The sequence below is a fragment of the Erigeron canadensis genome, chromosome 1 (genome assembly GCF_010389155.1).
Source record: "Erigeron canadensis isolate Cc75 chromosome 1, C_canadensis_v1, whole genome shotgun sequence".
NCBI classification, from domain to species: Eukaryota; Viridiplantae; Streptophyta; class Magnoliopsida; order Asterales; family Asteraceae; genus Erigeron; species Erigeron canadensis.
In genome coordinates, this window is record NC_057761.1 from 17,763,160 (window position 1) to 17,835,248 (window position 72,089).

General features: G+C 32.5%; 3 protein-coding genes, 1 long non-coding RNA gene and 1 other non-coding gene across 5 annotated transcripts; 3 read left to right on the forward strand and 2 right to left on the reverse strand.

Annotated features, from left to right (window-relative positions):
* Positions 1-9,737: 9,737 nt before the first annotated feature.
* LOC122585675 (barley B recombinant-like protein A) lies at positions 9,738-10,232 on the forward strand. Its single transcript, XM_043757804.1, has one exon. The coding sequence runs from the start codon at positions 9,738-9,740 to the stop codon at positions 10,230-10,232; it is 495 nt and encodes a 164-aa protein (XP_043613739.1).
* Positions 10,233-23,540: 13,308 nt separating this feature from the next.
* On the forward strand, positions 23,541-23,646 carry LOC122586212. The gene has a single exon (XR_006321918.1). It is a non-coding gene; the product is annotated as a small nucleolar RNA R71 (small nucleolar RNA).
* A 7,037-nt stretch (positions 23,647-30,683) lies between these two features.
* LOC122586159 lies at positions 30,684-33,795 on the reverse strand. The gene is made up of 3 exons (XR_006321885.1): positions 33,636-33,795; positions 33,119-33,272; positions 30,684-30,725 (listed from the first exon to the last, which is right to left on the reverse strand). It is a non-coding gene; the product is annotated as an uncharacterized LOC122586159 (long non-coding RNA).
* A 428-nt stretch (positions 33,796-34,223) lies between these two features.
* Positions 34,224-35,062, forward strand: LOC122585662 (22.0 kDa class IV heat shock protein-like). The gene has a single exon (XM_043757789.1). It carries the CDS (start codon positions 34,310-34,312, stop codon positions 34,889-34,891), a length of 582 nt encoding a protein of 193 aa, XP_043613724.1. The 5' UTR covers positions 34,224-34,309; the 3' UTR covers positions 34,892-35,062.
* A 28,750-nt stretch (positions 35,063-63,812) lies between these two features.
* Positions 63,813-64,720, reverse strand: LOC122585685 (putative F-box/LRR-repeat protein At5g02700). Its single transcript, XM_043757810.1, has 2 exons — positions 64,025-64,720; positions 63,813-63,920 (listed from the first exon to the last, which is right to left on the reverse strand). The coding sequence occupies exons 1-2, from the start codon at positions 64,718-64,720 to the stop codon at positions 63,813-63,815; spliced, it is 804 nt and encodes a 267-aa protein (XP_043613745.1).
* Positions 64,721-72,089: the final 7,369 nt, after the last annotated feature.

Below are 72,089 nucleotides of genomic sequence, written 5' to 3' on the forward strand. Positions count from 1 at the left end.
TGCTGGAGCCTTAAATCTGAAGTTAGATATGTACTTACAAATGAAGAAAGGCCCCAGAATTATAAAATGTCTTAATGTTCTGGATGATGTCAAATTAAGAAGTGCATATTTAAAGGAAGAACAGGAGTTGGATTCCTTTACTCATGGTATCCCTATTCCAGAACTGATTAAAAGAAGAAAAGAAGAACTGGTTCGTCTGAGAAACCAAGTCAAAAATAATGTTAAAGCTTTGGAAAAGGAGTACTCAAGGAAGAGAAAGGGTGGAAGAAACTCTGAGGTCTCAAGAGATGCTGATCTGAATACATTCATTCCTCTGGACACTTCAAAGTCTCTTACCAAGGTTGTAACAAGAAAAACTGGTGAGACTCCTACTGAAAGCAGACCAATGGAAACATCTGAACAAGGCATTGGTTCTGATGATGTCCAGTTTCTGGTTAAATAAGCTCAGACAAGGGAAAGATATGAAGCCTTCGTACATGGCAGAGCTGATGTCAGAAAAATCATAAGTGTAGAAATTGAAGGCATTCCTGATGATCCCAAGTTTGAAAAGTTTTCAGTGAAGTTGTTCAGGGAAGAAAATTTCACTGATGAAAGGCCAGCATGTACAATTCATGCTTTTGGAATGACAGAGTTAAAGGAGATTGATGAGTTTTTCAAAGGTAAAACGTCATTTTCCAAGGCAGAATTAGCTTTCATGAAAAGAATCAAGAACAAATTTCTCAAAAAGAAGCAAATGGAAGCTGATCTGGGAATGACTACAGAACAAGGTTCACCACCACAACCCAAGAGAAAGGCCACTGAAGAAGCATCTGGACACATTGAAAAGAGAATGGCCTGACTCTTTTATCATTTAGTTGTAATTGTATTTATTTTATAAAGCTGTAACTTGTCACCAGTTGATGTCTGTAAATATAAGTTGCAAGCTTTATGTTCTCACAAGTATTTGATCAGATTAAGTCTAGAAACTAAAATGTACAAACTGGGAACACTGATGATCTATAAAGTGGCTCTCCAGTAATTCAAAATTAGACTTAGTCATTTTTTTAAGGATTTTTCAAGCACAAACTTGTATAGATAACAGCTTGAAAATCCTTGCATAATTTCTAAACAAATAGGGGGAATTTGTTAGGTCCAGATCTACTGAACTAACTCCAGACGTGACTACTAGAGCCCTTCTGAAGATTTGTCCAGAAATTATGTGAAGACTAGTGAACAACTTACTTGTAGAGGAATCTGGATTCCACCAGATTTGTTCACTAGACTTCACTCCAGTCAAGATCTTTCCACTGAAGAACATTCTCACTGAAGTCGAAAACTGAAGTCTGAAGAAAGAAGTCTAACAAATAGCGGAGCTCACTGGTTGACTTACCAGATCTCCTGACTGGAGTCCTTGACAGTATTCTAAACCTTACAAGTCTGAACTCTGATTACGAGGAATTGACTTTATGCCTTTACCCGGAGAATCCATTTGTTCTTTGTTAAAAGCCTTACACGCATGTAAAGGTGGTTGGTTAATTAGAAGACAAGTCACTATCAAGTGACTTTATTCTTGTACTTTAATCAATGCATTTAAGGAATTAAAGTAATTTCCTTAAATGCATGTAACCATATTTGTACGGCAAAAAGAATATTATATTTATTCTTTTTGCCTATAAATACCAAGTCACTTCCCTCGTCCAAATTACACTTTTGCAATTTGGTGCTTTTGCTTAAATACTCTCGATCTAAACAGTTATACTTCACAACTTTAAGTATTTCGATCAAGGAGTTTATTTAGCAATATTAGATCACTTGTAATTCATAGGTTGTTTAGATACTTACTTTGTAATATCTTGTTCCGCAACAACCTTGTATTTTATTTAACATCAATAAATAAAATACACTTGAAAATTACATTGTGTCTCACCATTCACTTTACTTACTTATCTTTATATTGCTTAAGTACGTATTACTTTATATATATTCTTGCATTTATATTTATTGTAATACTAGTCGAAGCTAGTGTTTACTTGACTTGTCGCATTCATACTAGTCCTATCTAGTGCTTACTTGACTTGCTGTATTCTACACTTGTGGGTTAAACCATCAAGTGAGGGACTTCATATAGAATCAACCATGTATACATTTCTAGTATTCTTGTGTTCATCGTAAAAGTAAAGAGTTTGTTTTTTACCCCAATGGTAAAACAAAGTGTAGTTACAAAATATATAATTTTGTAAATATACATATAAGTATATTACATATAATATGACTTTGCAAATATACATATAAGTATAACAAGTAGTTATATGCATGTATCTCAGTCCCCAAATAAGTGTATAAATAATTAAAAAGGGGAATATGGAAACTCACCTTATTACATGTAGAATAAACATAAGAAATGGGTTATACATAGTGTCAACGTCGCGTTCGCCCGGACCTTTGATGATCAAGAATCAAAGAAAAAAAAAAGATGATCCAGCTGTGTTGTTTGGTCACATCTTTCAAAGCCTTTAAGGGTTGTTCGCACCACCATCTATGCTCGAATCTCCATAGTTTAATTCTTTACATGTTATTCATGTTATTATGATTATTTGCTGTTATCAAGAGGTGTTTTATGGGTATTTTCTTTCTCGTTTTCTGCTGTTGTACGAAAGTCACAAGGAGAAAAAGAAAATTGTTTTCGTAACAATAAGAAGTGCTCATGCTATTTATTTATCAAGAATGTCTGACAAGTAATAATGTGACTTTGACATTGTTATTATAAAAATGTTAGTGTTAATAATTTAGAATGGGGCGGTTTGGTGTCTTCCGGAAATATTTTATTTAATTTACTTAGATAATGCTTTTAGTCATCAATCACTTTTTCATTTCTTATAAAATATGTGTAGTGGTAATAATTGATTAGGTATGTTTTCGGGTTATGTCTCCTAATTATATTGGATAGCTTTTAGTTATTTAAAATGAACAGGTATTATATAAATCATGCGTACATATTCGCTCCGGTATAGTTTAAGTGTATACCCCTTAAATATGATTTAAATGGTTTATAAACTTCCAAGTGTATCGTAAAAAAAAATATTAATGAAAATGAATTAGCCAAATTATTATTTTAGACATGAAATATTTACTTTTAATACACATTTGAGATTTTGACATTTTAGTAGACATTCGTCTAGATAGCTATTAGTCTAAAGGTATATCTACTAATGGTGTAGCTACACATATTAAGATATCCGTATGAGTGCATATATTTAATGTCACCCCAAATTTTGGTATGTTATATTATGATACATAAAAACAATAAAATTGGGTTTGGCAGGGTCTCCTTTATAAATTTTTGGCATAAAATTACAAAGATGCTAACAAAAAAACAAACTTGACAAACTGTTAGGTTAGTGTGTTAGATGTTTGTGTACACGTATGTATTTAAATAACTACATGTTTAAATAAGATTTGTAAGAATTTGTTAACTTTAATTGACCTGAAATTTGTCGGGTGTTAAATTCTCCTCATGTTATTGGAATTTCGACCCGAAATTCAATAAGAATTAACATCGATATGCCTACTGAGAGGTAATTACAGATATCTATATCTATTTATGTTGAAAATGTCTAACTAGGTCTGTTAAATACAGATATCTATACCTATTTATGTTGAAAATGTCTAACTAGGTATGTTAAAAAAATAATTTTAACAATGACATATAGGAGTCTGACTTAACCTTTTGCAAAATATTTAAGTGAATTATTAAATGTTTGGGAGGTTAAGTTAATTTTATTATCTTCGTAATAATACAGACTTATGTAAATCAAAAATATATTAATACATGTATAAGGATTTATCTCGGTACACATTTTCGTAATTTATTAAAGTATAAAACATTTATGTATGTATATATATATATATATATTAGTATTAAAAATACAAAAATTCAAATTTATCTTTCCCCCTCCTTTCCTTTTTCGGCCGTTGGAGGTTTTTTTTTTTTTTTTCTAAACGGTAATATATACCTATAACACTACATATCTCTTTCATTTACCCTAACCATTTACACACACATACTCTTCACAACTCTTACTAGTTTCCTCAAATTCTACCACTCTTACCACTCTTCTCATCACATACTTCATAAACCAAAAATTTACATAACAATGTTGAACCCTCTTATAATCTTGGTTTACTTGGGTATCGTACCTTGGTTATATAGTGTGTTACAACTTCCAATGAATGTAACTTTTTCGTTCCTGATCGTGTTCTTATTCATTGGTTTACCCTTTTTGTTTCTGGCAACTAGAGTTAACTTGTATGGTTTTTAGATATTGTAATCGTTGATGTTGTATAAGGTAACGAGTTTCCGTTCGTGTATTGTACTAATAATGAAATACATATTTCTTTCTTTAATACCGCCCATTTATTATTAAATATTTATCAATTTAATGTATATATATCATCGACAAATAAAACATGCGCTTATATTTAACCAAAACGGAAATTTCACAAACTAGGCATCTAGCTGAGTTGGTTGGGTGCGCGAAAGGGTGTGGCCTAGACCCGGGTTCGATTCCGGGGATGGCTGATTTCATCATTTTTATTTTTTTATTTTTTTATGGTTTCTAAATGTTAATCGCCCATCATAATTCCAGAAAATTAATTCTTCCAATAATCCAGACTTTCAAGCTCTCTGAGTGTATTTTAAATAATCATATTTCCTAATATGGTTATGATAGTATATTGATAAATTTTGATTTGAAGAGAGCTACATGGGTTTATGTGAAAACCAGTGAAATGTTGCGAGCACATTCCTGAGGAAATGAAAAGAGTATGGAGTATTCTTGAAATGACTCAACTCGAATTAATAGAAAAATAAGGATTTTTTTTAGAGAGATATCCCACTGCGCCGCAGTGGAAGGGTGCATTCCCCACTGCGCCGCAGTGGGAACAAAGCATCACCCGAGCCAGTAAATTCCCACTGTACCACAGTGGGAGTGCTCATGCCCACTGCGCCGCAGTAAGAGTCCTGTACAACAACAACACCAAATTTTATTTTTGACATTCGATCAACCTACAATTACTAACTCAAAACCAAACTTCATAATACAACATTTCTAATTTCAAATAAGTTTTAGACTCGGAAATAAGCATAACGAAAGTATCCGTTTGACCAAGCATTCATTTTACAACCAAATGAGTCATCTACCTTGTTTTGCCAAATAACCAAAGTCAAACTTTACATCAAGTTTCAAATGACCCAATACACATCACATTCTGAAATTGTTACATATTAACATCTCCAAAACATAAACTTTGTACCAAAACTCTTATAAAAGACAAACTATAAAATTTGGCATGACCCATTCGTAAAATCATCATCCAAACTTGTTACGGATTATTAGTTTTACCAAAACACATTTAATCATGATCAATACATCACTACTACAAAACGACCCATTGAAAATACCCAAAAACTCGTGTCTACACTAGACATCATAATAATTTTCCAAAAAGACATAACAAGGGTACAATGAGCCGATAATTCAGAGGGGGTCATTAAGGGTCCTAATACCAATACCATTATCCGCATTTAGCTAAAGCAAGCATATCCATTAAGCAACTTTAACTTCAATCTTTAGATTACTTACTTTCTTCGACATCCAGGACAACTTGTAAAAAGGGTAAACAACTAAAAAGTAAGCAAAGCTTAGTGAATAATCTTGCATACGTTTATACATATGAAGGAGAGGAATGCTCAAGGGACTGTTGCATATGGACTATGATACCGTCGTGTCATATCCATAATACTCACCCTTGGGCTAGGCATTACATGGATCCATATAAGCAAATGATTACAATCACAATCAAATATAACAATAACAAATGCTCCACATGAGCCTATGGCCACCAATTAGGCCTGTAATCAAACTCAACCATTAACATGGGACTTAATGTCAAATCAATTACCACCATGGACTCACTCAACATGAATGGTAATTGACCCAAGACATATATAAAAGTATGCAAGAAAACTCACCTCCTCCGTGACAACTAAAATCATAAATCAACAAGACCGCAAGTACACAATACGTATGCATCAACCTAGCAAGGATTCACAAATAAATAGAATGTCATCAATCACATACAAGGTCGCTTAGCCACATTCAATAGTATCTTAGCACCAAAGCCATCATTTACAGTCTTATGTTAATCTTGGGTTAGTTCACATAATATGTATCTCTTATATCATTTTCATATGGCCAAACTTACTTTCATACAAAAAGTACCATATTCATATTTGACGAAGCTGCCTTCAAACAAGCGTAACTCAAGTTCTACTTACTCTTTTTACTTGATTCCGATGGCCAAATTTATAAGACACATATATCTACATTTTATATTTAGTGACCAACATGTGAATTGTCTTTCAAAGATGACTTCTGGTTGTTTTAAAAACCAACACTGTTGTTGTTTTCATTAACAAAACAGTTTTGACCTTGCTGACTTCGAATGACCGTAACTTGAGTTCTACACCATATTTTGACCTCATTCCAGTGGAAAATTTTACCTAATACACTTAGGTACATTTTATATTCAGTGATCAAGATATGAATTAACTTGCAAGAATGTGTTTTACCCGTTTTAATCACAAACACATACTCAGTTTTGCTGAAAAATCAGCATTGCGCCCCTGAATTCAAAAATTCATATCTAGAGTTCTACTTCGTCTTTTTAACCCATTCCAGTGGCAAAATTTACTTAACACAATAACCTACATTTTGTTTTTAGGACTCGACAAGTGAAAATTCTGTCACAACTGCGTTTTACTTGTCACAAAATCAGGGACAGAATCTGTCCAAAATTATGTCTCACTAACACTCATCTAAACCTTCATGCAACCCAACTAAAAACCCTAAATTTGATTAAATTACAATAACCCTAACTTGTATTATAGCAATTAACTCAATATAAAGAAACCCCCAATTTTTCCCAATTTAATTAATAGTAAGAACCCTAATTTCTAAAAGAAAGCAAAATTAGGTTAAAGGGAAATAATTACCTCAAGGATTCAAGAATAAGGTCAAGGATTAAAATCACCAATTCTTCTTCTCCCTTTTTGCTCTTAAAATTCAGCCCACACATCATACATACAAACCCTTAATTTGAATTTATAAGATAATGAAAAATTATTATTATTATTCTTATTAAAGGATTCTTGTTAGATTGAAATTTGTTTAGAAAACAATCAAGAGAAGAAGATCATAAAGGTAGAAGATGTAATGGAAAATAACTAAGGAAAAAGGGGTGGGAGTCTGGCACTCTCCTGAGATGCCATGACCCATACAACAATTGTGGGTAAAATACCCGTCATTCGCTAAAGTTCCAACTAAATTAACCTCATAACTCAAAATAAAATATTAGGAAACTATTTTAATGTCAAAGCTATAATAAAGGTTAATTTTCATTGACCTAAAAATATTAGGATGTTACAATTCTCTTATAAAACTAAGATTTAAGAGTGGTAAAGATATATTGGAATGCATAGAAAGAATTTGAATATGACAGACTACACATTACATATGATAGTGCTGAAATGGATGGTGAGCTTGTTGGTCATGTTTACCTCAATAAGAAACTTGTGTAGTAAATGTCCTTGCCAGCAGTCATCTTCCAACAACTAGACATTGTGATTGGAGTTATTTTGCCCAAGTACTACTGTTATCTAGTTAAAGAAGACGACACAAGCGTTATTTTTATTATTATTTGACTGATGATAATCATCATATATTCTTAATTCACTCATTAAAGGCGATCCACGGTTTAAAGAAGTAAAGATTACTTTGTTTGATAGTGAAATAAAAGTTTGGACCAAAGATTCATCTAGTGATAAAAAAAATGAATTGACAATTGATGTGGTTCTTGAAAAAGAAGCAGTGAAGAAAAATTAATGGTGATGTAGGGAGGATGGTTATGGATACATGTCTTCATGTAATCCATTTAATCAATTCAACACGATCTATTCATTTGGTTATTGATCAAGTTGAGGATTTTCTCGGTGTAACATGCATTTTTGAACAAGCTATTAAGCGTCTCTCAACCTTGCTAACAATGATTATTAAAGGCGTGGTAAAGTTTTTATTTTTATTTTATTAAATAATATATATATATTTATTATTAAATAATATATATATATATTTATTATTATTATTATTATTTATTATTCTTTTTTAATTTTTTTTTTGTTTGTCTTTGGTAACAAAAATAAAAATAAAAATATAATCAATAATTATCAATTATCATAACAATGATTGATAATCATCGTTGTAGCAATAATTATAGATTGCTGTAGCCCTTGGATACCTGTCCGTTCTTACAAGTCACACTCACTCCTTCCTTTCGTTTATTAGAAACGCGTTTTGTAGAGTAAAAATACACAGTAAATCTTTCTTCTAATAGTTTGTTGTAAACTGTTCACAACCAGCTTGTGTGTACTTCAAGATCTACAACCCTTTCTTTGGTATGTTATCCTTTATTCTTTTATTCATGATATGGTGACTATTTTATATGTTTATATGAAACATCGGTCTTTTAAGCTATGTTTGCCTAGCAAATGGAATTATTTTCTTATTATTATTAATATTAATTTTTTTTATATACTGATAATTAATATCATTTATTTATCACAAGACAATTAGAAACTCCAATGCCTCTTCTAGTGATCCAAAAGGCAAGAGGCCATTGACTAAAGATGAACTCGAAAATCTTGATAAAAAGGAAAACAGTAGAGTTAAAATGATCAAGTGGGAGGCCAAGATATTAGGTATCTCATATGAAGACTAGAAGGTGATGGTAGACGAGGATGCGAACCTTGTTGAGAAGCAAACTACTGAAGATGAAAAACTGGCAAAAATTTTATCTCAATTTTTAAAAGAAGAATAATCTATTCTTGTGGATCGTCAAATAAAAGAAGATGAAAAGTTTGCAAAAGCCTTAGGCAAAGAAGATAATCTCTTGCAAAGGGAGAAGTCCATCTTTGCCATGTCGTCTGAAGAAGAAGAAGAAGAAGAAAGTGAAAAAGAAGATCCTAACGTTCAATCCTTGAGGAGAAGAAAAAGAAGGGTCGCTGGTGGAAACAATATGTCAGGGTCCAGCTCTGACAGAACTCCTAATTCTTGAAGTCAAGAGGGATTTAAAATATTTGGAATATGTTATGAATATTGTGTTATATTATAAATAAAATCTTAAGTTGTCTAGGATAGTATTGTTGAGAACCCATTTTTTTTTAAAAGATAATATTGTTGTGAATGTTTCTTACGTATTTATTATGTTTAGTTGCCTAATCAATTTTATTGTATATAAGAAGAACTTACAAGAGTCATGGACGCATGGCAAAACCCGTTGATTGGTAATAGTGAATGGGGAACATCATTCGATGATTTTTACCAAGACTGGCTTCTCCAAAATACAGTACCGTCATCACAGCTCCCAACAGAAAATATCAGTGCATCATCCCCAACTCTTGTTGATGTAGAATATCAAGGAGTCTTATCTCCAATCTTAATGGAACCTTTATATTAAAACTGGTTATTCGATACACCAGAACCAAAATTCCAGTCGGAATCAACATTCCAACTAGAACCAACATTCCAACCAGATCCTTCTAGGAGGGTAACAGGGCACCAGGAAAACGACCAATGTCAGACTCATCCACACTATCCCCCAATCTAATTAGTGACACATATTATGAGGTCTCAACCTCAAACATGGTGGAACCGATTGATAAGATAATGAATCACGGACCAGAGTTTGAGAGGCTCGTAGAAGACTCCTGGGCTTATATCTCCAAGCTTTATAGCCGTAATAAAAAGCCTACAAAATCCTTAACAAATGTACCGCCGAAAAGACCTTACCATTTTGTGAAACGCAGTGCTACAATAACAGCATTCGGGGAGGAATTAGACATATCAAATATGCCTCCACCGGTTTATTCATGCACAGGAATACCTAGAAATTATCATCGGTGGGATAAAGGTGGATGTACCTCCACTTGTTGTACAGTTACTCTTTCCATGTACCCATTGCCGTCTTTTGATGGTGCTAGATGTAAGGTAAGGTTGGTGGGAAGAAAAATGGGTCATAGTACATTCACAAAGGTCGTAGAGGAATTGTTGTTAGCGGGGTACGATCTCGGTTTTCCAATTGACTTGAAGGATCATTGGGCTAAACTTGGGTCTAACAAGTATGTAGTGAATAGATAAATATGTGTTCTTTTATATTCACTAATTGGTAGTTATGTTATAAGGTAGAATTGGTCATCATCCCTATAAAGACAACTATTACAAGGATGGATGTATTATATATATATATTTATTATTATTATTATTATTATTATTATTATTATTATTTTATTATTATTATTATAGTTGTTTACATTATCTAAGCAAATAGAACTTTGTGGTAAATTCACTTTCAAAACCATTAAATCCAGACATATTTTGTAGCCATATATGAGAATATATGTACGAGATAATATCAATTAAACTCAGGTATGCATATTTTGTAGCATGTATAACCAAAAATTTAATTCTAAGGCCTTATACTAGCATACTTCCTTATAAAACACAATTGACTTAAGCTATTTTAATATAGGATCATAATAATGTTGCAGTCAGTATTATGATTATATATTACAACACCTTGAGTCAAATTCGTTAAATATCTCCATATGCTACTATAAAGCATCATATAGCAAGTAGTCAAGTAGAAATATCAATCAGTAAAGATATGCATGTACATAGGTATTGTTCTATGCAAGGTTATAGTCTAGGTTCATCAATATGCAACTCAGTTTACTATAACTTATTTTCTAATATAAATTCTAGTAAAACACGAGTACGTAAACGATGTATATTTCAAGCATATATAATCAAGAAAACCGTTGTAGGTTCTGTTCTAAGTAGGGTTATAGTCTAGGTCTGTCAATTTGCAACCTAGTTCACTATAACTTGTGCTCTGATACCAATTTGTCACACCCTCCATAGACGCGGTGCGACGTACATGGATTCACAACACAAGATATACTGAATGACACGAAAACGTTGTCGTTTTTAAAATACATTTATATCAAAACATTGTTGACAAATTTATATTACAACATGCGAAAACGTTATTGTTATTGAAAAGATTTATTCAATATTAAACAATAGTAAGTAATAGAAAAAGACTTTTGCAAACTGACGAATCTTTACTAAGTCTTTGGGTAGGCCATAATCCATCATGTAATATGCAGCAGCAAGAGGTCCCATGCATATAGGGTATCTTTTAATTACCTGAGAATACATGCTAAAATATGTCAACATAAAGTTGGTGAGTTCCATAAGTTTTTATATGGATAATATAGATTCTCAAAATATCAAAGTTCAGAGTGACCATTGCCTTACCACAATGTGAGGTGGTTTTGATACAATATAAAGCGAAGAGTATCATATGTTTTTGTATATAAAAATATAGAGAATGAACCACAAGATTTCCAAGTGCGACCATTGTCTTTCCACAATGTCGTATAGCCATTTGATCAAACACAATGGATCAAATATAATGTAAGAGTAGATCCTGTATACATCAAGTTCTAAGCTCATGAACCAAAACTAGACAAGTGTGTGTTTGTTTGCCTCTAAATAGATACCTTGTTCAGGGTACCCTAAGTTTTCCAGATATATATGCATCCGTTTATCCAGTTGACATGACCAACCCGGATGGGGGTGCCTACCCCAATAGTACTATTCAATATACCCACGTTTATGTTTCCTTAATTAATCGTTCATGATAGAGAGGACTTTAGGTGAACAGAGCAACTTAGAATCAAACATGTATACATTTCTAGTATTCTTGTGTTCATCATAAAAGTAAAGAGTTTGTAATTTACCCCAACGGTAAAACAAAGTGTAGTTACAAAATATATAATGTAATATATAATTTTGTAAATGTACATATAAGTATATTACATATAATATGACTTTGTAAATATACATATAAGTATAACAAGTAGTTTTTATGCATGTATCTCAGTCCCCAAATAAGTGTATAAATAATTAAAAAGGGGAATATGGAAACTCACCTTATTACACGTAGAATAAACATAAGGAATGGGTTATACATAGTGTCAACGTCGCGTACGCCCGGACCTTTGATGATCAAGAATCAAAGAAAAAAAAAGATGATCCGGCTGTGTTGTTGGGCCACATCTTTCAAAGCCTTTAGGGCTCTTTGCACCACCATCTATGCTCGAATCTCCATAATTTAATTCTTTACATGTTATTCATGTTATTATGATTATTTGCTGTTATCAAGAGGTGTTTTATGTGGATTTTCTTTCTCGTTTTCTGTTGTACGAAAGTCACAAGGAGAAAAAGGAAATTGTTTTCGTAACAACAGGAAGTGCTCATGCTATTTATTTATCAAGAATGTCTGACAAGTAATAATGTGACTTTGACATTGTTATTATAAAAATGTTAGTGTTAATAATTTAGAATGGGGCGGTTTGGTAATTTTATTTAATTTACTAAAATAATGCTTTTAGTCATCAATCACTTTTTTATTTCTTATAAAATATGTGTAGTGGTAATAATTGATTAGGTATATTTTCGGTTTATGTCTCCTAATTATATTGGATAGCTTTTAGTTATTTAAAATGAACAGGTATTATATAAATCATGCGTACATATTCGCTCCGGTATAGTTTAAGTGTATACCCCTTAAATATGATTTAAATGGTTTATAAACTTCCAAGTGTATCGTAAAAAAAAATATTAATGAAAAGTAATTAGCCAAATTATTATTTTAGACATGAAATATATACTTTTAATACACATTTGAGATTTTGACATTTTAGTAGACATTCGTCTAGATAGCTATTAGTCTAAAGGTATATCTACTAATGGTGTAGCTACACATATTAAGATATTCGTATGAGTGCATATATTTAATGCCACCCTAAATTTTGGTATGTTATATTATGATACATAAAAACAATAAAATTGGGTTTGGCAAGGTCTCCTTTATAAACTTTTGGCATAAAATTACAAAGATGCTAACTAAAAAACAAACTTGACAAACTGTTAGATTAGTGTGTTAGATGCTTGTGTATACGTATGTATTTAAATAACTACATGTTTAAATAAGATTTATAAGAAATTGTTAAGTTTAATTGACCTGAAATTTGTCGGGTGTTACAAAGGAGTCATCCCAATGGGAGTCTTATAAGCGGCCCTAAAAGTCCACAAGGCGTCCTCCAGCTTACTTGCCCACTTGTTCCTATGCTCAAACATTGTTCTCTCAAGAATTCTCTTTAATCCCCGGTTTGTCACTTCAACTTGCCCACTCGTCTGAGGATGATAAGGAGTAGAAAGTCTATGATGCACACCGAACTTCTTCATAATCTTAGCAAACTCAATGTCGTATTCCTGGAGAAAAAGGACCCACCTGATCAATCTCGGCTAAGCATCAGGCTTTTTAAAGAGATGCTTGATGGCCGAATGATCGGTAAATACAACCGTCTTAGACAAGATCAAGTAAGACCGAAACTTATCAAATGCAAACACAACCGCAAGGAGCTCCTTTTCGGTTGTGGTGTAGTTTTCTTGAGCATCTTCAAAGTCTTACTTGAATAGTAGATAGGGCGAAAGTGGCCACCAAATCTCTGGCCTAACACGGCACCAACCACATAGTCACTGGCGTCATACATGATCTCAAATGGTAAGTCCCAGTCTGGGGCTACCATGATCGGTGCACTAATGAGGCGGGCCTTCAAATACTCGAAAGAATCAATACAAGACTGAGAAAAGATGAAAGGAGCATCTTTCCTGAGAAGCTGAGTTAGAGGACGGGCAATCTTAGAAAAATCTTTAATGAAACGCCGGTAAAAACCGGCATGACCAAGGAAACTCCTAATGGCCCTGACAGAAGTAGGACGAGGTAACTTAGAAATGACATCAACTTTGGCACGATCAACCTCAATACCCTTCCTAGAAATTTTGTGCCCAAGAACAATACCTTCCTTGACCATAAAGTGACACTTCTCCTAATTTAACACTAAATTGGTCTCTTCACAACGTGTGAGCATCTTGTCAAGATTAGCAGGGCATGAATCAAAAGTGGACCCATAAAGAGAGAAGTCATCCATGAATACTTCCATAAAGTTCTCAATCATGTCATGGAAAATGGACATCATGCACCATTGAAAAGTAGCGGGGGCATTGCATAAACCAAAGGGCATACCCCGGTAAGCAAATGTCCCATATGGGCATGTGACAGTCATCTTCTCTTAGTCCTTAGGGTCAATGGGGATCTGAAAATATCCAGAAAAACCATCAAAGAAACAATAGTAATCATTCCCTGATAATCTCTCCAACATCTGGTCAATGAAAGGAAGAGGAAAATGGTCCTTACGGGTGACATCATTGAGCTTTCGATAGTCAATACAAACCCTCCACCCAGTGACAGTCCTGGTGGGAATCAACTCATTCCTATCATTAGTGACCACAATGATGTCGCCTTTCTTTGGCACAACCTGTATTGGGCTCACCCACTTAGAATCAGAAATAGGAAAGATAATACCCACATCGAGAAGTTTGACAACTTCTTTCTTAATGACATCCTAGATCATCGGGTTAACTCTCCTTTGATGCTGAATGAAAGGTTTAAAGTCATCCTCCATTAGGATCTTATGAGTGAAATAGTAGGACTAATGCCTCTAATGTCGGATATCTTCCAAGCAATGGCATGCTTGTGAGACTTTAAAACCTTCAACAAAGCAAACTTCTCCACATCTTGCAATTCACTAGAAATGAAAATGGGTAACTGTGACAACCGTCATCTGATCGTACTTTCCGAAATACTTTTCTAGTCATTTTTAGTTCGTTTTGTTTATGTACGTTGTTGGACTTTAAGACTTTATTAATGGAATAAATGGATTATGTTCTATTTGGTCTCTATAAACATTTAGAATGTAGAAAAATTGTACGTGGACTCGAGGACAGGAGAGATACTAGTTGTCTTGTGGAAATGCCAAATTAAGTGAAATACTTAAAATATAATCAATTTAAGATTAAATAGCTAAATATAGACATATTTATAGTCGTTGGAAAGCTATTGAAAAATTTCATTCAAATACATCGACAAAATAAATTTAACGAGTCTCAAGTTTCAGGAAATTGTCGGGTCAAACGTTTTAAAAGAAAAGTCAAGTAAATGTATTAGGGTTTGGGGGTATATAAACAAAAAAAATAAACCTAACCCTCATTTCTTCCCCTCCCCTTCTCACTTACACACTCTCTTCTCTCTCTCTATTCTCCAGCCGCCCTCCCCCCCCCCCCCCCCCCCCTCCCTTGCCCAGCCGCCGCCGAACACCACACACAGACCACCACCATCCACCATGATCTTCATCAATAATCATCCTTTTTCTTCATCTTCTTCTTATTTTCGTTGAGTTTTGGGTAAGATTTATGGGTCTAAGTGTTTGTCATCAAGTAAATCACGATGCTCTACATATATACATATATCCGAATTTCTTTGCTTATATATATATATATATATATAAATCGGTTCTTGCCTTCTTCCTCATCTAAAAACCGAAATCCTTACATATTTTTATATGTATTTATTTTATTTTTGCTTTCGGTTATATGTTTGTATATATATAAAGATCCGAAAATCTTATTTTATCTTATACAAATCGGATGTATATAAGTATTATATATATATATATCCGAAATCTTGACAAAATGTATATATATATTTCGGTTATGAGTATATGTATATCTATAGGTTCGAAAATCATTAGATCCGAAATGTTACTTGGTTATATCTCAATTTTTCGGATGTATGTAAGTATATATGGATATGGATCCGGAAACTTTTCTTCTTTTTATATATATTTCGGTTTGAATATATATTTCGGTTATGTATACCCGAAATCCTTTGATTCCGGGTTCTTTGATTCAAAATCCTTGTAAATCCGAATTGTTGAACCGAAATCTTTAAATTCGGAAAGTTAAACCGGAAATCTTTTAGATCCAGAAACTTGAATCCGGATTTGTTTAAAAACCACGGGTAAGATGTGATTTTTGGGTTGTTCTTGGTTAGATCATTGTAAAAACTGGATTGTATTAGTGATTTGGTCTTGGAAATCGGTTATGGTTCATAGATCTATCTGGAACCTCAATTTTTGTTCGGTAAACGCCGGTCAACACTGGTCAAAGTTAGTCAAACCGGCCAGAAATGTTTAAGTTGATGAATTAGTCAAATTAAAGTTTTTAAATAAAGTTAAATTACATTTTAAACAATTTGATCAATGTTATTAATTCCAATTTTTTATAATAATTAAATTAATATATATATATAAATGTATTATAAAGACGTTGAAAGGACCATTTATAAATTTATACATTTGTATAACGACAGTAATGACTTATCGGACTTCTTAGACTTTATAAACGACTATATATATATATATAAAGACAAAGAATAAAAAAAGATTTGTAAAGACGATGTACCAACTATATGACTTCCGGAATTTATATATTTATAATGACGTTGACACGAAGACTTAACGGATATAAACAATAAAGACGTGACATTATTAAATGAACTATTTTCCTTGGACAACTTATAAGGACAACAAAGGACTATTAATAGTATGAACATTTGATGAGATATAATGGCATTTTCTAAGACACTAGTATAGGACATGGATTATACAATTAAGTAAGTACTTACTGGGTGACTTGTGGACAGTGTAGGACTTTGGACAGATAGTGAGCTCATTTCAAGTGTATGTGTCTGTTCGTGTTCTTGTCGTTCATCTAGGGTATTGGCTTGTGCTGCTTTCAGGTGAGTTTCGTAGCCCTTTTTTACAAGTTTAGGGTGGAAAGTATACTTATTTTCAAACAGTTTTGTCGATTTCTGTTTATGTTCAATATTGAGTCTGTGCGTATAGAGTACTTGTGCTATTTGACGTGCTTTGATCTTGTTGTATGTGTGTGATTATGTGTTGTTTGTTGTGCTTGGACGTATTATTGTATGAGTTGAGATTGAGACTGGACTTGGACTAAGGCAGGTACCGTAAGGCCGGACTTTGAGACATTGAGGCATTTGGACTTATTACGGCGTAACTCTGCTCGTATATATTGAAACTATTACTTGTTTCGACTTAAAGAATCGACAAAAGACTTAATTCTTTTATTAGACTCTTGACATAAAACCTACGAACTCACCAACCTTTGTGTTGACACGTTTAGTATACTTTTCAGGTGCTCAGGTTAATCAGGGATAAAGATTGCTATGCTAGACTGGACTTCGAGCGATAGTGCTCCTTATTATTTTCAGACTTTAAGGCTACATGCCTGGATTATTTTTTTATAAACTTGGTTGTATAAGCTATTTTAGCACTGTTATAAATTTGAACTCATATTTTCGGGAATATATTTATTATATTCTATTTTATTTAGCAGTATTTATATAATTCCATGTAGTGTTGTACTTTTCATGACACCTCATGTTTCCTCCAACGGTGGGGTGCTACAGTAACATGGAGTCACCCTCTAAGAATGCATACTCAAGATGTGGAGGAAGTTCCTTGAGCTCCAAGGTAGGAGGCTCATTAATGGATGTCTTCTGTTTATTCAATTCTTCCTTCTTAATATCCTCGAAATGAGTACTGGGAAGGAATGAATCATCGGATGGCTTAGGATGAATGAGAGCTTCAAGCTCGTCTAGATCCTTATCCGGAGTAGAGACACCCTGATGATGAGACAAGTGGAAAGTTTCGAAAGGTTCGATGACAGGAAACTCCCCTTCAGAAGATAAAGACGAAGAATTATGAAGTAAAGAGGGTGAAAGAGGAAGATTCAATGCGATACTTTCGATGTTCATAACCTCATGATCAGGTTGAGCTCCATCGATGATGTTAGGGGAATCAACATGATTCATAAGGTAACAATCATCATCAACGAATGGATGGATGGAAATCTTATTAGCATCAAAAGTAATCTCCTCATTGCCAACCCTAAAAGTAAGAGAATGGTCAGCCACATCTATGATTGCCTTAGCAGTATATAGGAAACGCCTTCCTAAGATCAAAGGGACACGAGAATCTTCCTCAATGTCAAGGATCACAAAATCAACCGGGAAGTAAAATTTACCAACTGACGTGACTAATTTATACCCATTACACACATCGTTATTGGCCATTTTACTATATGTTTTAAGTCGTTTTTGTATGTATTTGGCGCGTTTATGGTGTTTGTTAGTGTTTACAGGCTCTAAACAGGTTACGGATCCACTTGGTACATTTTCGGGTGATTATTGACCAGGGAGTACGTTATATTGATGAGAGTTGATTTGAGTGGACGAGACGGCAGAGCTTAGCAAGTAATCGAGACCGAAATAAGTTGTTTCTGTACAAGCTCTTAACTGCGCCGCAGTGGGGGTGCACTAGCCCACTGCGCCGCAGCCCAAATCCACGGAGTTTATTGGGATTTGCCCCACTGCGCCGCAGTGGGGATGACAACAGAAGGACTGCGCCGCAGTCTGTTAAGAAGAAAGAAGTCGTGGGATCTCATACTGCGCCGCAATGGTGATCACACGAACCACTGCGCCGCACTCAACCGAAGTCAGGGTCGACCAATACTCACTGCGGCACAGTGAGGGAAGTCTTACCCCACTGCGCGCAGGGGTGGGTGCACGGGGATCAGACCTGCTTGTTTCTACATCAGATTTTGGAGGAGTTATAATAGAAAAACCCTAGGTCGAAATCACTATCAAAAAATATTTCTAGGAGCTGTTCTACAAGGTTTCTTCTTCCGCAATCAAGATTATTTCTTAGGCGGATTCGTGAAGATTCACGGGCACCCATCTAGATCGTACTACTTATTGCTTGCATTTTATTTTCTCGAACAATTGGTACATCATGTTTCTCTTCTATTTATTCATTATTGTGAATTGATCATGAGTGGCTAACTGTTAATCATCCACCTGATGAAACTAGACGGATAATGTGATTGCAATATTTTTAATTCAAAGGGTTTATTAATTATCGTTTCTGTGATCTTGATGATATAATCTTTTCATTAATTAATTTCGATATTGGTTGCATATGATTCTCGTTGGTGGTACCAGTTGAATATGTATGTGATTTAAAAGGTTACTTGTCTATAAGTAATTATCACTAGTTCATGGTATGGTAGTGAATATCGTTTTAAGAAAAGATTAATTTTGTCAACGTGATTGATATCGGTTGGTGGTACCACGTTATTGTCACATAGGTTCAATTGATGATTTGATAGTCAATAAAACTGATTGTTAGAAGAATTGTCTCGGTTTTGGTGGTACCGGCTTGGGTAATTCGACTAGTCGTTAGGTGATTCGATAATTTATTCACGGTTGGTGGTACCACGTGAGTAGCTTAACCTTTTCGCGACTATCTTTAAATTCTAATGAATTTGTCCTTAGTTAAATACAATCACATTTGAAGTCGAGGGAAGTCAAGGTGGATAACTTTTAATTATATTGTCTGCACTGTTCTTTTAAATTTATGCAATCATTTTGCAAACCAATTTATTTAATTGTCAAAAGGAATTTCGAAGCAACACCCGTTTTCCAACCCATTTTAAAAGCAACTAATCATTTCACAGTCCCTGAGAACGAACTTAGACTTACCACTCAACTATATTCCAAACGATCGGGTCCACTGCCCGTGAGTGCGTAGTAGTGAGTTTTTGGGTAGTTTTAGTTTATAAATTAAAGCTCGATTTGCACATCAAGTTTTGGCGCCGCTGCCGGGATTGTGTGCCGATTTAGTTGTTTATTTAGTGGGTTTGATCCTTCCTCACGTGTGAGGAAGTTATTTGCTTTATTAGTTTAGACTGTTTATTGAATCATCACAGGTGCATTTGAGTGTGGTGTTAGTTGTGTTTTGCAGGATACTTAATAGTGAGATTTTGCGTTCTTCGGGGAGACCTCTTTTTAGTCAGCTGAAAACTCCCACTAGACGTAGGATCAACTTCACAGCCCCACCGGATTCGAAGAAGAAGGCTTCTATCTAGAGGAATTCTTTGAGCTTGCACTTGTGAAAGAAAAAAATGGGTGACATCCACCAAGAGACCCGAATGACATCAAATATGGGGACCGAGCCCGCAATATTCCTTCGGCTCGTGGTTCCGCTATTAGAACACCGGCGGTTGATCAAAGTTTCAATTTGAAACCGAATCATCTAAAGAGCATTGAAGAGCAAAAGTTGATGGAAAGAAGAATGGGATCCATATAAGCATTTGGAGAGGGTTGAGAGGTGGCAAGGCTTTACCAATAGGCCAAAACAAAATGATGTCGTGAAACTTGAAACCTTTCCTTATCACTCTTACCGGGGATGCCGAAGATTGGTTTAATGATCTTAAGAATTCAATTACAACTTGGGATCAACTCAAGGAAGCTTTTATTGGTGAGTTTTACTCGGTTAGAACTCAAAGGCAATTGGAAAACTTGATAAGGTCTTTCATGCAAGAAGATGGGGAAGATGTGGTGGATGCATGGATCGGTTTGAAGAAATGTGAGAAATTGTCCGGGTCATGAATTGACCAAAGAGAAATATGTTGAATTGTTCTTTGATGGATTGACCAAGGCTTCTAAAAGAGAGATGGGATATGCTTTTGGTGGAAGTTTTAGCATGATTACTCCAAATGAAGGTTTTGACATTTTGGAGCGAATGGTGAAGGATAATGCGGCCATAGATGATAAGAGATTTGTGAAGAATAAGAGCCGATTCAAGCAAAGTAAGGTCGCAAGAGCCGTTGGAAGCAACAGTTCTAGTGTCATTGATGAGATTCAAGCTTTATCGGCAAGAATGGATAAAGGATTTGCTAATCAGGAATCAAGGTTTGGATATCTAGAACGAGATGTGAAGGTGCTAGTTGATGGATGTGATCATTGTGGAGAGACACACTATTCAGAAGAGTGTCCCAACCGGGGACCTGAAGATGTTAATTTTGTTCAGAATCAGCAAGGAGGTTTTCAGAGAAACACCGGTTTTCAGAATCGGTCATCGGGTAACAATTCTAACTAACTCTTTTCCTGCTAATATTTCTCGTTTTTCTGGTAACATGTGGCAAAAGAGCAATTATCAAAGTCAGCCACAGCAGCAGGAGACTAAGCAAAGCCAAGGATCGGGTTCTTCCTCTTCTATTACCGACCCTAATGCCGAGCTGAGAGAGATGATGAAGCAGATGATGAGTAATCAGATTGAGACAAACACAAGTATCCAGAATATAATGGAGGATACTAGGGAGTTGAGTGAGAGGCTAGACATGATTAATGGTTGGTGGTACCACGTTATTGTCACATAGGTTCAATTGATGATTTGATAGTCAATAAAACTGATTGTTAGAAGAATTGTCTTGTTTTGGTGGTACCGGCTTGGGTAATTCGACTAGTCATTAGGTGATTCGATAATTTATTCACGGTTCGTGGTACCACGTGAGTAGCTTAACCTTGTCGCGACTATTTTTAAATTCTAATGAATTTGTCCTTAGTTAAATACAATCACATTTGAAGTCGAGGGAAGTCAAGGTGGATGACTTTTAATTATACTGTCTGAACTGTTCTTTTAAATTTATGCAATCATTTTGCAAACCAATTTATTTAATTGTCAAAAGGAATTTCGAAGCAACACCCGTTTTCCAACCCATTTTACAAGCAACTAATCATTTCACAGTCCCTAAGAACGAACTTAGACTTACCTCTCAACTATATTCCAAAGGATCGGGTCCACTGCCCGTGAGTGCGTAGTAGTGAGTTTTTGGGTAGTTTTAGTTTATAAATTTAAAGCTCGATTTTACACATCACCAACTCTCACAATCATGTCCTCGGCAATACCTCTGGGGTATTTCAAGGACCGATCGGCTAGAAGAAGGCTCATCTCAGTAGGCTTAAGTTCACCATGGTTCAAAGTCTTATAAATAGAACAGGCATGAGATTAATACTCGCACCCAAATTGGCTAGGGCTTGCCTAATCTCATCCTTCGATAAAACACATGGAATAGTGAACTTTCCCGGATCTCCCAATTTCTTGGGGAGTTTGTTGAGGATAACCGGCGAGCACTCAACATTCAAAGTAGTATTAGCAAACTCCTGAAGTCTCTCCTTCTTAGAAAGGAGATCCTTCAAGACCTTTGCATACTTAGGCATAGCCGCAAGTGCATCAATAAGCTTCATATCGATATGGATCTCTTTAAATTGCTCGAGAAGTTTTAAAACTTGAGCATCCAGATCAGCTTGGCGGTTCTTTCTCATAAGACTAGGATAAGGAAGCTGAATGGAGCCTGAATAATCACAAGGCATTGCCTTTGATTTAGCCTTAGGATCTCGCTTAAGAATACAAACAGGCTCTTTTGGGCTCAGTTTCTCAACATCAGAATCAACCGGAGGGGGAACTTGCACGGTACTTTGTGATCTAGAAGGTTGTGTCTTGTTCATTATGACCTCTGGGTCGACCTCACTCGAAGGCGGAGGAGGTGGACCATTAAGAATAAGATCACTACGTGTGGTGACACCGCAAGACGAAGAAACCACATTCGCATCCTCTTAGGATTTGGAATGGTATTGCTTGGCAACACACCCGGTAGCCTGTCAGTAGCAAGAAGTCTAGCAACTTGCCCCATTTGATTCTCAAGATTCCTTATTGAAGCCCCTTGGTTACGTACCACAATATCATTCTCGTCTTGACGAGCGATTATAGTCTTGGTAGTAGTATTATGGGATTCAATAAGTTGCCTCAACAAGTCATCAGTATCTGCTTGAGGGCTCGGGGCAACAACAGGAGGCAGTGGTAACATAGGAGGAGAAGGGTTAGAAGTTACAGGAAGAGGTTGGCGGGGTGGAAAAGAGTTATACTGAGGCCGAATCTGATAGGATTGGGAATGCTGAGGAGGCTTAGGTTGGAATTGATTAATATTCGGCCTCACATTCCTTTGGCCAAACCCTGGTGGGTATGAAGGTCTTTGCTGAAATTGGGAGGGTTGCCTCCATTGACCTTGGCCTTAGTTCGGATATGAAGAAGCAAAGTTACAATCCTCTAGGATTTGTTGAGAGTAACCATCACTACCAAATGAGTTTGGGCTTGAAGGATACTCGCCATACTGGCCTTGAATTCAGAAGGAGAAGTAACATGATACTGATCAACAGGAGAAGGAGAATGCTCCATTCCTTGGACATAATGCACTTGATGTGATGAACCCATGCTCATCTTATCAAGGCGGCGATTAATAGCTTCAAATTGATCAAAGATGGCCTTCATACCCATACTAGAAGATGGAGAGGCCCTAGAGGATGAAGAGGAGCTAGGAGATGGAGGATCACAACACTGCCAGTCATAATGGTGCTCAATGAGCTTCTCAATGAGTTGTCTTGCTTCCTCAACAGTTAAGTCCATTAGATTTCCACTAGAAGCCGCATTCAAGGTGGGGCAGTGCATCATGGTTAACCTATTATAAAAGGTTTGGATAACATGAGTATCCGTGAGATTATGATTAGGGCACCTTTGCAGCAACCCTTTAAACCGTTCCTAAGCATCATAAAGTGATTCATCAAATTCCTGGCGAAAATTGATGATATCATTTCGAGTTTGAGTGAATTTAGATGCTGGAAAATAATTCTGCAAAAACTTAGTAGCTAGCTCATCCCATGAAGTGATGGACTGAGGCTTGAGGCTATCGAACCAAGTTTGAGCATGATGAGCCAGAGAGAAAGGGAAGAGATGCAAATAAATGGTCGTCTGAGGAATACCCCTCTAGGTGAATGTATCAGCTAACTTGAGAAAGTTTCTCATATGATTATTTGCATCCTCCTTGGCAAGCCCATGAAACTGATAATTGTTTTAAATCATTTGTATGATATAGTGCTTAAGCTCAAGGGTATGTCCCTCAGTGACAGGAAAGCATATCGGACCGCCACGTCCTTCAAGTGAAGGACAGGTAATATCCGCCATAATCTGACGTGCAGCCATGGGGCCAGGAGAAAGATTAAGGCACCCGGGGCCTTGAATAGAGGTAGAAAGAAGAAAAGAAGATGATGAAGACTCGGTATCACTCGACACAGACTTGTGGCTCTTTGAAAGCATGTGAAGCAGTCTCTCCGGATTGGACAAAGGACTTACAAGATCTTTCGAGGAACCACGGGTCATACACCACGGCGATGAACGACCGACTCACGCACGAGTACACAGAAATGAAGCAAATAGCACAAATAAAAGCAAATAAAACAAGTAACTTCAAAAGAGATGTAAGCCTCTAATGAAGGATCACAAAATGCCCACAAAAGCAAATAATTCACAAAAATTGATCGGACACCAACCTCCCCGGCAGCAGCGCCAATTGACGCGGGGCCAAATGACATCATCGGAAATCAACGGGTCGCGGTCAATGATAATGGACGTGGAAAAAGAAATGGAAATGAAAGGAAAGTCAAGAAGTGACCAAATTCAAAAGTATATGGCAAATATGACTCGGGTGTCGACTAGGAAGCGGTGAATTGAAAACTTTATGCAAATTAAGATGATAATGCAATGCACTTTGTTAAATTCAAAAAAAAGAGAGATTTGATTGATTAATTAAACTACGAAAATTAAATGCAAACATAAACCAAAGCAAGGAAATTAAACACACAATCAATAATCAACAAAAGTGTTTGGCTAAGCGAATTTTTCCCATAATATGACGACCATGGTTGACTAAAATAAAACAATACAAAACGGTAGACTGTTTATGACTTGAAACCAGTGACTTTTACTTGAGAAAATGGCGTGACTTAATTATCCAATTCAATTAATTAGACGGTCATCTACGATAAAAGATTTAGACATTAAAATCACTAGAAACGATGGACATGAGTATTGTGGTCACAAGTAATCCCCACTCCCACCGTTTGGCATGAAAAACAACTCAAGAGGCTTAAATCAAAATACAAGTTGGTGTCCCATCTATGTACCCAAACCAAGCTAACAAGTTATAAAAACATTTATACGCTCATCTTTTAATGCAATTATAACCTATTAATTTATAAATCTTATTTGACTAATCGACTCCAAAAGCAACGTATGGTTTTACGTTCATAAACACCATGGTGAAAAACCACCAACATATACAAGTTCAATCAAACGGTCATTTGCAAAGCACTAGTATATATCATGTTATCCTAATTCATCAACTAATCAAAATATGACTTTTAAAGTCAACAATCTCAAAGTCACAAACAATCAACCTTTCAACCATCAATTAAACAATGTCATCACAAAGTGGGTCTCATTCTAATGCCTAGCCCAACACCATATAACACTACTCACAAATCATATCAAAGAAACAAACACAAATAGCTATATTATCATATAAAATAGTCATGTTGTTTACAATGAAATAAAATAGAGTAGAGAAATACAACCCTTAAATGCAAAATCAAATCAATGGATGAGATGGATGAAAATCTTCTTCTTCATCAACCCTCACAATGCTCCAAGACCCAAAATCCCCAAATATGACAAATCTTCATTATTTAGATGAAAATAGTTGGTGGGTTTTGTAGAGGGAGGGATAGAGATGAAGATGGGTGGATGATTTTAAATGGTAATGGATTGATGGTGATTTAGATAATGATTTGATGATGTAAAAGAGGGTTTTTTTTGGTGATGATGCTATGGTGTGTATGTTATGGATTGGATGAGAGTAAAAAGGGTGTGAAAAATATGGTGCTAAAAAAATATCCAATCCCCCTCTCTAACAATTCTGCCCTCTCAAATATATATGTTGCTCTCCATAAATTCTATAAGAAAACCCCCAAAAGTGAGCCACACAAATCCCATGAGTGTAGCGTGTCTCCTTCCGATTGGTTAGTCGCCACATAGTATATTTGTTTCATTCCGTTACTCGGCTACAACATAAAATAAATAAGGGAATGAAGATGCAAGTGGGGTCGGCTGAGATGAATCACAAGTAGAAATCCACCACTAAAATATTATGACATGTGAAATTGGACTTGTGGTCTGTGCGTGTGGCTGGCCTATTGTGATTGGGGAGTCAACAAAGTCAAAGAACACGAAAACTGTTGAAACAATCTTTTCCTTTTGCTCCGTTTCTTTTTATCCCATTTAATGGCAGCACCTCAAATTCCAAAAACAAACGAATATTAGGCTCTAGGCTTTTGCTGGGCTTGTAGGAGAACGAGTTGGGTTGGGAGTTAGAAAGCAACACCAAAAGTCCAAAACAAATATATCTAAAAAGAATGAGTGTTACCCTCTTCTGCTTGTGGTTGCTCTCTTTTATATTCACAAGAGCCTAAACATAGACTATGTCTCATTTAGTCCAACACATATTTAGTCAAATGATAAATTTGAGCTGCTAGAATTTCAAACTCGTGCTGCCTGCCAATTTTTTTCTTTAAATATGAAGCCACCTCAATAAATGAAAGCAACTCTTGATCACTATGTTGAGTCGACATGTGTCCATTTTAGCTCTAAATTGCCATGATCACACCATGAACCTACAAAAACTCTTATGCAAAGGAATAAGTGTCAAAATTACAATAAATGGACATACAATGCATAAAAGTAAAGGGTATTAGCCAACAATCGGATGGTGGAAATATGTATAATTTAGCCAATACCAGTTATGTTTATGTTGTGTAGGTGATATTTCTATTGTGATATGACATATGTTATGATGATTATGTGATATTAATCCTTACCCACTTGACTCCACGATCCGGAAAAAACCCATCAACCAGTCCGTCTTTAAGCGTGATAATGAATTAGTGATGTAGCCAGTTTTGTCAAGACTTGAACCTCGAGTTACTGGTCAATCCCAAACCAATACTTAGTTGCAAGACTATATGTATCTAAACTAAATAGATTTAATTTTCTTGTATAATAACTTTGTATAATAATCAATAACAATTGAAGCAAATCCAACCATACGTAAAATTGAAATATTTATTTTTTTGTAAATTCATAAATATTTTCTAAACACGTTCTTTTTCAGAATCTAACCACATACTAATCATAAATCCAACGTAAAACAATTAAGTGAAGCATAATTCTCATAATATTTTCGATCACCATTGAAAGGACTGGACTCGATAACTGAAAATACTGAATTTTTTCTTTTTTTTACACCCCCACTGCGCCGCAGTGGATCACTTCCACTGCGCCGCAGTGGGCAAAACCACCCCCACTGCGCCACAGTGGACAACCTGATCAGCAAGTCAAAAACTCATTTCGACCTTGATCAAACTTATAACCTTCAAATTGCAAAACAAACATCTTAAAACACATTCCAGAGGTTTATAACAACTTCATAGACACATTTTAAACATAATTACAACATCAACTTGTTTCAAAACCCATGAACACCATCAATGGGTCATTTTCCCATTTTGACGCTATTTTCGTCCAAAATGCAACTTCACAATTTGCTAAAACTCTACACCTGATCATTTACAAAATGTTAACAAAAGTATGACCATTAAATCAAAATGTACCAAGAGCCATAAGGAGAGGGATTTCTAGGCCTCTAAACCAAAAGTTTGTCATTCATCCAAGAATGACCTAATACCTTCAAGTCTTGCAAAAGTCAACTTCAAGCTCTAATCAACTCTTTCAATTCAACCACACTAGTTCCTTCTTCCGGAACTACCTATAAAATGGTAAACAACTAAAATATAAGCAAAGGCTTAGTGAATATACTTGCATACATTTACGAATACGAAGGAGGGCAAAGTGCAAGGACTTTCACATGTAACCTATGACACCGTCATGCCACATTTACATGCTCACCTTTCAAACTAACAACACATATATGGGTCCATATAAGCTAAACAATCATAACAAACACATTTATCAGGATTCTTAGGCCCCAGAGGTTCTTAGGCCTCATAATCACAATGCCCCACATGGGCTTATGCCGCATCAATTACCACACATGGATAAATAAACTTCAACATGATGTGGTCAAATATCACACATAGACAAAAGGCTTCAACATGGTGTGGTTAATTGATCCAACATATACATACAGGTATGTAAATATACTCACCTCCTCCGCAACTTGGAAAAAAAGCTAAAATGATAATGCACAACATGCTTCAACCTATGATCTGATACATAAAAGTACATAAGCTTATATTCACAACTTGACTAGCTCAACCTAGCCATTCTCAATCACTAGCCTTTTCTAAACCCAAAACCCAACCCATTTGTCATTGAGTTACTTTCATTCTTTAACAATCATATTAGGTAGTTCAACCTACCATTTTCATCCACATTTCAATAATTAGCAAAAACTCATCTTTTCTCATAGGCTAAAAATTATCATATGTACTTATCAATTTCATAATTAAACTCAACACAACTTAATGACAAACTAGGTTATCTAAGGAATTAGGGAAAAAATCATCCATAATCAAGTTCTAGCAAAATCCCCAAATTAAATCATCCATGAACCCTAATTTCAAAAGAAAGATAAAAACTAAATTAGGGGAAATCAATACCTCAACAATGGAAAACAATGGATTAGGGTTTTCAAATCACAATTCCTTCCCTTTTCTTTCTTCCAAAATTTTGACCACCACTACCTTCACACAAACCCTCAATTTCAATTTCTAAAATAATTGGAGATAATTATTGTTATTGTTCTTGAATGATTTACTTGGATTGCATGAAAGATTGAGATTTTGATTGAATTAAGATAAGTAGAAGATTGGAGAAGAATAGGTGGGAGTAATGGAAGTGTGACTCATGAAATGAGAGAATGGCTGGCACTTCCTATGAGTGCCACGCCCCTTGTCTAATTTTGGTGGTAGAAATACCCGCTATCCGTTAAAGTTCCAACTAAATTAACCCCATAACTAAAAATAAAATATTAGGAAATCAATTTAATGTCAAAACTACGAAAAGGGGTTAATTTCTTTTACCTTAAAATCTTTGGGATGATACAACCATATTCCAAAGCCAGTCTTTTTTTTTTTTGAACATTATTCCATAGTCAGTCTAGAAATCTCATGAATTAGTTCAATAACTAGTATTTCTACCCGGGCGTTTCCCCGGTAAAAAACAAACTCTGGTGATAAAAGTTACAAAAATATTAAGCCGAAAAACAAAATTTACGTGACAAAAGTTAAGAAATTGTGGTTCAAAGTAAAGAAAATGGAACTTTGGTAATAAAATTTAGAAATCAAAAGTTATATCGTAAAAGAAAACAAAAGAAAACTTTGAGAGCAAAGTTTAAAAATAAAGTTATATGAAAAAAAGTACAAAAGTTAAGAAACTTTATACCTAAAAACAAAGTTTGTGTGTTGAAAGTTTAAAAAACAAAAGTTATGTGACGAAAGGTAAAAGGGGAAATGTAAAAAAAAAATAAAAAATTTGGTGGAAAGTTTAAAAAGTAAAAGTTATGTAGTAAAAAAAGAAAAGAAAATAAGGGTCGTTAAGTCCGTCACGTAACAGTCATTAAATCTGTTACCTAAGCGTCGTTAAGTCCATTATATATGTTGGATGCTTTAAAGGCTTGTACCTTATGCTAAAGGGGGAGTACTTTTAGCTATAGTAACTCCCCCACACAAACCAAAGTTGCTTTTTAGTATTATACTAGAAATAAACACTCGCGCGTTGCCGCGGAGCTTTTATAGTAACGTCGTGGACAATGATTTATTAAGCTTAAACACATTGCCGCAGATTATATTACACACCTTGCGGCGAGACTCAAGTAGATTATCTTTTCAGATGACAATGTTTTGGTACAAATTTGATAAAGTCACCAACAAACATTTATTTGACATTATAACAATAAAGCATTTTATTGATAGGCTAAAATGTAAAAGATGAAAACTTTGGGGGGTTAAAAGATAAAAACGTAAAAGTTGATGGGCTAAACTGTAAAAAGAAAAAACTTTGGGGGTTAAAAAGTAAAGAGAAAACTTTAGGAAGTTAAAATGTAAAGTAGTAAAAGGTGATAGGCTTAAATTTGGGGGTTAAAAAGTAAAGAGAAAACTTTAGGGAGTTAAAATGTAAAATAGTAAAAGGTGATGGGCTTAAATGTAAAAGGTAAAATCTTTAGGGGTTAAAAGGTAAAAGAGTTCAAAGCTGCATGCTTGTGTAGTTGTACCATGTGCATAAAAACTTGTAAAAAACCAGTTGGTTTTTAGTATATATATAAATATAAATATATAATATAACTAGTGGGGATGTCCGCGCTTCGCTGCGGGTCGTAAGCAATTCACTCTGAATGGTTAACATATACTTAGCGAGATTCAATAGTAACGCTACTAAATTTACTCTAGAGGTCAATGTGGTTTCCTGAAATTTCTAATCTTTATAATGTAGAGCAGCTGTCTTGTACTACGTCTACATTCGATATCGGCCATGTCCACCAATGCCGCATTATGTCTGTAACACCCCACCGTTGGCGGAAACATGAGGTGTCCTGAAAAGTACAGCACGACATGGAATTACATAGATACTGCTAAATGAAATAGAATATATTAAATATATTCCCAAAAACATGAGTTCAAAGTCATAACAGTGCTAAAATAGCTTATTACAATCAAGTCCATAAAGCAATAAACCAAGGCATGTAGCCTTAAAGTCTGACAATTATTAAGGAGTACTAATCTCCGAAGTCCAGCCTAGCATAGCAGTCCTTATCCCTGATTAGCCTGAGTACCTGAAAAGTATACTAAAACGTGTCAACACAAAGGTTGGTGAGTTCGTAGGTTTTAGTCAAAAGTCTAGTCAAGGAATAAGTCTTTTGTCGATTATTTTAAGTCTAAACCAGTAATAGTTCAATATATAACGAGCAGAGTTACGCCATAATAAGTCCAAAGTCTCAATGTCTCAAAGTCCGGCCTTACGGTACCTGCCTTAGTCCAAAGTCTCAAGTCTCAACACACACAATAAGCACGTCCAAAGCACAACAAACAAACACATAATCACACACATACAACAAGATCAAAACACGTCAAATGGCACAAGTAACTCTATACGCACAGGCTCAATATTGAACATAAAATAGAAACTGACAAACTGTTTGAAAATAAGTATACTTTCCACCCCAAAACTTGTAAAAAGAGGGGCTACGAAACTCACCTGAAAAGTGTTATGATAATTTAACGAACGAGCACGACAAGCACAATCAAAGTCCACGACAATTAACACCTATCAATAATACATGACAAGTCACAATGAAAGTCTTTGGTCTTAAGTCTTAGCCTATTAGAAATGCCTTTAAGTGCACATGTCTTTATTTAACTTCTAAAACGACGTTTGACAAAATTCGAATAAACCGAACAAGAGTCTGGATTTGACAACAAAGTCCTTTATTAAGTTCAAACACATTATTATATCAATACAACCTCATTTGAAATCATTTTATAGTTCAAAATAAGTTTTACTCGAATTTACTGAAAACTAGACAAAACCGGAGATTTTAACGGAAAAGCTTACGAAACCGAAACGAGTTGAGATTGAGCTCAACCTAATGGTTGAACTTGACCATGTACAGCCCAAAAATGTCATTTTAGAACCATTTAATCATAAGTTAGTCAATTGGACCAAAACTACATCTTTTGAGAAAACTAGTCAATATTAAGAACCGATTAAGCGCGTACGGACACGAAAGGCTAAAGAATTCGATTATATGAGTTGGGAAGTGGTCAAACTCGACCATGACAGGTCTAGTTAGACCTGGACAGAGGTAAAAATGAGTTCTTCCCAAGACTTAAGGTTCCGAGAGTTAAAACAAGTCATTTGGAGTCAACTAGGAGCTTTACGAGTCGTTTAAGCGACAAAAACCCATGGAGGTCGAGCTAGACCATTAGAGGTCGAGCTTAGACCAGACTAGGTCGAGCTAAGCCTTCCTAGGTCGAGCTTAGACCAGCCTAGGTCGAGCTAAGCCTTGCCGGAGTCAGATTCAACGCGATTTGTGCAAAAACGAACGATTTTGATGCGATTTTGTTAAAATAACGAGATCTAAGGCTAGCCAATCCATATCCATGAGTCTTGATTGCTCAAAAGTGTCACAAATCAGTACAAAAAGGGTGAAGTTCGACCGATTTCATACATCATGTGTCTGACAATTGCACAACCTTCATCTTGGATGTGAAATCGACTAGTTTTAGAGTCTTTTAGCCAAGTGAAGGATATCTTCAATTTTTGCAGTTGCACAAGATCCAAATTACAAAAGTGCATAATGTATCAAATCAAAGCCTTAATCAAGGTTCAATTCGTTTCTTACACACAATTGTAACCGAAATTGCATAATCAAAAATCAAAGACATGATTCGCTTAACTTTTGATAAGAACCGAAAAGAAAACATATACATATACATATAAAACGACTTGAATAGATTAAGAACAGACCTTACACAAGTTTTGATGTAGAAAATGATAATATTTACTTGTTTCTTGATCGGGGATTGAAGCCTTGATTGATTTGCAAGCGTTTAGAACCGAAATCAAGCGATTTTTGCAAGATAGAATTTGAAAGAAAGCCTTGAGTGTGTGTGTGGCTAGGTGAACAACCAAAACAAGGAAAATGAGAGCAAAAGGCTTGTCTTGTATTTATAGGCATGGCCAAGGAAAGGGGGGGGAGGGGTTCGTCAGACTAACGGAACGCCTGACAGTTTATTTTGTACAAACACATATCACAGAATCTCCTTATTCACTATAATATAAGTCAGATTATTTTGTACAATATCTAGCCAAGCAGCCTATCTTTCTATCTTTTCACGTGTACCCATCATGTCCGTGTGTGAGGGTTAGTATATATGTGTGCGATATAGGAAGAGAAGCCGAAACAAAATTATAGCATGTGTACCACCACATATAAGATCTTCTGCTGAAGCCCGATTGGAGATTAAACTATTCGATCCTCACCTGTTGTGCCTAATATTGCAATATGTAATTTATATCTCTAGCCAATTTATTTACAAATTGGATATGATGTGGAAAACTCTTAGTTAGTTCCCCACTATAGAAACAAATACATTTACAAATTACCTTTGAATCTAGAGTCTTAAGAAGAAACAAAAGAAACTGAAGATCTGCACTACTACTAACCTTGTGTCATTGTCCCTTTTCTTAGCTTCATAAATGGGTTCACTTACTATCATCAAAACTTGAGGCTACGCAATTGGGCCCATCGATTGGTCTTGGTATTTCCTCTAATCAAATAGTTGATTGAATCATCTATCTCCATCCTTGAAGCATAATCCTTCAATATTAGAAAATAAAAATAAAGTAAGAAGTTAATATAATGAAATCAGTGTTAATTAGCGCAATCAAAATATGTATAAGAGTTCATTAGACCAACATAAAAGAGAAAAGAGAAGCCAAAGAGAAGAAAAGTTGTATTAGGTCATCTTTAATCACTGTTGTGAGGATAATTAATGCCATCCAATAAGCTATATCACAATTTATATGTTTCAGTAATAACTACAAGAGGCAAAAATTATAGATTCCAGGCTGATATTACAACTAAAACCCAAATGAATATTTCATAAAACCTATATATATATACATCACCCAAACTAACATACTTTATAATTACCAAAAAAAAAAATAAACAGATACTAACATCATCGTATTCATCATCGACTGGTTCATCAGCAGTGGCATTGCGGTCTTCATCTTCATCAGAATTAACAGGGGATCGAGAGCTTCATTAAAATTAGGGTTTTTGAATGAAGCTCGTTGTGTTGGTGTGTGGATAGATCTTTGTATGTGATATTAGAACAGATAGGGAAGTAGAGGGGGGCGGATTTTTAATGAGTATAGCAAGATGAGATGTAAATACTTGATTGGCTGTTGTAACTAAGCCAACTACCGCCTAACCGAGCCGCAACTGTTGAATGCAAATTTGAATTGTTATATATATATAATTACTTGTGTGATAATCCGTATATGAAAAACGTTTAACCCATTTTGGAATTTACTACTGATTTACAGTTATGTATCACCATATTCCAGAATCACCCTAGAATTCTCATGAAGCTCATAGATATAGAAGCTTCTACCCATTTCTTCATTTACACACACATATATATATACGACTTTACGTACAGACTTTAAGAACCTTCAAGAAATATCTCAAATAAACAATCACCAGCCATATATATAAACCACAAAACACCATCAAACAATCACAATCAAACAAAAACTTCCCTTCATCATTTCTTTCAAACCTAATACATATCGTCTAAACAAAATTTACATAACAAGCATTAATAAGTCACACGTTAAAATTGCACCATGAGACCAACAATTATACTTATAGTTTTCCTGTATCTATTATTCACATCAACAACATGCACAGAATCATCACTCTTATCATTACTCAACAACAACCCTCCTGATCCAATCCAAACCACATTACTTTCCGACCTATTCACCAACCCATTTCAAGAACTCGATCACATTCCATTTGGGATCACGCGTGAAGACGAACTAATCGCGTCCCCAGCTAAAGTCGACTGGAAAGAGACACCCGAAAGGCATGTGATCACGCTGGACGTGCCCGGGATGAAAAAAGAGGAGCTAAAGATCGAAATCGAGCAAAATCGAGTTTTGAGAGTTAGTGGTGAAAGGAAAAGAGAGACTGAAGAAAAGGGTGATCATTGGCATCGGAGTGAAAGAGCTTATGGCAAGTTTTGGAGACAGTTTAAGTTGCCTGACAATGTTGATTTGGATAAGGTTGATGCTAAGCTTGAGGATGGGGTGTTGGCGATTTCGATTAAGAAGTTGGCGGCTGATCGGATTAAAGGCCCGAAAGTCGTGAGTATTGGTGGTGGCGAAGAGCCGTCCAAGATAACTGAGGCGAAGACGGAGCTTTGAATGCATGTATTATATATTCGTTTTTCTGTTGTAAACTTGTAATGGCCCTATGTTTTACTTTTGATTTCTTGTTGAGTGATGAGGTCGTTAAGTTATAGGTTGACGATAAATTAAATAATATGTATTGGAAATATGTATGGTTATCCAATGAAATTATTATACTTCTACATATACATACCTGGATTATTATTATTATTATTATTATTATTATTATTATTATTATTATTATTATTATTATTATTATTATTATTATTATTATTATTATTATCATTCACTACTACAAAAATTCAAATATTATGTAAGATACTAATATTTTTAAAATACTTCTTATTGCCTATACATACTTGCCTATACTCGATTCGTATATATTAAAATTATATACTAATATTTTTTTTAATTTTTTATATATAAATTCATATATAATAATGAATATTATGTTTTCTTATTGCCACATGTTAATATTTATATAGTATTTAAGAGAGAATATAATAATGAATATCCGCTTATCGACGGGGAAATTCGCTACATGATAGTAAGTAAACGGTGACCCGCGAGGTTCGGGTTTGGATCCGGATTTCGAATGGAGATTTTTAATCGGGTTTGGGCCCGAAATTACCTAAACTTTGCCTATACTTGGTCCGTTGCCATCACTAAGTATCAATGGATTTTTTTAAATTCAAAACCTAAATATAATCTAATCACGATCATAAATCCCATAACTACAACTACTAATTTAGGGCTCATATTCTCTAAATCCCATACAAAACGATTGAGAAACAAATGATCGTGACGATACAAACGGTGGATGTGGCTATCATTAAACTTAATTACATCTTTTAATGATCTAGTAGAAAATAATAAAAGTTCAATGACCTATATGAGACAATTTGAAAACTTTTAATGACTTAGTAAGGAATAAAAAAGTTCGATAGTCTAGAAGGGACAAAATGAAAAGTATATATTTAAGGAGACCTATTTTAAAAAAAAAAATGGTTTCTATACAAAGAGAGGAGTTTAATTTTACTGATAATGAAGACTGGTTTTAGATCAATAACCGATCTCTTTTTCTTTAGTTAATAACACTTCTCTATTTTTATTAAATAAAGACCAGTTTTAAAACTACACTTCTAAACACTTTTCTGAACTCATGAAAAAAAGCACCGTCACTTTTAAGTTGTATTTTTCTTCCGTTTCGGTCGGCACTTCACCTGACTAAAGTTTTTGAACAACGAATATATATAATAATATAGGAGAGAGATCAAATGAGAAGGTGGCCTAAGGAAAGAAGGTTTTATTGTCCATTTAGGAATCGTCATGTGTCAAATTAAAAAAACCACGCGGTGGCATTTTTGTAAATAAACTGAACTTTTGTTATATACGACGCGGTGGCAATTTTGTAATTATTTTCTCCGTTAACTAGTAACGATCCGTTAACTCTTTGTACATCATTTATTATTAGTTTTTTTTCGATATAACCTATAGTCTGTACGATAAGAATCCAATTTACTATTCAGAATGAAACCAAAATCGAATACATCTTCATCTAAGGGTAATTATTATACGTAAATCAAATAATTTTAAATAGAAAGTAGTAATTGTTATATATTATTTTTGTTTATTTCTGCAGGAAACACTAAAAACTTATTAAAAATAAAGAAAAGTATAACATTTGAGTTAGATGAATCTGAAGTTGCTTTTTCAGATTCAGAACCAGTTTTCGAATGGTGGAAAGATGTTAAAAAGGAGAATTTTTAACTTTTTTTTTCCAGTAGTTTGTGTTTTTAATTTAATTTTATTTTTTTTAATTACTTTAGACATCTGAATTAGTTCATAGGAAATTGATACATACGAAACTGACTGACTAAACTGATAGATTAAAGGTGACAACCAATCTGATACACCTAGTTGATAGATATGTTAGTTTTTTGTTATGTAAAAATAGCTTCTACACATGTTTGTTTAAATTTGCTTATCGATTGTACGTTTTTTCATTATATATTTTTTTTAGAGTAGCTGATAGTGTGAAGCTGAGTCAGTTTGTGTTTTTCATGTTAGTTCTTTTTTTAAGTCTAAATATTCTACATTTGTGTAGATTATATGTGAATCTGAGTCGGATTTTTTTCCCTCTTACTTTGTGAAGCTGAGTCAGTTTGGTTTTCCATTAGTTTGATACACTTAACTTGGCTTTTTTTGTGTAAATTATATGTCAAGCTGAGTCAGTTTTTATAAATATGGACTGTGTTTTTATGTAAATTATGTGTTTTTTAGGTGTTAATTGATACACTTAGCTTGGCTTTTTTTGTGTAGATTATATGTCAAGCTGGGTCAGTTTTTATAAATATGGACTGTGTTTTTATGTAAATTATGTGTTTTTTAGGTGTTAATAAGTTAGTCATTCAGAGTTTTACTAGTACATTTTTTGCTGATAGTGTGAAGCTGAGTCAGTTTTGGGTTTTTCATGTTTGTTTTGTCTTTTTTTTTATTCAAGTCTAATATTCTACATTTGCGTAGATTATATGTCAAGCTGAGTCAGTTTTTATAAATATCTATTTGCATAGATTATCTTTATAAGTAATTATTTCAGATTTTTACTAGTATATTTTTTGAATGATAATGTGAAGCTGAGTCAGTTTGGGTTTTTCATGTTAGTTTTGTGTTTTTTAATAAAGTCTAAATATTCTACATTTGTGTAAATTATATGTCAAGCTGAGTCAGTTTTAACATTTTTTATACTATGTTTTTATTTTTAATTATGTGTTTTTTTAGGTGATAATAAGTAAATATTTGTACAGTTTTTACTACTAGATTTTTGGCGTTTAGTGTGCAGCTGAGTCAGTTTTGGTTTTCCTTAGTTTTTCCTTTTTTGGTCACAATATATGTGTAGAAAAACCAAATGCAAGATAATCTACATTTTGTGTAGATTTATATGGTGAAGCTGGGTCAGTTTTTATAAATATGGACTGTGTTTTTATGTAAATTGTGTGTTTTATGAGATGCTTAATAAGTTGACTCAGTTTTGGTTTTTCTACACATATATTATATGGACTGTTAGCTTGTTTTTTTTTTAGTCACAATATATTATATGTGAATATGATAATGATGATTTTTAATCATTTTATTTACAGATATTGGAAAACATGATGGATCAAATGAGTCTAAAAATGTTTCTACTACACCTGAAGGTTTGATTTAGCATATTTGACTTAATTTTTAGCAATCTATCTTTTGGAATAATAGTAAGGAATTGTAATTGTTATTTTTTTGAAATTTTTTTAATTAGTGTATTTTAATTTGTTTTTTTCAGAAAATCTAATGAGTCAATTTACTTCTGACGAAAAGAGCAAACGAATCAGAATGAAGAAATCATTTTCAAAAGATTCTAAGAAATCGACAGGAAAGGGTAATAGAGTTTTTATAGCAGCTTTTAAAAGATTGAAGTTAAGGTGTCCTTTGAAACAGTCCTCGGAAATAATGAATAATTTAAGCGCTTATCAACAGAAAGATATTAAGGACATAGGGTTTGGTGGTTTGATTAATTTTCTTATTTATAGTGTACCAGCAAGGTTATGCTAATATGTTTTAGAAAAATTCAATCAAAAGGATTGCACTTTAGAAGTAAATGGGAGGATTTTTAAAATTACAAAGGAGTTGATAAGTGAAGCTCTTGGAATTCCGATCGGGGGTAAAACAATTAGTTTTTTGGGAGAACCAAAAACCTCTGATGCCATAGGCAATGATTGAAGAACACAGTTGGTGAAGGAAAAATACTTATTTCACAAGTAATTGAGATGGTGAATAAACAGAAAAATGGAGGAGGGAATTTTAAGTTAAATTTTCTGGTTTTGTTTGTTACTTTCATAGTTCAATCATGCAAGGGGAGTGCAGTGAATTATAAATTCCTTTCGTCAGTCAAAGATGAGAAAGATGTTAAGTTTTTTGACTAGAGCAAATATGTTTTAAATGTTTGATATCAACAAAGAAAGAATGGAAGAATTCTGGATATTTCATAGGCCCTCTAATACTTCTGATTGTAAGTATATATGTTATCTTAATTTATTTTCAAAAGAAGTATATAACTATTTGTTTTTTATTTCTTTAACAAATTTTTTTTATTTCATTTTATTAGGTGCTTTTTGGACATAACTATATCCGACATGAAAAAGCTGATATTCCATTGATAAATAATTGGGACTTAGTGAAATTGAAAAGAATTGAGGCGGAATTGTTGAAGAATGGTCATATAAACAAAGTGGTAAAAGAAGATACAAAAAAAGAATCAGTTTCAGTGGTAAAGAATAAAGTTTCCAAGAATCTGGAGAAAAAGAAAAGAAAAGTGGTTAAAGAATGTATAGGTATGTTCTTAATATATAAGCAATTATCTTTTTTTTATATTATAAAAGTTAAATTACAAAATATCTTTCTTTTGATTGTAGTTTTTACAAGTAAACTTTTTTGATTATAATATCATCAAATATCACAATTTTATATTGAAATTATTTAAAGGTGAAGAATTAAATAAGAGACCGAGGCAAGATGTGAATTTGAATGAGACTATAAGTTATTCAGAGGACGTAATTCAGAAAGTTAATAATGGATCAGAAATGAAAAAACAAGTAAATCAAAATTCCATAGAAACAAGATCACAGATGGATGTAGAAATTTTTGATGACAACAAGACATGTAACGAAGAGGATCTACATTTTGAGTTTAAGACCAATGTCGATATTAATGAAGAAAATCCAACACCAGAAATTTTCAACAACCTTTTAATATGTTTTACAAAAGAGGTGATAAATGTTTTGCTTGCTTTTCTTATTTTTCTTCTTGCATGATATTGTTAATATTGATAATTTTTATTAAATTTTTTTTTCTTTTGTTTGTTTTTGTTTATGTTACCTTTATTTACCAGGAATTAAAGGAATTAATTAGACAAAAATTCCGTCAAAGAGATAATTTAAATTCAAAAATTGAGAAGTTAATTTTGGATGGATTGGACTTAGATTATGGTGATAATGATTTCAATGATTTCTATGACTTGCATTTTTCAAAAAAAAAACATTTATCAAGATTTTGGTGAAGAAGAAGGATTTGCAGTTCCATTCAACAACAACAATGAAGTTAGGAAAAAAAATTGAGGAAACGGTATCAAGATTTAAATGTAGTTGATGTCGATGAAATCTGTTTTTTAAATAAAGAGCTAGGTGAAGCAACTGATATTCAAGACAAAGATATGAGTGATGCTGACAAAGATGTAACAGCAGAAGAATCTTCCGATCACATCATAGAAAATATCATTGACCATAATCAAAATGGTAAACTAATGTAGGAATCTGATTTTGAAAGTCCGAAAAAGGTTCAGGAAGATACCGAAATGAAAGAACCAGATAGAACTCCAAATGAGAAAAAGAAAAAGCAAAAAGATCCAGGTCTACCATCTTTCAGTCTTGGGTTTAGTTCTCAATCAAGTGATGAAGTTGTTCATACTACTTCACCAAATGCTGATATTCAAACTACTCCTGAAGCTTTGAAAGTGATAAAGATTTCAACTTTTTTAAATCCATGATTTTAATTCGGAAGTTGGTTATGTCTAAATTATAAATGTTCTAATTGTTTTTATTTTCTTGAAGAATATATCTAATTTGAGTTGTGTAATTGTTTGCTTTTTATTAAATCTTATGACATTTTAGAGTTTGTTTATATAAAATAGGTTTTTCTTTTTTTTTGCAAATTTAACATCTGTGTTGAAGTTTGTCTATAACAAAACACAACATAACAAATTATAACTTTTACACTTTTATAAAAATCAATAAATTATGTATAGAAAAATAGTGTGACATCCTACCTAATCTTATCGATTAATCTTCGCAAAATGTAAACAAATCTAATTAGAGCAAAAAGAAAGCCCAAGCTTACTGTAAATCTCAATTTTGAAAAGGATTTTCGAGCTGAATCAAACCTAATCTGAATTAGTGATAAGGTAAATCTACTTTTAGATTGTAATACATGTTTTTTAAAATAAAAATATCACAGTATAAAAGAGTCATAAAACATAACATAGTAGTAATGATCATAAAACATTTTAAAAATCCAATTTAAAACACACTACCATTTAATAACTCCAAGACGAAAAGAAACAGCTTTTCGTATTGCATCTTTGGCTTCTTGTATGGTATATTTCGGAGCAAACTCGATTGCATATTGAACAACTTTTGACTTGTGAATGTTGCTTTCATGTAGTAATATCTTGATGCAATACTTCGCTCGTAGATTTTCCAGTTGCACTTTTTGAGTCACATTTCCTTTTGCATTCTCACTCTTAAAACCAGGATTCCATCTTGAAAGCTTATCACCTACATATGTATCCATATGGCACATTAAGAAGACACAAAAGTCGTTGTAGTTATTCTTAGTTCTCCAATTCATTTCAAGTATTGATGGTATCAATTCTTCAACTTCTGATACTCTATGATGCTTTTGTTTTTTCAAATGATTGGAAAATAGTTTGTGCTGCAAAAAGCATAGGGGGGTTATTTTGTCATAGTTTTTGGTGATTGAAATTAAAACAAAACTTTAAAAAAAAAATTTGAAACATAAAACAAAATAGACATACAATTGCTAAAAATAAAAGTTCATTATTTTTTTGGCAAAAGACTGTACATGACATAAAATGAAAATTGTATAACTTACAAGAACATCGCACACTTTCTTGTATTTTACGTCATAGTCACTGGATCGAGAGCTATTGTCTATGATATTGAATTGCAATCTTTTAAGATTGAAAACAACAAGGTAAAAGTGACTTGAAGCAACAACAGGGAAAAATACCTGCAATTTAACAAAATTAAAGTAATTTGTTTTTTACTAGAAATTCTTTAAAAAAGCATATCAAATAATTTAAAAAATTGCATATAGAAGAGAAACACGTACAAGTTGAACATCTTTCATAGACACAAGTTTCTCATTATCTCCCAGTGCAAATTTGATATTTGATTCAAATATCTTGTAAGCTTTTTTCATACTTAAAGTCCCATCCCACATGTTGGTTGACTGTTATGAAATATAAAATGAAGATACATATAAACATTAGTTTAAAAAGTTACAAAAATTTCAGAAAATATTATATTACTGAAATTCTACGACTTACAATAGTTGAAGTTTGTAAGAATACTCTTCTTACAGATGATCCAGATACTCGTTCTTCTTCATTAAGTATCATACTCCAAATGTCTATGACATTTGCATCGACCCAAGTTGATGGTGATAGACTTTCACATATTGCACGCGTCAACATTTTGCTAGATTTTGTTTAAAATAAATTTCCCTATCAAATTATATCAACGATTTATAAAATGAAAAACAAAAACAAAACTTTGCAAAACATAAAAATATAAAAATAAAATATATCCCATGGTGAATGGAATTTTTTTTTTTTTTGAAAATGTACTTACCCAGGCTGCTTCTCCCAAATAAACACAAAACCAGAAACATCAAACTCTAATCTTGAGATGTCACTAGTTACGCTTGTCTTTTTAGGCTTATATGGGGAAGAAATATACTTTGAAGGCTTCATTATTCTTCTCTCAAATCTAACTGCTTGTTCATTGATATCAGTTTCTCTCACATTATCTTCTTGTTGTATAAGCTTTTTTTCAGAGATCAAAGAATAACTATTTTCATGAACATATCTTTGAAAATCAGCAGATTGAGGGGTTGAGTTAGGAAACGGAATAAAATTCTTATTCGTTTTGATCGGAGTGACATAACTCTCAAGTTCTTTGTAGAACATATATGAAGTCTCAAAATCAACTCTCCTTTCACCTTCATCAACTTTCTCATTTTCAGAATGATTATTTTCTTCATAAGCATCTTTGGTACTCTCAATGCTAATTTCATCTTCTGCCTTCTTAAGAAATTGGTGAAACTTTTGATTTAATTTTGCTAGCTTTGTATCATTTGGAAACTTTGATACACCTCGATCCAAATTATTGGCAACTTTAACGAATAGTGCTTCCAACTTTGAATAGTATTTTATCTGAAAAAATAAAAAATAAAAAAAATGTAAGATATTTGAATAGCAAAAACAAATTTTTTGAGATTCTTAAAAGTGTTAGGTTTTTATACCTCATTTGTAACTGTATATGATGATGGTTTACTTTCAACATTTTTGTTTGCAGTACACACTTCTTCAACAAAAGTTTCTGAACAGACATTATGCAAAGGAAGTTTGTAAAAACTCCCATTCATTCCAAGTTCAACTTTAATACGCTCTAGAAATAGGTACGACTCCAATTTTTGATTGCTGGTGTTGTACGAGTTATATTGAACTTTTCACATAGAGTTGAATCAAGGTAAAGCAACTGCATTAAGTGAACAAGTAAACAAAGAGAAGTGTAATTAGTCATGTATGAAATATATAAACAAATTAAAGTAAAGTATTAAGTGCAATTAGGATATAAATACTTGCAAAAATGTCATTGGTCCTATAAAATAAGAGTCCTCATTTTGAAGAGGCCAAACATCCTTGCACTTTTTTAAATGATGTATCAAGAAACTACACCAATCAATCTTTTTAATATTTGTGTCTTCGCATATTCGATCAATAATTGCTCTTTGAAAAGGTACAGTACAAGCTCCTGTTTTGTCACTTGAAATCATTGATATTATGAATACCATCTTCTGTATCAAACTCAAATATCTTAGCAGGCTTTTTAAAACTTGATTCAGAATCTTCAGTGCATATTAAAGCATTTGAGAAGCTCTTCTTAGCTGATTTGGACTTCATTTTGCAGTTTTTGTTTTTTTGATCTATAATTTCAAAAAACAAATGCTTGGAATAAATTAAAGTAAGTCAAGGTTACTTGATCGAAATCTTACTCACCTCTAAGTTATAGGTAAAACTAAGTTGATTAGTATAACCCATATTTTTTGCAACATGTAAACATGTTATAAAATTTTTTAAAAGCCAGCATCTTGATAGTAAATAATGATACACTATTTTTATTTCTATCAAATAAAACTCTAAGAAGTTAACTAATAAAATAACGTACTCATAATTTACACAAAGTTTACTGTTACAAACTAAGAATATATATGAAGCTGACTAAGCTTCACACTATCTAAAACATATTCTACATAAATGTATTGAGCTAGCTTCACACTATCTAAAACATAATCTACATAATTAAAAAAAAAAAGCTGACTCAAGTTCACAAAGCTATTTAAATGCAATTTGACCAATAATAAAGGAAGCTAATTCTAAAAAGCTAAACCAAAAATGAAACTGAGTCAGGTTTTACTTTTTTACACATAATCTACACAAATTTTAATGTGAACAAAAAACAAATCTAACTGTAATAACCTAACCAATAAGGAAATGAATCAGCTTACAGTATATACAACATCTTAATATTTTTTATTTTTTTTTTACCGCTAAATGCATATAATCGAATAAAAAAGTAGGGTTTTCGTAAGAGTCAAAACTAACTATAACAAATTAATCAGATAAAATTAATAGAAAAATAAAACAGATACACAGTTATAATTCATTCATCTCTAATTTCAAAAAGTCAAATTAAAAATAAATTGAGTATTTTAAAAATTGTTATATAGAAAATACAATAAAATATAGAAATAAAACATACCAGTAGTTAGCTAAGGTGATAGTAAAAATATAAAAGGAAGGGTTAATGCTGACTCTAATTTCATAGTATAATATATCTCCAGAAAGAAAAGGTGGGGAAGAAGTAGATGTGTTTATGATGAGAGAATTATCATTTTTTATATTTTTTTATATATTTGTTTGTGAATGAAAATATCCAGAATTAGAATAGTTAAGTCATAACAGGGATTGATTTGTAACTATAAATAGTCCCTATCTTTAAATGAAAATAAACTTTTCAATATAAAGATTAATTTATAATTTAAAAAGCATTTAATAAGACTTCTTTTTTCCTAAAAAAGCGATATACAACAACAATAAAAAAAAATAATAATAATAAAAACAATTTATCTTTTAAATGACAAACAATTTTTGTCTAAAATGAAAAAGAGAAAAGATGAATTAAAATAAAGAAGAAATGTTATCTTTCGGGATTGATGATGCTGAATTAAATGATGGTCAATCTCTACAAGGAGATCTCCAAATTGAATTAGGTAATATTATAATTTTAAACTTTTATTTAATTTTATAATCAGTTTTTGTAGTTAGGTTTTTGTAATTAGCTGAGTCGATTTTTTTTAAATTTTGTAAATAGTTTGTACAAATCTTTTTGTATTTGCATTTTGTTTATTAGTTATCTAACAAACTTGTAAATTTTTTGAATTAATCAAATACCATTATGAATTTTTTGATATATTTTCTCCAAATTTATAAATTTTAATATCTGCAGTTAGAAATTTGAAAAAAATGACATAGATGAGCAAAGATACACAAGAATATCTGTCAATTTCAATTTTTTAGAAGATAATTCAAAGAGGACTTCTGAAGAGACATTGAAGAATAATTCATCTGTATTAGTGTGTAGGCAAGTTCCTTTTAAACTTGTCCCCAAAAGGATTCCAGTTGCAGACTCTCTTTTTGTAGATGAAAAGAAGGTATTAGAAATTTACATTTAGCTCATTTTTAGACATATTGAGAAATTTTTTATATGATTACGAAAAATAATTTTTTTTTTCCTAATTTTTGTTCTTATTGCTTTTTCATTTTTAGGCCTTTAATACTAGGATTGAAAACCTATATCAGGGAGTATTACAAAGTTCTGAACAGTTATTTTCAACAATGAGAGCTGGATTTAAAAATTTCCATAACGATGAAGAAGTTCTTACAGAACTTGAAAAATATAAGGAAAAATGGATTGACTTCATTGATTTGTAAAAGATAAAAATAGAACATGCATTAGGAGATGATGAAGATGATGAAGTGTGTAATGAACAAGTTGATCTCAACAGAGACTCTGCTGAAATGTGTAATGAGGATGAAGGATGTATGTATGATCATCAAACACCTCTTGATGATTTAGTTGTTGATGTGAAGTTTGATGAAGGTAGTTCTTCACTAACAGAGTCACAGGTGGACAGAGTTTCTAAATTTTTTTCACAAAAGATGAACAATTCGAAATTTAATAAAGAGTTGGACAAACATTTTGATCGTAACAGTCAGTCGTTAGAAATCGGTGATGAAGTAATGCAAATTGAAGAATGCGTTAATGACATTCAGCAAATGGGCGAAGTTGTGATCGATGCATTGAAGAATAACAAATTTCAGATGTCATCTTCACCTACAGACTCTGAATTAATTAAAATGGCTGAAATAGTTTCTCAAGAAATAAAGAATTCAAAAGTTGAGCAATTGCAGAATAAAGAAGTTCTGATGTCAAATAATAAGGCGCCAGCATCAATTGAGTGGTTTGAAGATGAGACAGTTTGGGAAAATTTAGCAAATGTGTCTGAGGAGTTTATTAGGAAAAAAACAGAAAACATTAAGAAGCAGTCTGAGGAAATTATTAGGATAAAGAAAGAAATTGTATATAATAATGGTGTGATGATGTTCAAAGTAAATCCTCTTGACGAACTGAAGAACAGTGTTGAAGAAATAATAAAAAATTCATTTCAGAGTTTAAAGTTCTTTGATGATATGGAAATAGAGTTTTCAAGAAAAATATCAGATAACGAGATGTTTAACTTATGTACTGGAATGGAAAAGAAGGAAGAGCTGGTAACAATTGAGAATCAGTGTATGACAACATTGCCAAGTCTACAGTTATTGCATCAAACAATTCGAGTGTGTGAAATTAATGAAGAATCTAAGGTTGTTGATGGAAATGAAGTTAAGGTTGTAAATTTTGAGATACCAGAATGTCCAATGATTACAAAAATACTGAAAAAGTTGCAGCTTCCAGCAAAAAGAGCTGCCAATGATGATTTAAATAAATTGCAAGTTGATGCTGGAAATGCTAAAAGAGAAAGGAGACCTTCTGATGCAATGAAATCTCCATGGCAAAACAGGGTACCTGTATTAAAAAGCAAGACAACCATTGAAGAATTGAGACTTGCAAAAGCGTTTTTTGCTGCCTACTTACCTGAACAGTAAGAAATTATCAACTTTATATTATTGTTTTTTTTATTATTTATTTTCACATGTAAAACATATTCATTTCAACTTTATTTAAGTTTATTTTCATTTTTCTATCTATTTTTTTTAGTGAACTTATTTTTGCGAGAAAGAATTTACATGTTGATAGATATGATTTTGAGAGCTTGATTCCTTCTTTAATGATACATTATGGAGTCATTGATGCATGGTCTTCGTATCTGAACTACAAGGAAGAATTTTAAAAGCCAAGAGTCAATAACTCGTGTATTTTTTTCAACAAATATTATGGTATGCAGACACTTCACTGAAAAATATTATTTATGGTTTGTAGAATTTGTACTATATTTTTCTATTAAAAGTATTTTGTGTTATATAATAATATTTAATTATTGAAGGGTAAAACGAAGCTAGAACCTGAAGATTTTTATCCTACTATTTTTAAGAGGTTTAAAGAGAGCATGAATATACAGATATCAAGTATGAAACAAAAGGTTTCAGATTTATGCTTTGTATGATTTCTAGGATCTATTTTTTTTATTTTTTTAAATACTTTTTCTTTTCGTATTTTCTGCTTTCATGGTAAAAAAAAATCTATTTTTTATTTAGTTTAAATTTTTTCCTAGATGTTTTTCCCTATCTGTGAGGATCTCCATTACTACCTCGTATGTTACAATCTGAAGACCAACACTGCTTATCTGATTGACAATTTGGAATCAGGAGATGCATCAGTTGAAAGATATAAGCCATGTTATTCTTTGCTGGTAAAGTAATATATGTATTTAAAACTATATATAATTTTTGTCATTCTTTCATTACTATAGCTTACTGTTTATTTTTCCTATTTTTTTTCCATCCACAGACTGAATTGCTTGTAGACTATCTAGAAGACATTAAACATCCAGTATCAAAGAAAAGATTGTTCAGGGAATATTCTTTTCAAAATATAGAGAGATTAAGGATGATGTGGAGAACAAGTAGAAATGGAAGGGATTGTGGAGTATTTCTAATGCGTCACATGGAAGTTTTTATGGGTAATGGACTAACAGGATTCAGATGTGGGTTTAAAAGAGAAGGAGACGTTCAGCTAAAACAGTTAAAGTGCTTGAGGATTACTTACTTCAATGAGATGTTGTTATCTGGAATAAACAATATGAAAAACAAGGTTCAAAAAGATATCAAGCAGTACGAGTCATTGTCTGAGCAGGAAAAAAAAAAAGTTGCTAGAAAGCGCTTTAAAACGTATTGAGCAGAGAATTGAATCTAGGAAAAACATTATATCATAAGTTTTTTTTTCTAATCAGCTTGTCCTCATTGCTAAAAACTGTGTAGACATTTTTTTTTCAGATTCATGTGTTTTATCTATTTTTATGTATCGAATTTAGTATTATTTAGACTACATTATCAGATTTTTACCTTTTTAACATACTCATGAATAAACTTTTCTGATTTTTGAATCAGATTTTTACATTTTGTGTTTTTGTAATGTTTTCAGTATTCAGATTAACATACTGTCAGTTTCTAATGCGCCACATGGAAGCTTTAATAGGTGGTGGGCTATCAGGATTTTAGATGTGGGTTTAAATGTAAACATCAATCTCAAAAGCAAGGTTCTAAAACAAATCAATTAGTATGAGTCATTCTATTAATTTTGTCTTTATTTTTATGTGTCAAAATGGAAGATAGTTTAAATCGAATAGAATGCAAACAAACATCTAAAAGTAATACAAAATATATTTTTTTAAAAAATAAATTTGATTATAACATACTATTGTTAGGTACACATCTTCAAATTATAAACTAAAAACAACTAAACAACAAGATTTCTGCGACAGTACGATTGGATTTCAGAAGATGAGGGATTATTTTTATCTAATTTTCTTCTTTCAAATTCTTGCATAAGAATATCATAAAAGTTTTCCGCTTTTTCTCCAGCTTGTTCGCAGCACAGTTTCAGTGCATACAAGTGAATTTCTGGAACTAGATGCAGTTCTACTGCTCGTTGAAGACCAATTTCGCCTTTGTGTGTCCTAATCGCCATGCCTATTTCAGGTTCTAAAATGCAGTCTCCAACTTGAATATCTTTAACTCCATCTGGAAGTTTAAAGTTCAACTTGTTCAGAACCTCTTCATATCCCGTTTCAATAATAGCCTTCGTGATCTTATCTTCTTCAGACACAGGTGCAACATAAGTGTTATCATAAAAATCTTCAAACCCCCCTTCATTTGAAAAACCATACAGATTACGTACAGGAAGTCTGTGTCCAGAAGTATCTATTTTAAACGCCTCCATTAACGCAAACTTCCTATGCAATACTATAATTACAGATTTTGCATTAGGTGGTTGCTTTTCGAAGAGAATGTTGTTTATTTCAACACATTCATCATATCCAAGGTTGAATATTCTTTCCAAAGCATATTTTTCTTCGGGAGCCTTCTTGAAATTTCTTCTGATAATCACAATTGGAATTCTGGTATAACGAGGCTTAACCAATTTGACAGAACGTATCAAATGTGGTTTTAATCTCCTATCAGCAAATTCCTGCAGCTCTTTCCTCTGGTCCTCATCATGTATGTTTGTAAAACGCACTTTTGTTTTTTTTTTTTTTATCTAAAGCTATTTCACTTTCACTTGGAAGCACATTTTTCTTTTCTGACTTTAAAAGTTTTAAACAAGCGATAGGATCACCTTTTACCATTTTGTCATTTTTACGCTTCCTCTTGTTTCTTTCTTCTTCCTCCTTCTTAGTTGCTAATGCAATCATTTTCTGGTATTCACTACCTGTTTTTTTTAAACAAGTTTTTTATGAGTAGAATTTTTTGTAAATTGATTTACTACAAAGATTAAATTCTAAATAAATATATATAAATAATATAAAGATAGAAAAATACCTTGTGTTTGATCCTCAATAACAAAGTCAGCATCACAGGGTTCAGTTTTCACTTTGGCTTTTGGATGTTGCATCGTTCCTCCAATAAAATATGCCTTTCGTTTCTTTTTAATGTTTTCTGCTTGTTCAACATATTCATCAAATTTAGCTTTACCCTTTTCAGCATTATGGACTTGAATGGCATTTTGGTGTGAAAAGGTTGCACTTAAGTTGGTATAGCTATCAACCATAGCTTTCTTCTCAGGCTCTCCTATGTTAACATCAGGTTGGTCATCAGGCTTGTCATTTTTCAGTGATACTGCTGCTGACTCAGAATTAATGTCTTCATCTTGAATTTTCCCACTTTCATTAACATTTTCATTTGGTTTCTGTTTTTCTTCAATGGTACTTTTCAGTGATGTATCAGGTTCTTCTGAAAATGACCGAACATTAACGTCCACCTCATAGTTAGCAGCGATAAAAATTAAATTATTTTTTTTATAAATATTTTGTTTTGAAAATTTCTAGTAACTATGTATATTTTCCTTTTTGTTCTTGATCTTGAACTGAGTCAGTTCCAACATCTTCTTCACTTAAACCTTTACCACTACCATACACTTTGATTTATTTTCTACATACCCAAAAATACAATTTTAAAAAATATAAAATCAATTATCCACAAATGCATAAAAAACTATTTTTATGTATAAACAAATGATTTTAGAAAAATGTAGTAAGTATATATGTTTACCTTTTTCTTCTTCAAGATGAACTGAGTCAGTTTCAAAATTGGTATCGGGATCAATTTTACCTTTTTTTTATCAGCCATACCAGTGTCAACATCAGCCTGGTGATCGGGGGTTTCAATTTCGGTTGACACCGCCGTTGATTTAGTGTTGATGTCTCCATCTTTAAAATTCCCGCTTTCGTTAGCAATTTCATCAGGTTTCACAATTTCTTTAACTATCTCATTGTCAGTTGTGACAGTGTTAACAACAACAGTTTCATCTTGTTTAGTGTCTGTCGCATATTTCATGTTATGAAATTGAGCTTCAGGCAGTTTAGGATGCACAACTGATTCATTATGAGTCTCTTTTTTTCCTATCAAACTTTTTTGCGTGGTAGGATTTGTTTCTGAAAATGACCGAATATTAACATTATGACTATAATTAAGTGCAAGAAAAGTTTTAACTGTAGGTTTAACTATATTTTTTTTACCTTGTTGTTCTTGATCCTCAGCTGATTCAGTTTCAACAATTTTCTCTTGCATCTTGAACCGACTCTTTTTCAATATTTCCTCCTGACAAATTAAAAATTCGATAAATAATTTATCAATAAAAAAACTCAGCTTCAAAGTATCTTTACATCTACGTAATTTATCAATAAAATTATGTATCGGGATCAATTTCACCTTTCTTATAAACCATTACAGTATCAACATCAGCCTGGTGATCGTGGGTTTGAATTTCGGTTGATACAGCCACTGATTTAGGATTAATGTCTTCATCTTCAATATTCCCGCTTTCGTTAGCATTTTCAACTGGTTTCACAATTTCTTTAACCATCTCATTGTCAGTTGTGCCAGTGTGAACAAGAACAATTTCAGCTTGTTTAGTGTCTATCGCAACTTTTATGCTATGAAACTGAGATTCAGGCAATTTAGGATGCACAACTGATTCATTATGAGTCTCTTTTTCTCCTATCACACTTTTTTGCATTGTAGGATTTGTTTCTGAAAATGACCGAATATTAACATCAGGATTATAATTAAGTGCAAGAAAAGTTTTAACTATAGTTTTAACTATTTTTTTACCTTGTTGTTTTTGTTCTTTAGCTGATTCAGTTTCAACACTTTTTTTTACATCTTGATCCAGTTCTGTTTTAACATTTTCTCCTCACAAATTAAAAATTGGATAAATAATTGATCAATAAAAAAACTCAGCTTGAAAGTATCTATACATAATCTACACAAATATATGCCAAGCTAATAGTAACACATAACGAAAAAGTAAAATGAGTCAACTTCTCACTATCAGGCAAAAAATTTACTAGTAAAACTCTGCAATACTTACTTATTAACACCTAAAAAGAACTAATTTTACCTAAAAACACAGTAAAAATAAACAAAACTGACTCAGATTCACATATAATCTACACAAATGTAGATTATTCAAAGTTTTAAATAAAAAATGTAGTGTGAACAAATAAAAAAAAGACAAACTAACTGTAACAACTTTATGAAAAAACAACTCAACTTTGTAGTATCTACAAATAATTTACACAACTTTAGTGTGACTTAAAAAGTAATATGAGTCAGCTTTAATTGTAACACATAACGAAAAAGTAAAATGAGTCAGCTTCACAAAATCATGCAAAAAATCCACTAGTAAAACTCTGAAATACTTACTTATTAACACCTAAAAACACATAATGTACCTAAAAATACAGTCAAAATTTACAAATCTGACTCAAATTCACATATTATCTACACAAATGTAGATTACTCAAAATTTTAACAAAAAAAATGTAGTGTGAACAAAAAAAATAAAACAAAACTAACTGTAACAAATTAATGAAAAACCAACTCAGCTTTGTAGTATCTACAAATAATCTACACAAGTGTAGTGTGATCAAAAAAGGCAAAACTAAGTGAAAAGCCAAACTGACTCAACTTTTTATATACATTTGTTTTGAAGATTTATAGTCAGTGTGTATATATTACCTTGTTGTTCTTCATCCTCAACTGATTCAGTTTCTACTTTTTCTTCTACATCCTGAACTGGGTCTGTTTCAACATTTTCTCCTGACAAATTAAAAAGCTGATAAATAATTTATCAATAAAAAAACTCACCTTGAAAGTATCTATAGACAATGTACACAAATGTAGGCCAACCTAATAGTAAAACATAACGAAAAAGTAAAATGAGTCAGTTTCTCACTATCGGCCAAAAAATCTACTAGTAAAACTCTGCAATACTTACTTATTAACACCAAAAAACACATAATTTACCTAAAAACACAGTCAAAATACGTTAAAATGACCCAGATTCACATATAATCTACACAAATGTAGATTATTCAAACTTTGAAGAAAAAAAATGTAGTGTGAACAAAAAAAAAAAAAACCTAAGTGTAACAACTTAATGAAAAACCAACTCAGCTTTGTAGTATCTACAAATAATCTACACAAGTGTAGTGTGACCAAAAAAGGCAAAGCTAAGTGAAAAGCCAAACTGACTCAACTTTGTATATACACTTGTTTTGAAGATTTATAGTGAGTGTGTATATATTACCCTGTTGTTCTTCATCCTCAGCTAATTCAGTTTCAACTTTTTCTTCTACATCCTGAACCGGGTCTGTTTCAACATTTTCTCCTGACAAATTAAAAATTTGATAAATAATTTATCAATAAAAAAACTCACCTTGAAAGTATCTATATACACAATGTACACAAATGTACGCCAAGCTATTAGTAAAACTCTACTAAGTGAAGTGTAGAAATCTATCGGGCAAGAAATCTAGTAATAAAAATCTGCAATACTTACTTATTAACACCTAAAAATACAGTCAAAATTTATAGAACTGACTCAGATTCACTTATAATCTACAGATATGTAGAGTATTCAAACTTTTAAGAAAAAATATGTAGTGTGAAAAAAAAGACAAAAATTAAATGTAACAACTTTATGGAAAACCAACTCAGCTTTGTAGTATCTACAAATAATCTACTCAAGTGAAGTGTGACCAAAGAAGGGAAAGCTAAGTGAAAAACCAAACTGACTCAACTTTGTATATAAACTTGTTTTGAAGATTTATAGTAAGTCTGTATGTATTACCTTGTTGTTCTTTATCCTCAGGTGAATTAGTTTCAACTTTTTCTCCTTCATGCTGAACTTGGTCAGTTTCATCATTTTTTGTTGACAAAGTAAAAATTCTATAATTAATTTATCAATAAAAAAAATTGTAAACTAGTAAGAACATATAGATTTTCATACCAGTTTCTGCATCTTTTTCACTCTCAGCTTTCTTCTTGTCATTCATAACTTCCTGCATTTTTGATTCACAGTTGTGAACATTGTCAACAATGTTTGTCAGCTTAACTTGGTCACCTTCGGTCAAATTTACTTCATTCAAAAAATTTTCTCCTGTCCCAGCATCAAAAGTGTTCACTTCATTAGTTTTTGCATTTATCTCAGGAATAGTATGATCTGTTGTTGGAGTTTCTCCTTCATTTTCATTATTATTTCCCACCTTCTAATTCTCAAAGTCCTGAAAAGCTTAAGCACAAAGTTGTGCATTATCATTTGGGACTATCATGCAACTTTGTTGTAAATTAATTTGTTCTGCATTCAAAAGTGACTCAAATTTCGGTTCTTCATTTGGTTCAGTATCCGGAATGAGATCAGATTGTGTTTTTTGTTCTCCTTTTTGTACTTGTTCCTGAACGGGCTGAACTCTAATTTCATGTTCTCTAAATTTGTTTGTCATGCTACTCTCAAAATTAAAATCAGCTTGAGTATTTTCTTCTTCAATTTCTTCTTGATTTCCTACTATTTTTAACAATAGAAAATTTTACAAAAAAATAGCTCCTTAAATAAATTATTTTTGATAAGAAAAATCAAAATTATTAATAACATGTAGATTTTTTTTCATACCAGCTTGTTCTTTGTCTTTTGGGGCAATTTGTATTACATCTCTTTTTTACTTCAACACAACATTATCTGAGGCATTGGACATGCTCTTATCAACAACCATTTTTGTTTTTTCTGTAACATATCTGTTGAAAATTGTTTCCAATTTGTCAAAATTCTCTTTCATTGATTCAAGTGTTGTCGATATTTCTTCTTGCTGATTAACAAGTATCCATTGTGAGGCTAGCAAGTCAACTTTGCTTGAATTGTCCAACTTATGCTCAATTACTTGTCGATTAATCTCAACAATTGAATTCTTTATTTGTTTTTGCTCTTGAGACATTATCCACTGGCTTGACAAAATGTCAACTTGTTGATTCTCCAACTGCATCTGTTTTCTTTTAATTTCATCCAAAGTAGAAGTAATCTGCTGACAGTTTTCGCCCTGTCCTTTTTTCATCTCCTTCATCAACCTCATCAAATCCTGCATAGAACTAATCTCTGGTTCTGATCCATTAGCAATATGATTCTCATCATTGTTCTTGTGGATATTTTTTGTTAACAATGTTTGAAAATCAGACATGTATTGTGCACTGTCATTGAGTACCACTTCCTCATTCCTATCAGTTTGCTGAACAGCAATGTCTTCTCCACTATGATTCAACATTTCTGGCAGAGAATTACTGTCATATTGTTCATTCTCGGACATCTGAACTGTAATCGGTGATGGTGCAATATCAGATGATGGCATGCGTTCATCATCAGTATGAGTTTGTTCAACAGATACATGTTGATCGGGAGTATCATCCAACTTTTCTGACAAGAAAGTATCATCATCTTGTCTAATCATTGAGCTGTTGGTATTTAGAGCATCTTGTATACAATTTGGCTCTAATTGAAATTCATATGCATCATTGGTGACTTCCTGAGAGTTTACTGGGTCTTTCGATGATGAGGTTTTTGCTACGGATGATTTATGAACTTCTTGAGTTTGATCATCAAAATTTTTTTCGATTACCTCATTTGCGACTTGAAATCTAACCTTACAGGGTTTGCTTTGTTTTGTTTTCTTCAAAGACTTAGTACCTTTATCACTAACTCTTTTCCTCTTAGAATTTCTTTTGCCTTTGGTAACTTTTGATTTTAGCGAATCAGTCTCTTTGTCAGCTTCGGAATCGGTGTTGTTCTCTTGTTCGACTCTTTCTTTTTGTTTATCACTAACCCTTCTCCTCTTAGAAGTTCTTTTGCCTTTGGTAACTTTTGATCTCGGTTCGATATCAGTAGTCACGACATCATCAGATTGTGGTGAATCAGTCTCATTGTCAGCTTCAGAATCGGTGTTGTTCTCTTGTTCATTTCTTTCTTTTTGTTGATGAAAATTCAGAAATTTAACAATAGCACTTGTTAAAAGCTGTTTCTCGTCTATCGAATGAAAGAATGAACAACCAATCTCTTTAACTTCGACAATTGGGTCTATCGCCAAGCTGTAGTCATCCTTAAGGATCTTTTCGAAAATAACTCCTAAGATCCTAGCGTAGTAGTCTGTCTCAGTTTTTGAAGAGATTTTGGTCATAAGATTCTCAAATAGCAAAAAAGCATAGTCTACTGGCTTATTCAACACCATAGAGTAAAAAATTTGCATTTCTAACTTGTTTGGTGTATCAAACCCCCCAACTCTTGTTTGCAATGACTTTGTAATATTAGTCATTAAATACTTCCAAATTCCAAGCAGATTAACAGTCTTAACAGAAGCTTTGATGCTACCTTTATATCCTATTCTTGCCAATATTTTTTTCGATTCTTCATGACTCGGGACTTCATCATATGATTCATTTACTTCATAATTAAGATCAAACTATTCTTTGAATTTTTACAATGTAACCACTACTTCAGTAACGGTATTATTAATAGTACCAATAATACAAGGTTTGTTATCTTCTGTAATAGATTTCCCACTTGTATACCAAAACTCACAAAGATGATTTTGATATAAAAATTTCGGAGTTTTGCAGAGCACCTTAAACATAGGATGTAATGATATGTACTTTGCGATTGGAGCGTATCCAGGTTTGTCCTCCGGAGGATCAATGTTTGCATATTGAGGCGCTTTAATCTTGATATTTTTGTAATCAAATTTAGCATCCGAGACGTTTTCAACTTTATCTCCTTTAATATATTCTGGAAGTTCATCAACCATTATAAATTTATTATTAATATTTTTAATTTCAAAGTTTTTTAAATTAGTTGTATGAATTTTTTTAGGGTTAATTGAATTTCTGGGATTTGAGAGCGAAATTGAATTTCTGGGTTTTTTACGGTAAATGAATTCGCGAGTTTGAAACGAAAGTTTTAGGAGAGAGAAAACTAATTAAATATTTATTAAAAACAAATAATTCTTTTTTTAATATTTATTTTTTTTCTATCAGCTTGAGTCCTATCAGCTTGTAATTATCAACTTGAACTATCAGTTTTTAACTATTATTTTGATACTGTCAATTTTGTAGAATAATTTTAGTGATTATTGTAGTTGTTTGGACTTGGATCTTCTACTAATATCCATATTATTAACCCAGTTATATCTTTCTCATTTAGGATCAAAAACCATTTCAATTAGGGTTATATGAAAAGTTTAACAAAAGCAAGTCGTTATATTATATAGTTTATTTCTTTTATTGTTACATTATCAAATACTATTTCAACTAGGGTTATTTTTTTAAACATATTTCTTTTATTCTTTATCAAAAGCAAGTCATTTTTTTTTTATTTTGTTACATTATGTAGTTATTTTTTTGGTCAGAATTTATTTTTTTGTCTAGATACTGATAAGCTGACTAATTATTAATTGTGTAAGTTATTGTAAACGTTTTTTTTGGGCATGTGTAACAATATTACTTCAAATACCATTTTTTGAAGCTTCAGATTTCTGAGTGACAAGAAGATTTAGATGAAAATCAATGTTTCATAATGTATCAGTTTTTAGATCAACTTACGCATTTGTTAATTATATCAGTTTTTAGATCATATTTTCAATATATAATTTTTATCAGTTTCTGGTTATCAGGTTTTTTTTTTTTTTTTTAATCAGCTTGCTTCAGTTATAGTTCATAAATAAAGAATTATCGGTTTCTTTAATTTCAAAAAAAATTTAAGCTATTATTTTATGAACCATATATTACTTCAACCTCATAATCTAAGATCACATCGCCTGGTAAGTAGTGAAATTTAAATGAATATATATTAATTTATGTAACATAATTTTTGTTTTTTGAATTTCAAATTTGAAAAAATAAATATGACTCATGTTTTCTTGTAAACTATTCCGAAAAAGTTTGTTTGAAAAACTCACATACAGAAGTTTCATTCGGCTAATGTTCATTTTGGGTCAATTTCATATCCTGGAACATTGATAGTTCATTGGCACAGGAGAAGACCACGAGATGACACGCATGTTGTGCTACGTGTGAACTGGAAAAAAGTTGTGCAAGATATGGGACTGGAGGTGGCTGACTTTGATATATGTTGAAAATACTTGATGATATTTTATTTTTTTGCTGAAAGACTAATCAGTACCGGAATATTTTTTTTGATGAAAGATTGTATGCAGTTTTTTCTTTCTTCTGTTTTATGTGTAGTATGAAAGTTGTAACAATTTATGTTTTTTTTTGGTGGATTTGAATGATTTTTTTTTTCTAAGAATCCATGGGTAAAACTGATAGCTTAACTGATAGTAAGATTTTTATGAACTAAAACTGATAGTAATAAGTAACGTGGAAAAATCGATAAACTAAAACTGATAAAACAGATTTATACTCAAGCTGATATACTAAATCTAATATAAAACAAATAAAACTGGTAGCTAAAGCTGATAACCCAAATTTAATAAAAAATTACACTAAAGCTGGTATACCTAAATTTAAAACTGATAAACAATTTAAAGCTGGTATACCTAAATTACACTAAAGCTGATACACTAAAACTGATAAAAGAGATATACACTCAAGCTAATATACTAAATTTAATATACAAACAATTAAAACTGATACCTAAATTTAATATAAAATTACATTTAAACTGACAACTGAATATGATATACCACACTGATTGAAGTTTAATAAAAATTAAATAAGTTTATAAAGTGAATAACAAATATATAAAATATAATATTTTGGGAAATATAAATTAAAAATGTAAGAAATGGATATCGTCCGTAAATTAATTAAACACACTATTTTTGTGTACATTATGTGTAGAGAATAAAAACTTTAGCTTTTTTTACATTTTTTGTAGTTAACGTAAATAGGTTGACTCAGTTTTATTTTTTTGTAAGTTATTGATAAACGTTTCAGGGCATGAGTAACAGTATAACTTATTTTTTATTAAAAATAAAAATACCTACTTTTGTAATTTACTAAAGTAGGCAACATTCACAATCTTAATCCGTTTTGATTTTTTATAAAAAAACTATAAAAACTGTTACATATTCGTAAAGTTAATTTACTCATGACTTGATATATGACCTTTACATTTTTTAAAACAGTTATATATATCACATCATGAAATTCATAAATAAAAAGTATTAAAAAAATATATATATATATAATTTAATACAACCAAATCTAGTCTAATGTTATTTTTTTTGTATCTTAAACATGTTTAAGACATACAATCAAAGTAAGTCTTCGATGATCACAAGTAATAAAACAATCTTTAGGAATAGAATACAACCATTATTTAATTATAAGCAACCTTTCTACTTAGGTAGAGGTAAAGTCTGCCTACATCTTAACCTCTCCCATACACCGTCGAGGTATTGTGGCTCAAAACTCGCGAAAGGCGGCACTGAGCAGTTACCTACTTACTTTTTTTGTTTTGACACAAACATAATATTCACAATCAAATAACATAATAATTACATGTTCAGAATAATAATAATCAAATTTAAATATTATTTGCATACTTCATCAAGAGTTGAATCATATTTTTCTTCTTATCGATCACAACATTTTTATACATGTACGTGGTCAACTTCTTGTTTGAAATCAAGTTTCTTCTCGTTCATTTTGTTATTGAAATTGAGAATCAGATTTTCCTTTGCTTCCACAAACGATTCATCCATAGGAACCATCAAACTAAAAGTAATGTTAAGAAATTAACAAACTAAATTATACAAAAGATTAACATTTAAATAGAAAAAAAAATGGACAAAAACCTTTTCATTACTCCATGATAAGCATTTTCCAAAGACACAACTTCATTTCGAATCTCAACCATTTGTTGCAAATACATAAAACAATCATCTTTTGCATCGTTAATTCCTTTTGTTTTCAATACATACATCTTGTTATATGCATCATCAGCCCCAACATAAAGGTTCGTGTTTTGCACTTCAACTTTTGGAGATGGTGGGTTTGGAATAATCATTGAAGAAGAGGTCGAAGAATACATAGTGATGTTTTTTTTTTTTTTTGGTATAGGATGTTAAAGTTGATATCTATTTTGTATACGGTGGGAAATTTGATAAAGTGGATTAGGGGCCCTTCTGATGTATATATAGGTAACAAACCGTCGTGACTGTTACTATTTGAAAAGGTTTTTACAAGTTGTGACGTTTAGATTTTTAAACTGTTTTTTCAAACTGTTTTTTAACGGATTTATCCTATTTTATTTGACTTTTCATACATATAAAACGAGGTTTTAGGTAAAATAAAACAACTATTAAAGTAAAACAAATAAAACAGTAGGTTTTTATTCAGCGATAATCACCATGCATCATGAAAATCATCGTACATCAATTGGTTTGTGAATCTTCGTGCATCAATATAACCATGATCTAAGGATCAAGATCTTGTCTTATTTGTTTTACTTTAATACTTGTTTTACAATACCCAACCCCTATAAAACGATTGCACAAACGTGTCTCTTATTGTTTTTAAAAAGGTTTTCACAAGTTTCGAAATAATAAAACTGATCTTCTTTTTATTATCCACAAAATTGGATAATAAAACTAATAGCTCTAATTAATAAAACTAATAACAAAAACTGATTGCTTAAACTGATAAATTAAGCTGTTACACGCATCTTAAACTGATAATAAAAGTTGATATAAAGTTAATCTAAATCTGATAGTAAAACTGATAGCTTAAACTGATAAGGTAAGCTGATACACAGAGCTGATAAGTAACATAGACAAAGTTGATCTAAAACTGATAGTTTAAATTGATAGTAAAAACTAAGATTTTTATAAAACTAAGAATGACTCGTGCTATTTAAACAATATATCATATATATCACTTATCATCAAACTGGTTTTAAAAAAAATTACATTTCAAAACAATTTCATAAGTAATATGTAACTTTTTTGGCAAAATGTGATTTATTAAGCTGATACAAATCAGTGACGTATCAATGTTTTCCAAATGGTTTGATCATTAAGCTTATAGAAAATAAAATTAACATTGTATTAAAAGGGAACACTAGACAACAAATATTGATCATATTCTAGTCAACACTGCACAATGTATCAAAAGGGAAAACAAGACAACCTATATTGTAACAACCGTCTCAGAAATGTTCTATTTAAGTTTTTAAAAACGTACATATGCCACTAGATCGGCCAGACAGTCTAATTTATATGAGTTCTAGACGTACTTTAGATGTTCATTATGTGCTTATATGAACTTCAAATTGATCTAAATATTAATATTGTACGACGAGTTCGTGATTACGTGCAATAATATAATATGTTCGGTTCGTAAATGTTAAAAGTTCATAAAAGAGTTCAGCCTAAATTAATTGCAAAATGGTCCTTGTAGTTGTGAAATCTCATTTTTATGGTAAGGTATAAAAAGAAAGTGTAAAACCCTAAAAGTTTACTATTCATCATCTCCTACCTCTCTTCACACTCCCCACACCTTAAAACACACACTAAATTCATCTCCTGATTTTGGTTGGTTTGGGTGAAATCGTTGATATCATTAGCTTCCTTGTAATCATCAAAACGTGTTTCTGAAATCGGTTTTGAGGTAACAACAACAAATCTTATGTTTTTGATGAAATTAAAAAAAATAAACTTTTTAGACTTGTGTTCTTGATGATTTGGTCGACTTTGATGTCAAAAACGTGTTAAAGATTAATGGGTTTATGTTTAAATGTGTCTAGTAACTGTTTTGTGATCAAATTTGGGTCGTAACATGTCTTAATTTTCAAAAACTCACGTTTATATTAATTTCAGCCCTTAACTTCGTTCAATAGTCCAAAACGAATTTAGAAACGAAATTAAGTTGTCTTGAACGAAGTTAGTAACTTACATACGAAAATAAAGATTTCTTTCGTAAGCCCAAACGAAATTAAGCCACCGCACGAACTTAATGTTCGTTTCCTTTGAAACGAAGATAAAGGCCAAATTGCCTTGTGAAACGAATTTAAGAGCCATTTTCCCCTTAAACGAATATGAAATTCGTTTCTCAATTAAACTAACACAAAAGCCGTTTCATCAGCAGCTCTCACATTCTCCTTCTTGTGAAGTTAAGTCAAACGAATATAAAATTCGTTGTCCCTACCAACGAAGTTCAAATTCGTTTTAGCACCTAAACGAATATAAAAGTCGCCATGGAGTTAAGACTCGTTCTATTAAACGAATTTAAGTAAATTCGTTTGCCATGTAGCCTTAAATTGTACAGGCCCAAGTTCACTTAATAAAAGCCCAAGTTCGTATGAAAAGTGCACGAGCTCAAATTCGTTTAACATTCCAAACGAAATTCATTTTGTACCAAGGGTTAGTTCATGCGAATTTAATGGTTAAATTCGTTAGGTTCAGTCAAACGAATTTAAGGTCTAAATTCGTACAGTTCAGTTCAAACAGACTTAAGGCTCACCTTCGTTCAGTTCATGTACGTAAAGTTCAGTTAAAACTATTTTGAGTCAAAACGTTCAAAGGACCAAATCATGAGTTCATCAAGGACATTTATGATTGAATAATCACTTAGACTAATATATGTACTTCTATATGGTTATTATGTGCATAGGAGTTCGGCAAGGCGTAACTGGATCTCGATAGATATACTTATCTATCTTTGTACTTGTTCACTGTACTAGTTCTCTATATTGTACCAGATCACTGTGAGTTCACTTATTCCCCCTTTCGTACATTTTTAAAGTTCTTTATCGGGGACTGAAAAGCATGAAAACTATTTTGTACTTATATATATATATACAGACTTATATATATATATATATATATTCTCTTGACTGTACTACGTACTATTTTGAGACAGACAGACTACTTTCAGACAGACTATTTACGTACAGACAGACTATTTATGTTATGATACTTATTTTCTTAATGTGTGTTCTAGATCTTGAATGGGCAGGATCTTGAATACATACTGTTATGTACTTATTTTATGTATGAGGCCTAAGACTTACTGCTATCAATTCATCTCCCACCAGTTCTGGGAATGGACCGTAGGTATATGGACAACGCTGTTAGGGTAGGCCCAACCTCATTCTCCTCAGGACAGGAGAATGCATATTACCTAGACTTATTGATCACCTGTTCTGATCACATGCTCTGGTCACCGGTTCTGACCTAGTTCGTACTTATATACTATCTGATTACATGAGTTCCCTGAATTATCATAGCTCGTTATGGCCAAGCGGATTAGCAGTAATAATAGACATACATATTAAGTACATTACAGACTCTAAACTATTATTATTACAGCAAGGTACATTTTGACAGCCGTACAGACTTTATGACTAGACTTTTTATACATATCTGAACGATGTAAAGTACTTTTGACAGACGTGCAGACTATATGACTTGACTTTTATACATATCAGACTTATGTATATTTATAAAGTACTTTATGTGAATCTCACCAACTACTTTTGTAGTTGACCTTTGAACTTACATGCTTTTCAGGCTAGGTTCTAGATCTTAGCATAAGAGTCTTCCGTTCTAAGCTCATTCCTTTGGTGACGGTTCGTGCGTTCAAGTTCAGGAGCTCCGAAGACCTTATTGCTATTCCAGTTCAAGTTCTGTTCTGAAAGACATTTGTTCTGTCTTATGAACATTGACTAATCCAATTTCGATTATAAGCTGTAATAACGTTGTACTTTTGTTCTAGACTTAATTATGATTTGTAACGACATTGTACTCTTGATCTTTGATTAATCGTAATGGCTGTGTTGAACTTGTACTGTGTGCATTTGTACTTGTCTGTGCATCCCGTATATTCCGCTTTAGCGGGGTGTTACATATATTGATCTTCAAGCTTATGGAAGATTACATTAGCATTGTTTCAGCAAAAGACGTAGATTGCTTGGATGGATCAATCAGAAACGTCAACATCAGAATCAACATAATACATTGAAGAAGTATCTACCCCGACAACGTTTGGTGCAAGCGTGTACCCTTTCGCAGCCATACGACATAAAATCTGTTAAACAATAAACATCAAATAAGAGAAACAAAAATCAAGTAAAAGCTACATGCATGGTTAAAAAAAAAGAACACAGTTCATTAAAGAGAAGAGGAATTTACCGGATAACAACGAACCCCAATTTCAATTTCTTTGGCATCCTGCAAATCAACTATCATTTCACCTAGTATCAACTCTGCATAAGGCTTTTTAACTTTATAACACAATTGGGGAAATTTGAAATTAAGGTATGCTTTAACCACAGATGACACGTTGTTAAGGGAAATGTTTTCAATCCACAAACTTTCACTGATATAAAGATCTGTAATATAAGGAGCAACAATCTCAAGAAGGGTTTCGAGATGATCAGCCTCATGTCCATGAATTTCCAAACGCTTAACACTAGGGGAAAGGATGCGAATCACATAAGCACAACAATCCCGAAGTACAAAAGTAGGCAACAATGGACTTCCAGACACAATGTTTGGGATCAAGTCGTCTTCCAATATTGAATCTGAAATAGTTAATTTCATAAGGTTTTTCCAAGCAAGTACATATTTAGGCTGAAACAAACAATACCCTATATCGAGAGTTGTGAAATGAGAACACTTGTAGAACGATTGATTTTTAATTGAGTAAGAATCCTCATCTCCAGAATTCCTAAAGTACAACTTAAAATCTTTGACACACTTAGTAACAGCAAATTGTATCCAACTTTTGACATCTGAGGCAAATCTAGCATCGTAATTGCAATCAACCTCAAACTTACTGTGACAACTGTCATCTGAGTGTTTTTCCTGAATTACTTTTCCGGTCATTTTAGGTTGTTTCGTTATGTTCGTCGTTAGACTTTAAGACCTTATCATGGAATAAATGGGTTTTTGTTTTATTTGAGCCTTATGAACCTTTAGACTTTAGAAAAATTTTACGTGGACTCGAGAATAGGAAGAATACTAGTTGTCTTGTGGAAATGCCAAATTAAGTAAAATACTTAATATTAAATCAATAAAAGATTTAATTAATAAATATAGATATATTTATAGTCGTTGGAAAGCTATTGAAAAATTACATTTAAATAAATCAACAAAATAAATTAACGAGACTCGGGTTTTCTTGAATTGTCGGGTCGAACGAAGTAGTGTAGGGGGTCAAGTGATGGTCAAACTCGGTCAAAGGGAATGGGAGCATCAAAACCCTAGCCTACACATCCCATTTTCTCTCATTTCTCCCAAACACTGTCCCTCTCTTCTTTCTCTCTTTGGCAGCCGTCCCCCCCCTCCGCCTCTTCTCCCTCTTTCTTTTTGCAGCCACGAACCACGAACCACACGAACCACCACAACGAATCACACGAACCACTACCACGAATCACACGAACTACCACCATGAACCACACGAACCACCACGAACCACCACCGATTTCTTGAATCTTCATATTTTCTTCATCTCTTATTCAAATTTTGGTAAGATTTATTTAGATCTAAAGTGTAAATGGTCTTCTAACATCAAAAGGTCACGAAAATCTTACATATATACATATATAACTCGGATGTATATATGTATATGTATAATGAATCCAAAATCCTTAAAAATATATATATTATAAATCGTTTTCCTTGAAGATTACATATATATATACATATATTTTCGGTTGGTTTATGGTTACAGATCCGAGTTTCTTATCAAAATATTGTATAAATTCGAATGGTAGGTGACTTTTGTTTAATTCTTGGTTAGATCTATCAAAAATCCGGGTTGTAAAAGTAATTGGATCGTAATTTGTGTTTGGATCTAGACTTGTTGATGATTTTTCGGTTCGGTCAAAGCAGTCAAACGACCGGTCAACGCCGGTCAAAATCGGTCAAAGTCGATCAAAGGGGCAGATTTGCATTTTGGTCTATTTTGGACTTTTGGATGGTCAAAATTAGGGTTAGGGTATTATTTTGGAAATTTTAGTAAAATTAAAGGTGTTAAATAAATTAAATTATATCTTTTAAATTATTTGAATTTATGTTTAAAGTTAAATCCTATTTTTCCATAAATAATTAAATATAAATATATAAAGACTAAATTAATTAGATATATATATATACAAAGAATTAAATTGATACGGACATTGGACTTAAGTATATACATATATATACGGATTTATTAAGATGGACAGTTTTGTATATAAATTTATATATACATATATAAATACGAAAATTAATTTGAAACGAAATGACTTTATAAATAATATATATAAATCATAAAGATTATATATAAATTATACGACTTTTTGAACTCAACACATCTTTATATTAATATTCCATATGAAGACATGACTAGATATAAACGATGTAAGGTGACATTATTAAACGGATTTTTCCCGTTGGACAATTTACAAGGACAACATGACTAATATATATTGATATTTGACGAGACATAATGGCATTTACCAAGATACTAGTATAGGACATAGACATATACATCTAAGTAAGTACTTACTGTGTAACAACCGTCCCAGAAATGTTCTATTTAAGTCTTAGAAACTTGCATATGCCACTGGATCGGCCAGACAGTTTAATTTATATGAGTTCTAGACGTACTTTAGATGTTCATTATGAGCTTATATGAACTTCAAATTGATCTAAATAATAATATTGTACGACGAGTTCGTGATTACGCTCAATAATATAATATGTTCGGTTCGTAAATGTTAAAGGTTCATAAAAGAGCTCAGCTCAAATTAATTTCAAAATGGTCCTTGTAGTTGTGAAATTTCATTTTTTTATGGTAAGGTATATAAAGAAAGTGTAAAACCCTAAAAGTTTACTATTCATCACCTCCTACCTCTCTTCACTCACTCCCCACACCTTAAAACACACACTAAATTCATCTCCTGATTTTGGTTGGTTTGGGTGAAATCTTTGATATCATTAGCTTCCTTGTAATCATCAAAACGTGTTTCTGTAATCGGTTTTGAGGTAACAACAACAAATCTTATGTTTTTGATGAAATTAAAAATAAACTTTTAGACTTGTGTTCTTGATGATTTGGTCGATTTTGATTTCAAAAACGTGTTAAAGATTGATGGGTTTATGTTTAAATGTGTCTAGTAACTGTTTTGTGATCAAATTTGGGTCGTAACATGCCTTAATCTTCAAAACTCGTGATTTTGTTAAGTTCAGTCTTATGTCCGTATGCCTGCAACATCAAACGAAATTATCTTGTTCAAAGCGAAATTAGCTTAACGAACTTAAGGTTTAAATTCGCTCAGTTCAGTCAAACGAACTTAAGGTTTAAATTTGCTCAGTTCAGTCAAACGAACTTAAGGTTTAAATTCGTTCAGTTCAGTCAAACGAACTTAAGGTCTAAATTCGTTCAGTTCAGTCAAACGAACTTAAGGCTCACTTTCGTTCAGTTCCTGTACGTAAAGTTCAGTTAAAAACTATTTGGAGTCAAAACGTTCGAAGGACCAAATCATCAGTTCATCAAGGGCATTTGTGATTTGAATAATCACTTAGACTAATATATGTACTTTTATATGGTTATTATGTGCATAGGAGTTCGACAAGGCGTAATTGGATCTCGATAGATATACTTATCTATCTTTGTACTTGTTCACTGTACTAGTTCTCTATTTTGTACCAGATCACTGTGAGTTCACTTATTTCCCCCTTTTGTACATTTTTAAAGTTCTTAATCGGGGACTGAAAAGCATGAAAACTAATTTGTACATATATATATATATACAGACTTATATATATATATATATATATTCTTTTGACTGTACTACGTACTATCTTGAGACAGACAGACTATTTATGTACAGACAGACTATTTTCAGACAGACTATTTATGTACAGACAAACTATTTTCAGACAGACTATTTATGTACAGACAGACTACTTTCAAACAGACTATTTACGTACAGACAGACTATTTATGTTATGATACTTATTTTTTTAATGTGCTTTCTAGATCTTGAATGGGCAGGATCTTGAATACATACGGTTATGTACTTATTTTATGTATGAGGCCTAAGACTTACTGCTATCAATTCATCTCCCACCAGTTCTGGGAATGGACCGTAGGTATATGGACAGCGCTGTTAGGGTAGGCCCATCCTCATTCTCCTCAGGACAGGAGAATGCATATCACCTAGACTTATTGATCACCTGTTCTGATCACATGCTCTGGTCACCAGTTCTGACCTAGTTCGTACTTATATACTTTCTGATTACAAGAGTTCCCTGAATTTTCATAGCTCGTTATGGCCAAGCGGATTAGCAGTAATAATAGACATACATATTAAGTACATTACGGACTCTAATCTACTGTTATTACAGCAAGGTACTTTTGACAGGCATACAGACTTTTGACTAGACCTTGTGCATATCAGACTTATGTATATTTATAAAGTACTTTATGTGAATCTCACCAACTACTTTCGTAGTTGAACTTCGAACTTACATGCTTTTCAGGCTAGGTACTAGATCTTTAGCATAAGAGTCTTCCGTTCTAAGCTCATCCTTTTGGTGACGGTTCGTGCATACAAGTCCTGGAACTACGAAGACCTTATTGCTATTCCAGTTCAAGTTTTGTTCGATGAGACAATTGTTCTGTCCCACGAGTTTGACTATTCTGATTCAGTTATATTCTGTAATAACATTTGTACTTCTGATCTAGACTTAATTATGATTTGTAATGACTTTGTTCTCTTGATCTTTGATTAATCTTAATGGCTGTGTGAACTTGTACTATGTGCATTTGTACTTGTTTGTGCATCTCGTATATTCCGCTTTAGCGGGGTGTTACATACTGGGTGACTTGTGGACAATGTAGGACTTTTGGACAGGTATTGAGCGTGTTTCAGGTGTACTAACTGTTCCTGTTCGTTGACTTAGGGTACTTATACTTGTGCTTCTCCCAGGTGAGTTTCGTAGCCCCTCTTTATACAAGTTTTGGGGTGGAAAGTATACTTATTTATTTTTAAAACAGTTTGATCGATTTCTGTTTTATGATCAATATTGAGCCTGTGCGTATAGAGTTACTTGTGCCATTTGACGTGCTTTGATCTTGTTTGTATGTGTGTGATTATGTGTTTGTTTGTTGTGCTTTGGACGTACTGATTGTATGAGTTGAGACTTGAGACTTGAGACTTTGGACTAAGGCAGGTACCGTAAGGCCGGACTTTGAGACATTGAGGCATTTGGACTTACTATGGCGTAACTCTGCTCGTTATATATTGAACTATTACTTGTTTAGACTTAAAAGAATCGACAAAAGACTTATTACTTTGACTAGACTTTTGACATAAAACCTACGAACTCACCAACCTTTGTGTTGACACGTTTTAGTATACTTTTCAGGTGCTCAGGCTAATCAGGGATAAGGACTGCTATGCTAGGCTGGACTTCGGAGATTAGTACTCCTTAATAATTGTCAGACTTCAAGGCTACATGCCTTGGTTTATTTCTTTATGGACTTGGTTGTAATAAGCTATTTTAGCACTGTTATCACTTTGAACTTATGTTTTTGGGAATATATTTATTATATTTTATTTCATTTAGCAGTATCTATGTAATTCCATATCGTGCTGTACTTTTCATGACACCTCATGTTTCCGCCAACGGTGGGGTGTTACACTTACCGATGGTTTCTTATCGATACTGACCAGGTTCTATTAACAACATTATAAAACTCTAAGGAAGCCTAATCCCCAAAAGCAAAATCAATTAACTCTTCTACTGCCCTCTTACAAAATGATTTATCACTAAAAACAAGAAACGAAACAGATTTCCAAAGGTGCAGCCATCGTTTAGAAATGATACCCGTTGAAATAAGGAATTTTGAGTCCAAAACTCGAGAAAGGATGTGGTCGACAATTAGATCATCAGGCAGGTTGGTTATGCGATCCTCTCCTATTTCATATTCATCTTCTTTCAGCCATTTTGTAAGATCGGATTCCACACGAACGAGTTGTTTTGAAAATTCACCCACAAAACATTTTCAATTTTAGGCTTTTTTATAGAAGTGGTTGAGAAAGATTATGTATAGGTTTTTAGAATAAAAAGAAAAAGCGTAAGTGAAAGAAGATGGTGGTTAACGGTGGTTGTTTTATGGACAGTAATAATTGATAAACATATACCCTGGTCAATAATATTGATAATAAGATAAGATTCGAGTCCTACTACTACATTGTTAAATGACAATCAATAATCACAAGTGTCAAAAATTTTAAGTTTATATGAAATCTTAAAAAAAAATTAAAAAATTATTGTTATAATATGTTATAGTTAGGTTTTTTTGGTCACTATAAATTTATGTACTTTATTGGTAAGTAATTTTTAGATTTACTTAATCTTTTTTTCTTGTTCTAATGTTACAGTTATGTTTTTTTTTTTTTAAATCTCCAATATTGAAATAAAGATAGTTACTTTATACATATAGTTTATATGTTATCCTTGTAAAAAGAACTTTTGGACAAAACTATATGATATTCGTTTTCGTTTTAGTACTAAATAATGCCTAATATGTATTAGTTATCAATTAGGTTACCATTAAACATTTTTATCAATCCGTATTTGTGTATAATCGAAACTTTGATCACATTACTATTAATAAAAATGAACGATTAAAATGGTAGCTATTGAAATAAAAATGATCACATTACTATAAATTAAAATGATAGATTAGCTAACACTTGCTCTTTCAATACACTATTTAAGAATTTAGTCTTGATTTACATTTTTATTTAAGTAATGGTTAAAGACTTAAAGATTTAAACTTTCTATATAAAATATATGTAAGGATAATAATGAAAGGATGGTTGTCCTTACTCCTTATTGGTTAAAGGATCCTCCATATTAAACTTGGAGGTCATGGGTTCAACTCTCCTTACTAATATATAAGTGATTTTTTTATCTTCTATACCAATAAGTCGAGTAGTTCGTAAGCTTGCTCGGCTTGTTCAGATCGAAAAAGTAATCGATCTTTCGAGTGAGCCGAGACTAAAATATTTTTTTAAAGCTCGGCTCATCTAACTAATCTAGTTCCTTTTTTTTATTCAGGATCTACTCAAACTCGAAAAAGTTAAACTCGAAATCGGTTTAAACGAGTTCGACTCGATTACCAACCCTATTTCTACACAAGTTTTTGGAGAAGCATGTACGTTCAAGATTTTTTAAAAAGCAGTTTTGAAAATACATAATGTATTTTAAAAAACGGAAATTTTGTTTTGTAATAATAAAAGCAAACACCCACTTGAAAGAAATAGCATCCATGGATACAAAGTAGTTCAAATGAAAATGAAGCTGAGCACTTACTTTCAAAACTAAATGATGATCACTTTGAACACACAAATGAAACCAATTCTAATGTAAACTCAAGTACTTTTGATAGCATGAACCAGCATAGTATTTTAGACATTTCTAGTGGAAGGTAAAAGGTAGAGACTAGAGACTAGCTTATTTATTGTAAATGATATTGTATATTACTTTGATTTGTTAAATTTATATACATTATTTTCTTTCAACTCGTTGGAAAAATAAAACATGAAGTTTTATCGATATCTATACCTATACTACTTTATAAAGCAAACTACCCATCTTCTTTATTTTTATAAAAATAATAATTTTTTGGGTTACATAAGTACATGTTTATATTTGGTTTCAAAAAACAATCTTTTTTGCCAAATCAAAAATCCTGATTTGGAAAATTTTGTTTTTTGCCAAAACAAAAAAGCATGGTATAAATTGGTTAACGTCATTATCTTTCCGTTATAACGTGGTGGCAGATAAGTATAGAGGATAATAAAAACCCAACAAATATCCCCAAACTCCTCTAAATTCCAAAAATCACAAAATTAGAAAAATAAATAAAGAGGAGAATAAAAACCCTCTGAAAATCAACCATGGAAGAGTCATTTACAACACAAAAAAAGAGAACAAATAAGTTTTTGATAAGATCTATGTTAAGCAAGAACAGAAAAGATCACATAAGCCAAATATTCAATGAAGTAATCATCAACGAGATCCTTTATCGTTTGCCAACATCGAAAGACATGATAAGAACAGGTATGCTCTCTAAGCGTTGGAAGAATCTCTGGCGATCAGTACCTAAAGTTGTTTTCAATGATTTTCAGTTTCATGAAATTGAAAATTTTGATTGTCTTCCTTATTATGATATTGATCATTCCGTTCTTGA

Coding starts and splice junctions, on each gene's coding strand:
- LOC122585675 (XM_043757804.1), top strand. CDS start 9,738: ATGGTGGAACCGATTGATAAGATAATGAATCACGGACCAGAGTTTGAG.
- LOC122585662 (XM_043757789.1), top strand. CDS start 34,310: ATGAGACCAACAATTATACTTATAGTTTTCCTGTATCTATTATTCACA.
- LOC122585685 (XM_043757810.1), bottom strand. CDS start 64,720: ATGACCGGAAAAGTAATTCAGGAAAAACACTCAGATGACAGTTGTCAC. Junction 63,921..64,024: donor TTGGGGTTCGTTGTTATCCG/GTAAATTCCTCT, acceptor ATTGTTTAACAG/ATTTTATGTCGTATGGCTGC.